Source organism: Solanum lycopersicum, chromosome 10, assembly GCF_036512215.1.
Source record: "Solanum lycopersicum chromosome 10, SLM_r2.1".
Lineage (NCBI taxonomy): Eukaryota > Viridiplantae > Streptophyta > Magnoliopsida > Solanales > Solanaceae > Solanum > Solanum lycopersicum.
Window position 1 is genome coordinate 20,362,748 of NC_090809.1, and position 72,089 is coordinate 20,434,836.

The 72,089-nt window shown below is 36.2% G+C and overlaps 1 protein-coding gene across 3 annotated transcripts; it reads left to right on the top strand.

Annotated features, from left to right (window-relative positions):
• Nucleotides 1-18,235: 18,235 nt before the first annotated feature.
• On the top strand, nucleotides 18,236-59,479 carry LOC101254136 (uncharacterized). 3 transcript variants are annotated; one of them, XM_010328974.4, is made up of 5 exons: nucleotides 18,268-18,516; nucleotides 19,759-19,852; nucleotides 20,564-20,668; nucleotides 43,446-43,505; nucleotides 59,219-59,479. In XM_010328974.4, exons 1-5 carry the CDS (start codon nucleotides 18,362-18,364, stop codon nucleotides 59,249-59,251), a joined length of 447 nt encoding a protein of 148 aa, XP_010327276.1. In that variant the 5' UTR covers nucleotides 18,268-18,361; the 3' UTR covers nucleotides 59,252-59,479. The 3 variants fall into 3 exon arrangements, with proteins under 3 accessions (XP_004248519.1, XP_004248520.1, XP_010327276.1); XM_004248471.5 differs by lacking the exons at nucleotides 43,446-43,505; nucleotides 59,219-59,479 and adding an exon at nucleotides 26,789-27,267 and having other exon boundaries at nucleotides 18,236-18,516; XM_004248472.5 differs by lacking the exons at nucleotides 20,564-20,668; nucleotides 43,446-43,505; nucleotides 59,219-59,479 and adding an exon at nucleotides 26,789-27,267 and having other exon boundaries at nucleotides 18,266-18,516.
• The last annotated feature ends 12,610 nt before the right edge of the window (nucleotides 59,480-72,089 follow it).

Below are 72,089 nucleotides of genomic sequence, written 5' to 3' on the forward strand. Positions count from 1 at the left end.
TCTTAGGTACACACTGAACTGGGCATACCCAACTACTATCGGCGATTGGATAGATTACTCCAGCATCCAATCACTTGATAATTTCCTTCTTCACAACCTCTTGCATAGGAGGATTCAAGCGTCTTTGGTGCTCAATACTCGGCTTATGATCAGGCATGAGTTGGATTTTATGATAACAAATACCAGGAGGGATCCCAATAATGTCCGCAATGGTCCACCCAATAGCTCTTTTGAACCTTTTTAGTACCTTCACCAAACTCTGAACCTGTTGTTCATCCAGGTCTGATGCAATGATTACCGGCAAAGTGTCACCATTTCCTAAGAATTCATACCTAAGATGAGGTGGGAGAGTTTTTAATTCAACTTTTGGAGCTTCCTCTATAGATGGTTTCGCGGGTGAGGACTCGCGATTCTTCATATCAAGCTCAAATTTCTTCGGTTTAAACCGAACATCACCTCGGTCAAGAGCCGCGACTAGTGACTCATACTCTTCAATGCAATCGCTATCAAAGTTCATTATCACTGCCACTAATGCTTTGACACCTAGACGTTCTTCTATTTGTGTCTCAAATGTCTCACCCATGTTGTAGGATATAGCAGATGCCGATTAGAGCTCACCACTCTGCTTCATGGACCTACAAATATTAAAGGTCACTTCCTCACTGTTCAACCAAAATTTCATCTGCCCCTTTTCCATGTCTACTAAGGCTCTTCCCTTAGCTAAGAATGGCCTCCCAAGGATAATAGGCACTTCAAAATAAACCTCACAATCAAGAATAACAAAATCGGCTGGAAAGATGAATGACTCCACTTTACTAGCACATCATGAAGTATCCCTATGGGTCGTTTTACTGTTCGATCAGACATCAGTAGCCGCATCGCAGTGGTCTTTGGGTCACCCAAACCCAACTTCTTGTAAATCGAGAGGGGCATGAGATTTATGCTTGCCTCCAGATCAGATAATGCTTTCACAAAATGTAATAGCCCGATTGTACAAGGAATAGTCAACGCACCCGGATCTTCTTTCTTTTGGACCAGAGATCTTGTAGCAATAGCACTACAATGCTGCATTCTATCATCATCCTCAAAAGTAACCGATCTTTTCTTTGTGACCAAATCTTTCATAAACTTGGCGTAACCGGCATTTGTTCTAAAGCTTCTACCAAAGGGACATTGATAGAAAGTTGCTTCAACATTGTTATAAAACGCCGATATTTGCCATCCTCAGTCTTTTTCACTAATCTTTGAGGAAATGGGGGTGGTGGCCTAGGCATGGGAGTTACCTTTTTAGGCACTTCAGCATCTTCTACATTGTTATCTTCTAAATTAGCATCAATATTTACCACTTTATCAGTGTCTTTTGTCACCTCATTCTCATTAGATGGCATAGGTGGGTCAATGGTTTGCTTGCCACCGCGAGTAGTAATTGTCATACAATGTCCACCATTTTTCGGATTTTGGACAGTGTTGCTAGGAAGAGTGCCCGGTTGCCGTGTGTTCACAGTTGCAGATAATTGGGCCAATTGTAACTCAAGTTGCTTAATCGATATTGCATGTTTATCAACTTTTTGCCCAATACCCGCTAAATCATTTCTCAACTCTTTATTGTGCTCATCACTAGCATCGAACCTCCTCATCATTTTATGCAACATATCCTCAACTCGCGACATACTACCTCCACCATCCCTAAGAGTAACTTCACAATTTTGAGGAGGAACATAGGGTCCATTCCTGTCGTTTCTATTACCATAGTTACCCCTGTTGAAGTTGTTGTCGCGATTGTAGTTTCCATCTCGGACATAATGACCCTCACGATTGTAGTTACCATAGTTCTGACCTTGGTTCCCTTGACCTTGGCGCCAGTTCTCCTAATTAAAGCCTTGGGCACTTGGTCAGAAACCCCCCCAATCTGTTCATTTACTGCATAGGAATCATCCTCATAATAACACTCATCGATTGGAGGTGGTGGTTTAGACAAGTAGTTGACTGCATTAATCTTCTCTGCACCCCCAGTGACATGTTTTAGTACCAACCCAAGCTCAGTTCTCATCTGAGCCATTTCTTCATGAATATCATCTATGGCTGGGTTGTGAGTGGACTGCACTGCGAAAGTGTTTCTCCCAGTATCAGACTTCCTAGTACTCCAAGCTTTGTTGTTACGGGAGATTTTCTCTAAATTTTTAGCGATCTCCGTAAGGGCATTCTCCATAAGATCCACCTGCTATAGTGTCCAACACCGCTTTATTGTTATCATCCTGTCCCCGATAGAAGTATTCCTTCAGTGACTCATCATCAATACGGTGATTTGGAACACTTCTCAAGAATGAGGTGAATCTATCCCAAGAACTACTAACTGACTCTCCTGGTAGTGCCACAAAGTTATTCACTCTGTCTTTGTGGTTTAATTTCTTGGAGACCGGATAGTAGCGTGCTAAGAAGACATCCCGTAGTTGGTTCCAAGTGAAGATGGAGTTGTATAGGAGCTCAGTAAACCACATAGCAGCCTCTCCCGTCAGTGAGAGAGGAAACACTCTGAGACCTATTACATCTAGATCCAAATCAGGCCTCCCCACACAACTTTTACACACTACCCGTACCTTAGCTATATGGGCATGTGGATCCTTATAAGGTAGCCCTGAAAACAAACCTCTGGCATTGAGCATTTGCATCAGACTACTAGTTACCATAAAAGTGTGGCCTGTGGGTAGAGGAGGCAAAACCAGTGGCCCATCCGAATCTGCTATGTTATCATAGCCTCTGTAGTATGCTTGGGGCCGTGGAGCGGGATTCTGTCCCCTCTGTTGATGTTCACCCGGAGCATCGGGTAATATCTGACCATGAACATGAGCCGGAGCTGGGATGTTCTGGTTTGGATCCTCATCATTGATTCCCAAATTACAATTCATGTTTCGCAGTGTACGCTTTAGCTCGTGATCGTAGGGAAACAACGGTTCTCTTCCTCTCCGTGTATTTGGCATACAAGGAGGATAGTTCTAAAAAGAAATCAAAAACAATAAAATAAAGTAAAATCAAGAAAATATCAACTAAACTATAGTAAGAAGTTCAAGTTAATCTAAAAGCTAAATTCCCCGGCAGCGGTGCCAAAATTTGATACGCTCAAACTTACATCTCAAATAAGAAGTAAAGCGTTCGCGTCAAGTAAATAACAAAACTAGTGAGGTTGGGATCGTTCCCACGAGGAAAATAGTCTAGACTTAACTTCAACTTGTTATTACTATTGTTCGGTTGATGACTTCTTTAGAAAGTAAAAGCATAAAAAGGGGGGTTTGTATTTCCTAATAAGTAAAAATAACTAACGAACTTGACAGAGACACTTAACAGCTTTTAATTTTGGGTTTTAAACAATAAATCAAAGTAACTAGGGTTTACGTGTTCCCCACAAGTTCATAACTTGATAATTCTAACTATAACAATTCTTTCCTAGTATCTTGCATGCAAAGTGATAAGTTATGTATTTCTAAATCCTTGGTCCGCATCTAGAAAATCTCACTCCGCACATTGGTCCGGCTATGTGTGTTGCGTTCCTAACCCTTATCCTTACCTCATATTAAGCATCGTATTCGATATTTGACTGTTATTACCTCGTACCAATCAATACTAGCCTATTAGATAGTATACACTAAATCTATGTTAATAATTCTTTTCCTATTATCTACCTCATTGGTCCGGCAAGTAGCATTAAGGCGAGTTCTAACGTTGATCATCCGTTAAAAATACTTCTAAGCGAAAGAATTATTAATACATGCAAGACACTATTCTAGAATTGTTATTTTAGCTAGGGTTTATCTCATTATTTGCCTATGGTTCCCACAACCCTAGTTATGGAGTTTAGTTACTCATAGCCATAAACACAATATTCAAATAGGTTAAACAAGAATTCATGTACTTACTTCAATGAGAAAGAATAAAGTCCGAATAATTGCTCGATTAATCACCAAAAATCACTTGTAAGAATCTCCAAAAAAATCAAACACTAAAACACAAAGTCTAATAATATGATGTTTAATCTCAAAGAGTCTAACCTCAAAAACGAGGTTTTTCGAACTATTTATAAAAAAATAAAAACCTAATTAAACAAGGATTCTAATTACTGGAAATCTGCCAAAACGCGGTTGGGTCGACGGACCATCGTGGTCATGACGGAACGTCGTGGACTCCGTCGTCCCATACTTGGTGCAATTATTCTGCTGCTTTCTTCATTCCCCTTGACGTCAAGTGTGACGGACCGTCATAGGCACAACGGTCCGTCGAGGGTCTCGTTTCAAAATACTTCTACTCTTGGAATTTGGGTACTGGGATCACTTCTCTGATCTTCACGACGAACCTGCAGGACGGACCGTCATAAGCTCCGTAGGGGGTCTCTTCTGCATTTTTCTCTCAAAATCTCCGCATCCAGCTTTGGACAAATTTCCTGCAAAACAAAGAGAAACTTATATCAAAATTAGCACAAAAAGGGCTTTCGGACACACTAAACTTAAGGAAAAAGTATTAATTATACCGTGAAACCACGGTATATCATGTATACTATCTAATAGGCTAGTATTGATTGTACGAGGTAATAACTTAGTCAAATATCGAATATAATACTTAATATGAGGTAAAGGTAAGGATTAGTATAGCAACACACGTAGCCGGACCAAGGTACGGAATGAAATTTTCTAGATGCCAGACCAAGGATTTAGAAATACATAACTTATCACTTTGTATGCAAGATACTAGAAAAGAATTGTTATAGTTAGAATTATCAAGTTAGGAACCTGTGGGGAACACTTAAACCCTAGTTACTTTTATCAATTGATTAAACTTCTAAATTTGATTCTGTTAGTTGGTTACTTTGATTTAGTTAGTCTTTTTCATTAATTTAGAAATAAAAAAACCCCTTTTATTGTCTTTTGTTTTCTAAGGAAATAATTGACTAAATAATAGTAAAAATTGATTGAAGTTAAGTCTGAACTATTTTCCTCATAGGATTGATCCCAAAGTCATTAGTTGGGTTCTTTACTCGATACGACCGCTATACTTCTTATTTGAGAAGTAAGTTTGAGCGTATCAAATTTTGGCGCCGCTGCCAGGGAAAGTAGCTTTTAGATTAACTTAAACTTATTACTAAAGTTTAGTCAATATTTTCTTGATTTTACTTTTCAATTGTTTTTTATTCTTTCAGAACTATCTTACTTATATGCCAAATACACGGAGAGGAAAAGAACCCTTGTTTCCCTACGATCACGAATTAGAGTGTACACTACGCAATATGAATTGAAACTTGGATATTAATGATGATGATCCAAATCAGAACATCCCAGCTCTATTTGATGTTCATGATCAGTTATTACCAGATGAACCGGGTGAAAATCAACAAAGGAGACAAAATCCCGCTCCACGTCCTCAAGAATAGTATAGAGGCTATGATAATATAGCAGAATCAGTTGGTCCACTTGTCTTGCCCTCTCTACCACAAGGCAACACCTTTGTGGTAACTAGTAGTCTGATGCAAATGCTCACTGCCAGAGGTTTGTTTTCAGGGCTACCTTCTGAGGATCCACATGCCCATATAGCTAAGGTAAGGGCAGTGTGTAAAAGTTGTATAGGGAGGCCTGATTTGGATTTGGATGTAATAGGGATAACAGTCTTTCCTCTCTCACTGACCGGAGAAGCTGCTATTTGGTTTACTGAGCTCCATTATAACTCAATTTTCACTTGGAACCAACTAAGGGACGTTTTCTTAGCACGTTACTACCCAGTCTCCAAGAAACTAAACCAAAAAGACAGAGTGAACAACTTTGTGTCACTACTAGGAGATTCAGTTATTAGTTCTTGGGATAGATTCACCTCATTTTTTAGAAACGTCCCCAATCACCACATAGATGATGAGTCACTAAAGGAATACTTCTATCGGGGACAGGATGATAATAATAAAGTTGTATTGGATACTATATCAGGTGGTTCTTATGGGGAGTGTCCTTATGCTGAGATTGCCGAAAAGTTAGAGAAAATATCCCGGAATACTAAAGCTTAGAGTACTAGGAAGTCAGATTCTGGGAGAAAGTACCTTCGCAGTGCAATCCACTCACTACCCAACCACAGATGAGATTCGTGAAGAGATGGATCAGATGAGAACTGAGCTTAGGTTGGTATTAAAACATGTCACTGGGTGTAGAAAAGATAAATGTAGTTAACTACTTGTCTAAACCACCACCACCAAATGATGAATGCTATTATGTGGAGAATTCCTATGCGGTAAATGAGTAGACGGGGGGTTTCTGACCGAGTGCCCAAGTCTCAAATCAAAAGAATTAGCGCCAATGTCGGATCTATGGTAACTATAACGGTGAGGGTCATTATGTCCAAGATGGAAACTACAACCACGACAACAACTTTAACAGGGGTAACTATGGTAACAAAAATGATAGGAATGGGCCCTAGGTCCCTCCTCAAAATCGTGAAGTTACTCCTAGGGATGGTGGAGATAGTATGGCGCGAGTTGAGGATATGTTGCACAAAATGATGAGGAGGTTCGATGCTAGTGATGAGTATATTAAAGAGTTAAGGATTGATTTAGCGGGTATTATGCCAAAAGTCAATACACATGCAATATCGATTAAGCAGCTTGAGTTTGCAAATGACCCAATTATATGCGACTCTGAACACATGGCAACCGGGCACTCTTCCTAGCAACACTGTCCAAAATTCAAAAAATGATGGACACTGTATGACAATCACTACTCGAGGTGGGAAGCAGACCATTGACCCACCTATGTCGTCTAATGAGGAAAAGTTGATAAAAGATAATGATAAAGTGGTAGAGGTTACTGGTGAAGTAGAAGATAACACGGGAAAAGATGTTGAACTGCCTACAGAGGTAACTCCCATGCCTAGACCCCCCCCCCCTTTCCTCAAAGATTAGTGAAAAAGACTGAGGATGGTAAGTATCGGCATTTTATAACAATGTTGAAGAAACTTTCTATCAATGTCCTTTTGGTAGAAGCTCTAGAACATATGCCCGGGTTATGCCAAGTTTATGAAAGATCTAGTTACAAAGAAAAGATCGGTCCCTTTTGAGGATGATGATAGAATGTAGCATTGTAGTGCTATTGCTACAAGATCTCTGGTACAAAATAAAGAAGACTCGGGTGCATTCACTATTCCTTGTATAGTCGAGTCATTACATTTTGCAAAAGCATTATGTGATCTGGGTGTAAGCATAAATCTCAGCCCCTCTCGATTTACAAGAAGTTGGGTTTGGGTAATCCAAAGCCCACTACGATGCGGCTACTGATGGACGATCGAACAGTAAAAAGGCCTATAGGGATACTCCACGATGTGCTAGTAAAAGTGGAGTCTTTCATATTTCTGGCAGATTTTGTTATTCTTGATTGTGAAGTCAACTTTGAAGTGCCTATTATTCTTGGGAGGCAATTCCTTGCTACGGGTAGAGCCTATGTTGATATGGAAAAGGGGCATATGAAATTCCAGTTTAACAATGAAGAAGCGACCTTCAACATTTGTAGGTCCATGAGGCAGAGTGGTGAGCTCTAATTGGTATCTGCTATATCCTACAAAGAAAAGATGAAGAAGCACTATGACCTAAAAATTGAAAAAAGAGAGTTTATGGTTGGGGATTTGATGCTTTTATACAATTATAGGTTGCATTTGTTTCCGGGCAATCTCAAGTCCAAATGGACTAGTCCTAACATGATTACCCAACTATTCCCTCATGGAGCAGTTGTGTGAGAAACCAAGGAGGGTATGCGTTTAATGTAAATGGATGATGCTGAATCAGCAAATGAAGTAATCGAGGCATACCATCTTGATGAAGTTTGAGTAATCAAGTGTCTTCAGTCATGCCGCGACGTTGAATCAGGCGCTTGTTGTGAGGCAAAACCAATACTTATAATTTTCTTTCTAGTAATGGTAGCATTTTCTACTAATGGGTTTTAAATTTGCTGGTACATCACAAGGAAATTCTGTAGAAAATCACTCTGCAACAGTCACTGACGAACACATCGACGGACCGTCACACATGCGACGGACCATCGTATGAATCCCTCGTGTCAGGTACATCTTTCATTTATTTTCAAAACTATGGCACACACTACGAAATCAATGATGGACCATCACATCTGCGATGGACCATCATCAGGGACTCGTTGGTCATTAATGAGCGTACCCGACCCGACCCGGCTGGGGGTATTTTAAAAATTGTTAATATTTAAAAAATCCACCCCTTCTTTTCACCCATTTCCTTCCATCTTTCTCCCATTTCCCTCCCTTTCAAACTTCCAACTTCCTACCTCACTTCTATATCAATTGATCGCTTCCCCAAATTCCCCAATTTCGGATATTTCCTTTCTACTGGTCGGAGTCGGTTGTTGTGGTTCTGTTCTTGATCACCAAGTACCTCCCTTGCTTGATTTTCTTCTCCTCTCAGGTATGTGTCTCTGATCTCTACCCATTTACATTGCATTCTTGTTTTTTTAATTCGTATTAGACTATTTATTTTTGTTGGGTCTTCATTCTTTGATCCAATTTTGTCTAACCTAGGTTGAAAACCTCAAATTGCCTCGTTCAAACTCTAGAAATAGGTGCTTTAACATTGGTAGTTTTCTAGGTATTTGGGTTAGAAACATATAGGTTAACACTAAGTATTCCATGTGAGTCACAGAGGATGAATGTGGAATCCTCAGTTCTGTCACTGAATGACAGAACGAGACCCCGATGACGGACCGTTATACCACGACAGAACGTTATAGGGTCTGCTCCAACACCCTCAATACCCCACTGTCCAATTTTCTCCAAGTGTCCACCAACGGGCACATGCGACGAACCGTCCTTTTCACGACGGTTCGTCCTGCACAACCGTTCTGGTTGTCAGAGACCCTATTCCCAAGGGTCTCCAACTTTTTCTAAGTGTCCTCTGACTGACATCTAAGACGGACCGTCATACCCTCGACGTTCCTTCCTGCACAACCATCATAACGGTTAGAGACCCATCTCCTGAGGGTCTCCATACTTTTTCTAAGTGTCCTATGACCGACATCTACGACGGACCGCCATGCCCACGACAGTTCATCCTACACAACCGTCATGACAGTCAGAGACCCAAATCCTGAGGGTTTCCATACTTTTTCTAAGTGACCTCTAATGGACATCTATGACAGACTCTCGTTTCCACGACGGTCCGTCCTGCACAACCGTCATGGTTGTCAGAGACCCTTGTCCTAAGGGTCTCCCCCTTTTTCTAAGTGTCCTTTAACGGAGATCTATGACGGACCGTCATACCCTTGATGGTCCATCCTGCACAATCATCGTGACGATTAGAGACCCCTCTCCTAAGGGTCTCCATACCTTTTTCTAAGTACCCCACGACAGACATCGACGATGGACCATCATTGTCACGACGGTCCATCCTGCTTAGCCATCATAACTGTTAGAGACTTTTTTTCAGGGGTCTCCACATCAACATAGTTGAAGTAAGACATGACGGACCCCATGATGGTCCGTCGTACTCACGACGAGCCATCAACTGGTCCGTCGTGTTTCACTGTTACTACAGAAAAGTCATTACAGCTTAGCTTTTATATTTTTTTGTAACATTTTTGCTCGTCTTGTTTGCTCCTTCTCGTACTAATATTGATTCTTTACAGGTACTATCTCTAATGGCACCAAAACAAGATCGAGTTTACGCACGTGGGCATTCAAAGTCTAGATCCCCGTCTTCCCGACTGGTTATAGGCTCTGATGATGAGCTTGACCCCGAGTACGTGCCTCCAGGCACCGCCACTCCATCACGAGTTGCATGTGCTACCAGAGCTACGCCCAAAAAGGGGGCATTTGGCGTAGTCACTGCCTCCTAGTCTGACGAGGAGCGCACACTGACCGGCACACCTTCTGGGTTAGCTACACATGAAGAAGTAGTGTCTGGTTCCTTAGGAGTTTCGTGGTCGGAGGAATCCACCGGGTCCGCAGAAGTCCCTGAACCAGCCACAGCTGCACAGTTTGCCTCATCTGATGAGGCTGACAGTCCTAATCCCAATCCAGGCTCACCGACTGGTGCTCTCACCCCGGTTACCAACCAGCCCAACCGGTGGTGTGTCAACGGGCAATATCAAGTGTATCCCGATGCAAATTTTCTAAATGATAAAGGCATCATGACACAAACCCTTACGCTGGAGAGGCGGGTTCTTACAGGAAGTCTCTCCGCCATGCCAGAGATCCATAATCTCTTCACCAGACTCTGACTGGAGTGGACAGCTCATTCTTTAGGCCGTTATAGTGAGGAGTTGGTCCGAGAGTTCAACGCCTCTTACGTGGCTACTCTTAGATCACAGAAGATAGGCGGGCTGCCCTCGCCAAACATGCCCCACTTGAGCATGTCCGAGTACGTGGCATTCAGGTTGACATCTCCCTACTCGCCATCTACCGGTATCCATACGGCGAGGATGTTGATGCCAATAGGATCCCTCTCACCGCCGAGTGTGACTACCGGTGGCAAATTGTAAAAGATGGCCAATTCTTGCATGAGTCATCGCTGAGAGAGACCACCAAGAGGTTGATGGCCCTTCACTTGTCTGTTGATAGAGAGGGTGCCAACTAGGTAACAGAGCCGAAGGGAGCCATTAATAAGGTTAACTTGACTTTCACGGCTAAGTTCTTATGGTTGATTGTCCACCACATTCTTTCCCTCATTGCCACTGATAATATAGTTACATGGGATCGCACAGTTCTGATGGTGGCGATGATAGCCAGGTTTGAGGTGGACTTCTCTTGGCTTCTACAGACAGTCATGCACGAGAGGAATTTCAAGGTCACAACTACTTAACCATTTCCGTGCGTGATATTTTCCTTATGCAGGTCCGCAGGTGTGCCCATCTGGCACATTGATCCGCTAAAGACTCCGGTGGGCACTGGTGAGGCTAATGAGTTGGCTCCACACAGAGGGGCCCATCCAGAGTTGCCTCCACTTAGTGAAACTCTGGCTGATACGGTAGCACATGCTCAGACAGCTACGCAGGCTGCTTCCAAAACTACTGACACAACCCCGGTCGAGTTTATCCCGGGCAGTAGCACTGCCCCTAGCTCCTCTCGCTTAACCCCTTTCCCCGCTCTGTTCCCGCTTGCTAGGGTCCAGAAACTAGAAGCAAAGATGGCTACACTATTTTCATCACATCCAGCCTTGGATGCAGAGGTCTATTGTTTAGGCAGAGGAACGCTTGGAGCGTAAAATGGTTCAGCACACAGAGCGGAAGATCACTGAGGTTCATCAGCGCTTGGACGGTTTTGAGTTGCGGGTGCTATCCCGGCCAGCCCTAAGGTGGACGTGTCGACCCTTCAGGCTATGGTCGAGAGTCTGTGAGCGAACATTGATATGATCCTAAAGGCTAGGGTGCTTGAGTCTGAGGCCCCTTCTGCAGAGCCTGCTGAGGACACAGTGATGGCGACCTTATTCGCCACTTTTGAGATTCCACCACCTCCCCCTTGAGAGTATGCCAAGAGGCGCAAGGGTCGAGAAGAGGATGAGGCTAGAGCACAGAAGAAGGAGCGCCGTGAGATGGAGGCTGCGAAGAGAGACTCCCTTGCTTATGAGGAGGCGCATCAGATCTGGGTTGTAGAGTCAGCTGTTGGGGCATCTAGCTCCAGAGATGTGGCGATAGCGGGAGACACTGCTGATAGTGCTGTTGCTGATGAGGACACTACTGAGGGTGTCTAGACTACAGAGGTAGTGGGTTCCGGGGAACCGGACCCACCAGCTTGCTGATCGTCGGTGCTTTGCGCCCAGGTTTGCTTCACCTACCACTCTTGTATTTCAATTTTTTTATGCATTGGGGAAAATTGCATATCTTTTTGTTGGGGGTGGGGTAAATGGAAAGTGAGTTCTAGGGTGAAGTGTGAGTCGCCAAATTCACTATACTCTTTTGGGGTTTTCTTGCCTGTATTCTTTTTCCCCAAGAGACTGATTATTTTTATTGTTGAATCGACATGTCTATATCTTGTGCACATAGTTTAACTCTGAAGCATGATGGCTAAAATGGTATCCTGATATAATGAAAAGGATGCATGACTAGGCAGAGTAATTGATAAATGTGTGGCTCTAAGCATGCCATAGAGATGCACCACTGCATGACCCTAAGTCTAAAATTTGAACTAGGTGTCTGATAATCTGATAGAGTAATGAGATGTCAAGTGAGTGTGAGGAAGATTTGAATAGTCCACTATTTGTACTGAGCTAGAACTTGCCTGGTTAGTCCTGCTAAAAGTAAGTTATAATAAACAATTAGGAAAGGATCATAGGCCCTTGTTCAATATAGTCAATTTTTAGCCAAAATAAAAAGAACGAATGAAATTAGTACCTCTTTGATCCAAATGATTTGAGCTTAATATAGACCTTTCTTTTTCACCCCAACTGATCTTTTCTGGGAATAATGTGTTGGCCCTGGTCCCTCCTTGGACATGTGCACCTCATCTTATGCCAAAAGCATAAGTTGAGGGTGGCTAATGCAGTAAACAACCTTTTCGTGGCCCTGACCCAACATTGGGTATTGTGTACTTTGACTCATGGCAAACCATGATTTGAGGGTGGCTCTTACGAGGAATGCTCTAGAAAGAGGGGTTGAAAGAACAAAGAAAGAGAAAGAACAAAAGTAAAGTGACTCAATAACCAGTTGAAAGAAAAGTGAAAAAATACAATAAGTAAAATCAAGAAAAGAAGAGATCACTTACACAAATGAAGAAATAAGGAAAATAGCAAGGTGAAAGCATATGAGAAATTGGGCGAAATAAAATGATAAAAAGTGGTATGTTTAGTCTTTATGTTAAGGAGGGCAAAAAGTCACTAAAGTATACCTAAATATATCCTACCTGACCCTGAGTCTATGTTACAAGCTAAGAAAGTCCTATCGTGATCCTAAGAGTTGTATGGCGAACTTAAAGCAGTGAAAATAAGGGCAAGCTTATAGAAATATGTATGAATGAGTTGTGAATTTGTTCTGGGAGTGAGTGTTGAAAAGTAATCCTTATACTCAAACTGAAATCATTGTGTGAAAAATGAGGATGTTGTTTTGAAGTAAGGACACTAGTTGCAATACCGGAAATATTAGCACCTCGGTGAGAAATTGAAGAGGATAGGTGTTAGTGCGTGGTGAGTCTGTGACATGGTCTGATTCCACATAATTCAAGCCTAATAGTGATAACATGCCTAAATATGATGAGACTGATCGGGATTGATATCCAAATGATTGCGAAAGCTAAAATATGGACACTATTGTACAAAGATTTTGTAGTGAGTCATAGTGCGTCGCTTGAGGACAAACAATGAATTTAAGTTGAGGGTGTTGATATACCTTTGTTTCACGGTATTTTTAATGCTTTTTCCTTAAGTTTAGTTTGTGCCCAAAAGCCTTTTTGTAATGATTTTTATCTAAGTTTCTCTTTATTTGCAGGAAATCTGTCCAAAGATGAACGCGAAAGTTTTTGAGCAAGAAATGTAGAAAAGTTACCACCTACGGGGCTTGTGACTGTCCGTAGAGCTTGTGATGGTCCGTAGGTGGCATCGTAGTGAAGCTGCTGAAGGAAGATGGGGAAGTCTTACCTAAGTGTGGGATTACGAAGTTCATGATGGACTGTCATAGACACGACGGTCCGTCCTGCTGGTTCATCGTGATGATCAGAGAGTAGTCTAGTACCGAAATTCCAAGAAGTTTAAGTATTATGGAACAGAGACCCTCGATGGACCATTGTGCTTGGAACGGTCCTTCATACCTGTTTGTCCAGGGTAATGAACAAAGCAGCAAAAAGATTTGTAAAGTATAGGATGACGGAGGCCATGACGGCCCGTCACGAGGTCCGTTGACTCGGACGCGTTTTGATAGATTTTTAGTAATTGGAGTCCTTCTTTTATTAAGTTTTTGTTTTTTATAAATAGTTGGAAAACCCTCATTTTTGGGGTTAGACTTTTTGTTAGTGGACTCTTTGTTATTATACTTTTTGATTGTTAGACTTTTGGAGAATCTTTAGTCCTCGATTAATTTCAGTAATTGAGACACTTTTTCAAGAATTGATTATTGGTGCGATTGTTGATTAATCAAGTGAACTTCTGGTTTTATTCTCTCTCATTGAAGTAAGTGCATGAATTCTTATATTACATATATAGATATTGTGATTATGACTATGGATAACTAAACTCCATAACTAGGGTTGTGGGAACCATGAGTGAATAATGAAGTTAAATTTAACTAAAATAACAATTCTAGAATAGTGTCTTGCATGTATTGATAATTCTTTCATTTAGAAGTCTTTTTAACGGATGACTAACGTTAGAACTCGCCTTAATGCTACTTGCCGGACCAAGGAGGTAGATAATAGGAAAAAAAATTCAACATACATTTAGTGTATACTATCTAATAGGCTAGTATTGATTGGTACGAGGTAATAACTTAGTCAAATAATGAATACAATGCTTAATATGAGGTAAATGTAAGGGTTAGTATAGCAACACACGTAGCCGGACCAAGGTGCGGAGTGAAATTTTCTAGATGCCGGACCAAGGATTTAGAAATACATAACTTAACACTTTGCATTCAAGATACTAGGAAAGAATTGTTATTATTAGAATTATCAAGTTAGGAACCTGTGGGAAACACTTAAACCCTTGTTACTTTTATTAATTGATTAAACTCCAAGATTTAATTCTGTTAGTTGGTTACTTTAATTTAGTTAGTCTTTTTCATTAATTTAGAAATACCCCCCCCTCCTTTTATTGTCTTTTTATTTTCTAAGGAAATAATTGACTAAATAATAGTAATAATAGATTAAAGTTAAGTCTGAACTATTTTCCTCGTGGGAACGATCTCAACCTCATTAGTTAGGTTCTTTACTTGATACAACCGCTTTACTTCTTATTTGAGAAGTAAGTTTGAGCGTATCAGGACCATTTGAGGAAAGAATCTCAAAGGTGAATAGAACCCATACCTTAATGTTTCTCAACAATTTGATGAAGAATCCACTTTTTTTTTTCCAGCCCCCAAACCCTAGTTCTTGTTAGCCTTCAATGGTGAGTTCATGTAGAGAGGGAAATAAGAGAGAAGGAAGAGAGTTTATTTTGAGAGTTGTCTTTAGGTTAATGAGGGTTGAGGGTATGGGACTTAGGGCCCGTTTGGATGGGCTTAATAAAAGCAGCTTTAAAAAAGTACTTTTGAAAGTGCTGAAACTTATTTTTAAAATAAGCAGTTATGCGTTTGGATAAAAGTGCTGAAGTTGTTATGTCAAACGTGAAAAGGGAAAAATAGAAGAAAGAGATGTTAGGGTTATATGGGTAATTTGGAGATTGTATAAAAATATTAAGGGAAAATACATAAAAATGTGGTCAACTTAAAACAGCTTATAAGCTAAAAAAAAAAAGCACCCCTACCCCAGCTTTTAAGTCAGTTTGACTTGCTTTTAAGCTGAGTCAAACATGCTCTTAATTAACTTAACTAGTCTCCCTGTAATCCCTAACTAACCCCTAAACCACTTAATTAATTAAATCAAATCATTTAAAATTTAACAGTGAAACTCGACCCTCAACGACGAGACCCTGACCGATAGTCCGTCGGTGAGTTGACGGACAACCCGCTCTCCGTCCTGCACTCCATCTTCTCGGTCAGGGACTTTGCAGGCGAGGAATTCCCAAATTTTCTAAGTGTGGCACGACGGTGGCATCGAGACCCCGTCGATCCCCACATGGACCATAGCCTGCACCTCTGTTTTACGTCGATGATTCCAGAAACTGTGCAGGTGAAGGGACCTTATCCACCAGCCTAAGTGTGGGATAACCGTGGAATTGATGCCCTGTCGATCCACACACGGGCCGCCGTCAGTCCCGTTGATGCATATTGCGAGGCAGTGCTGCATCAAACTGCAGGGGTTCTCCTCAAGGGCCCTTGGTTGGTCCTTGGGGAGTCGTACCCAAACGTTTCAATCATAAAACAACTCAAACACCCATTAGCTACCTTTCCACCCATTTTCGTACGTTTTCGAACATTTTCTATTCCTAAAAATTAGTCAAAAAGGCTAAGACACACTAACATCCCTTTGAACCAACTTTCCGAACGTTTTTGGACGTTTTGGTTCTTAAACCTCCTAAATGACCTTTATCATTAAAAATGGACTTAGAAACAGTGTTTAGACTTTATGACACCAATGTTAGGCTTTACAATGAATCTTGGATTTTCAAGGTGTTAGAATCTTAGACCTTCAAACCAGATTCCAAACCCACCTACAAACTAGACCCATTGTGTTCGACCAAAACCCCAACCAAATCAGCACAAACACAACTCAGAATTTCAAACTACCCTATCCCCTCATTCCTTCTCGATTTTCACTTATTTTGTAGGATTTCACGTGAACCAGCGAGCTCGAAGATCCGACTCCAGCTCAGGCGTGACTCTATCATCGGCGGAAACGGACAAGACCTGACCAATTAGTAAATATTGTCTTTTGTTCGCTTGCTTTTGTTCAAATTATTCATTTTTAGTATTGTTTGCTAATTAATTTACATCTTTATGGTGATTTGGGCATTTGTTTATCTCTTGTGTGTATAATTTAATGAATGTCGAGTTATCATTTTGAAAAATTGTATTTTGCTTTCATTAATTGAGTATTAATTTCCTATCAGTTTTATTTTAGTTATTGCTTTGTTTAACGTATATTCTTGCTTTTTTTTATTATTATTATTTCCACCCTGGTTGTTCTTTAATGTTTATAGCACTATGTGGTTTTTACTTCAGATTGTTTATTTATATTGTTTCATTTTGTTCATATCATTGTAATTAATTTTTATGCACTTTTGATGAATTTTTTAGTTGGTTATGTTTTCATTTAGATCTTTCTTATTTTTGTTATTGGAGGTTATTTTATTATTATTTAATTCATTGTGGTTAATATTTCATGTCTGGACTTATTTTACTTGCTGCTTTAATTTTTGTTTGAGCATTAAATATTTTGATTGAATTATTTAAATGATTTTTCTTTATTTGTTTATCTATTTTTGTTTCTGTCATGTTTTCTTTAATAATTAGATTAATTACGTTTTCAGTAAGCTTTTCACCGTAATTTGTTATTATAATTTCATTATTTTTGATGCTATTTATGTGTCTTTATTATATTATCAATGTGAAAAGATATAATATTAACTAATGAAAAAATGTCTCCTTCGAATTTCGAGATCTCACAATTTTAATGATTGAAAATTTAGTTGAAGTTTATAATTTTGCATGCTAAAATTGATCGGAAGAAATTATTGTCAATTGTCAAGTCCTTCCATGTTAGTAAGATTAAATTTTGTTTTAAAGTTATTATTTGATTTATTTATTGTTATTCATATTTATTTATGCCTAATATTTTTACTAAGTATCTTTAAATTGTACCTAAAGTTGCTTTCCGAGGAAGCTACTCGAGTGGAGTTCGAAATGATATTTTTTCATTATTATGTATATTATTGATGATAGACAAATCTTAAGTCATTTCTTATATTATTATTTATTTTATTATTTTTATATATCGCGTGTTTGTTATACTTGTATGTTATTTTATCTCATTCTCAATTTGAAAAAATGAATTTAGTCGGGACTCACAATTGTAATATATTGAAGGATGCCGAATACCTTCCTTTCAAAATTACTTGAATCCTTACCTAGAATCTGTTGGTTTCGTAGACATTTTAATTAATTAATTAATTAATTTTCTATTTTTCTAAAATTAGGTGACGACTTCCTTTAAATTATTTTTTTTACCTCTTAAAATTATTTTATTCTTTTAAAATGAATTACTTTTTATAAGTCAGCACAGTGCTGCACCTTTAAATTGTCAACAACCTTTTTGAACAAGGAAGATGCGCACAATCTAGGGGTGTTAAAATTGAGCCTAATTGTATGTAAGTTATCGAATTCGTCGATTATTTTAAGAGTTGAGCTAGATAATTTGTATTGAGTTTAATATTAACACATTCAAGTCCTTATCCATTTTAAGAGAAAATTAAATTGAACCCAACTCAATATCTTATTTCAATCTCTTTTAATACTATTTATATGCGTTGATGTAATATATATTTATATATTACACGTACAAACAACTATTTATTTTATATTTTTTCAAAATTTATCGATCGATTTGTAATTTTTTTTAATGAGATTTTAAATTGTGGTTGTTAAATTTAAATAACATATATTAAAATTATTGAGATCAAAACCCAACCATTTAAATAAAGCCCTTACATAATTGGTATTTGAAATCCATTTCAATATGTGTGTAAACCCATGTTAAATATAAACCTTTGATTTTGTAGGGAATTGGGGGAGAAATAGATTCGATGAGGAAGTGGAGCATGGTTGAAGAATTGGAGAAGGTAGAAATTTCGGAGGAAGGTAATCATGGAGAGAGGGATTCATTGAAAATTGTGGCAGTGCTTCGAAGATTTGTGGGTGTGCAGCAACGCAGAGCCGAAGCTTATGCGAGGCTGAAGCGGTAAGGACATTGATTTTATGGTACCAAATCTCGTCTATTTATTTATTTGGGTTTTTGAAACTGCAAAACCCAATAACAGGTTTTTGAAAGGCAAAACCTAACCTTTAATTGATTGAGCTAATAAATAGGGAAACTGAAATCAAATCTTACACCTTATGATCTTCAAGGTACTACTGTGTGGATTCTTTCTTCATTTAGAAGTAGCACCTACCTATTTATGAGCTTCAACATTTCACCTTTAAGTCATAGCACCACGCTTACATTTCACCCACCTATAATATTCTTCCTTTGTACCATTTACTTTCATCTTAAGTTTCCAAAACATTGCTCTATCTTGGTCCCTCAACCTATGCCCTTAAATCAAATTTGTGGAGTATTAGGACCAACCATGACAACAACATGCATAGATTCTGTGTTCTAAGATACTTTTTTTTGGGTATAATAAACATAGACATGTGAATGTAATAGTTTATTATATGGACTGTTTGATCTCTTTGGAGTTGACATTTTTTTTGTTTACAAATTATGTAGAACCTCCTTGGTTCCTCTATTAAAATGAAAACAAATGTTTGCTGATCAGAAGAAAGAATCATTTGATTTTGCCAAATTCCAATGATGCCTTCGAAACCACAGTATGCTAACCCTGAAAAGACTAAAAAAGAAAAAGTGAAGGAGGTAACAGAACAAGCATGGAAGATGGGTAATTGATATGACATTCAAGCCTTATAGTAGTCATTACTTACTCGCACCCAAGGGTGTGTCCTAGTGGCTAATGAAGTGGTTTAGAACCTTGAGGTGTCAGTTCAAAACTCTATGGAGACAAAAAAACAATAGGTGATTCTTCCATCTGGCATAGCCTTGGTGGACAGAGCTAGCTAGTACGTGTTGCTGGTGGGAGGTGGAAAGTATTCCATGGAATTAGTCGAGGTGTGCGAGAGTTGGCCCAAACAGCAGTCATCAAAAGTAAAAAATAGAAAGAATAAAAATAGCCACTGCTTACTGAAATGATGTTTTAGTTATCAATAAGTAATTCGGTTTCTCATTCCTAATTTGCACCATTTATGGGCAGAAACCAATATGATCTGATTATCTTGACTATTGCTTCTTTTATATCAATTTTGATTGCTATCACCTGCAATTTTTTTATTCTTTTAGAGCATAAAAATGTATAATCTTTCTTTTATCTTTTAGCCTGGATGTGTTGCAGTTCTAAATGGTCTGATCATGCCCTTTGACTTGCAGAGGATTTGAAGATTATATGGCTTCAGGAGTAGAATCAACTTACCAACAGCTATGCAGTGAGATCACTGATGAATTTAATGATTGCTCAAAGCAGGTTAGTATGGTAATGCATCGTGCAGATATTAATCCAGCTTCTAGTTTGTTTTGAAGGAGGGGACAGGATTAGAGATCGGATCTACCTGTGTATTAACACAGTTCACTTATACTGTAATCCGTAATTAATCGGTTAAATCCTGCCTATGAGAAACCCCTCCTTAATTATTAGGTTCTTATCAAAAGAAGAAGACCCTCCATCCAGATAGGGATGAAAAGTTCATCTTTGACCCTTTCCCTCCTGATGACCCACACCAGCTGCCACTCCCAAATAATATTTATTAATTTTCTTACTACATATAGTATAATAGTTGTAAATAGTAGAATCATTTAGAGGTAGTCAACTTAAGCCTATGTTGCTCGGACTCTTTAAAAATACTGATGGATGCGTGTCGGATACTTCAAAATAGTGTATTTTTGGATAATCCAGCAGCATGTGTGAGAACACATTTGGAGGGTTCGAGCAACATAGACCTCTGCTACCATCGTACAGTTAATGCATAAGCAAACATGAGGTACAGTTTATCCATCTTATCCACGAGCTCCTTGATAGTACCATGTCATGATCCCTTCACTTGCATCATTCACTATACCTCAACTCTACCAGTGGTGTTATAATCCTTTTTGTCTGCCGCTCATAACTGTGGTTTGGCTTATAGCTCTGAACAATGGCATCATGTTTGCAATTTCTGAGCAAATTTCATCACTTCAGGTCCTTGAGATGGAGTCTCAGTTTCTAACTGCCCATTGCTTCCGAGAAGATCTGTCTCTACTTTTGAGATCTGTTCAAAATCAAGAAAAGATGAAGCTGCAACTGGTATTTCTGTCATTGAGTTTGCAGTTTAATAGAAATCAGCTGTGAAATAGTATATGTTCTGTTTGACCTTTTGTTTCTGTGCATCAGTAGAACAATGCCCACTGTAATCCCACAAGTGGGGTCTGAGGAGGGTAGTGTGTAGGCATACCTTACCCGAGGTAGAGAGGTTTTCGGGAGACCCTCGGCTCAAGTAACACATATCAAAGCAAGGAAGACATCACTAATAATAGGGGAATCATTCTAAAACATACAAAGAAAAGGAGCAATAAACATAACAAAATGAAATGATAATTGAAGCACAATAAAACATGTAATGGCAAAATTGAGGGACCACAAACTTTGAGAGTTTCTGTGCATTAGTAGGTCTTCTTAATCACTTAATGTTGTAAAAACATTGAGAAAATACAGAAAATGCCCCTCCTAAACTTTTCCTGAAAACTCAGTGAGATAATTCAACTTCACAGGTGATTGATTATTTACCCCCCTATTTTTTCGTCCGAAGTGAATTTAATACCCTTTTGAAAATGGAGATCCAATCTAATGAGGGGCAGTATGTTATACACACAGCCACATCATATGTCACCTCAAACAACATACCCAGTGAAAATCCACTTAATTTTTTTTCACTCTATTTACACTTTTTCCCACTTCCACCATCTCCTTCGAATTTCATATACTTCTGCTATTCCCTCTTCTCCACGGACATTCTACCACTCCACAACTCCCTTTGCTTCAACTGTTACTTGACTACTTTCTCTGAGTCATCTTCTCCTTTTATTTTATTTTTAATTTCCAATCACCGTTATCCGGAGCTGTCAACATCAATATACACCTACAGCCATTGCCAACAACACAACCTACAATTTATTGTCCTAGTCTAATATTGTTTTCAAGACTATCAGAGTATCAGTTATATTTTTAATCACAGAAAACAGGAGAAAAAAGTGAGAAAAATAATCCAGCACACACCTAGATCGTTGAGATAAAGTGAATAAAATGAATCACCATCTTAATTGGAAAAAATGTTGTAGATGAGCACAAATCTTCCCAGGGCCAGTCAATTGAAAAATTTCCCTTGATTTCTAATTTATTTATGCCACTTTTTCCTTCTTCATTTTGTTTAATTAATGGCTTGTTTGGAATGCCATATGGTAATTGGATTTCAGTGCAATTGGGTGTAATGACACAGTTTGACCAATTTGTTTGGGCTTGCAATTACTTGGAAGGGAATTGGGTGTAATAGGGAGAGGATAATTGCACTCTCCAATTTCCAAGGGGGTTGAGAATTGAGTGCAATTGCATCATGTAACAACGAGGTTTCTTTTAAATTTATTTCCCGTGTATTTTTATTTTTATGTCTTTTCTTCATAATTTATTTTTTCTATTAATTTAATTTAATTTTTTGTATTTCTACAATTAAATTTTTTTTGAAGTTACTAAATGTCTTTTTCTTTTATTTTCTTTCTCATTTCCCAATTTTTAATCCTTGCGATTCCACTTTTTTTATTAGTTTTTTTAATTTTTTTTTGTGTAGCTACATTATTGTTCTAGTTTTTGAAATTACATCTATTAGAAAGAATGAGTGATTAACACACTTGATATACAATGAAGTGATGTTATATAAGTAGAATTTTGTTGTGGAATGAGGTTATAGACTCATGCTTTGCCTTTCTTTTGGATTGCATTTACTTAAGTTCATTGAAACTTACTTTGTATTATGTTCAATTAGACATAAGAGTATTCATAATTATGTTAAACTTTCTTTTTTGGATTTTAAATTTAAGTTATGTTTTTGAATTCAATTTATTTATTTTATTATTGATTTGTTATTTCAAAAATGTGGTCTTAGGTTCAAATCTCAGTGGATACAAATAAAACACTAGGTGATTCTTCCCATGCCTTAGCCTTGGTGGAGGTGACAAGTATCTGATGAAATTAGTCGAGCTGTTTGAAATTTGGCCCGGACCACGTCATAATATTTTTTATTTTTTTTTGTTTCAAAAAATAGTGTGATGGTCGAAACACAAGAAACAAACATATGTCCAAAACTACAAGGGTACAACTAGCACTACAACTGACACTAATAATCCTAAACCTCTGCAAGGCAAGACAACAATCTAGCCCTACTAACCTTCTATCCTAATACGCAACCTCCACTTCTTCCTATTTTAAGTCATGTCCTCAACATGATGAAGCTATGCCATATCTTGTCCAATCACCTCTCCCCAATACATTTTTGGCCTACCTCTTCCTCTCCGCATACCCCCAACATCCAACCTCTCGCACCTTCTCACTAGCAGTCTGCGCACCTCTTTTTCACATCCCAAATCATTTGTCTCGCTCATCTTGTCTGCCACATAGGCCACTCTCAGTTTCTCTGGATAACCTCGTTCCTAATCTTGTTGCTCTTAGTATGCCAACACATCCATCTCAACATTCTCATCTCCACAACATGCATCTTCTGAACATGTGACTTCTTGATTGGCCAACACTCCACCCATACTACACAATCGATCTAATCACCACTTTTTGTAACTTACCTTTAAGTTAGGTGGTACCTACTTATCGCACAAAACTTCAGAGGCAGGCCTCCATAGCATCCATGCCTCCCCTATGTGATCTGTGACATCATCGTCGATGTCCCCACTACCCTGGATTACCAACCTAAGATACTATTTTTTTCTCTCTTTGTAATATTTTGTGTTGCTAGCCTCACTTCCACGTTTGCTTTATCCAACGCAACACTGAATTTATTCCAAATATTCCATCTTGGTCCTGCTCAACCTGAAACCTTTGGACTCCAGAGTTGTCTCCAAACCTCCAACCTAGTATTGTCTCTGTCCCGTGTGTCATCAATCAGTGCTATGGCATTGGCAAATAACATACACCATGGAACCTCCTCATGAATAGATCGTGTTAACTCATCCATTACCAAGGCAAAAGAGGAGAGCTAAGAATTGATCCCTGGGGCAGCCCCATCTCAACTGGAAAGTACTTTGAGTTTCCTCACACCATTCTAACTTGAGTCTTAACTTCATTTCAGATGTCCTTTATCGTCCTAATCTAAACCATCAAAACACCTCTACCTCTAGAGGATATCCCTTGAGACCTTATCAGACTTTTCAAGGTAACTGAACACCATATGTAGGTCTCTCTTTCTTTCTCTATGTTTGTCCACTAGTCTCCACACATGAGTGCTTCAGCAGTCGATTGTCTCAGCATGAATCCAAGTTGATTCTTGGAAATGAACACCCCTATCCTCACTGTCTTCTCCACGACTCTCTTCCAAACCTTCATAGTGTGACTTAACAATTTTATACCCTTATAATTGTTACAATTTTGGATATCACTTGTACAATGGAACCATTTTACTGCATCTCTATTCTTCAGGCACTTTTGCCACTTAAAAATTGAATTAAACAACCCAGTTAACCACTTCATACCTGGCTTCTCTATGCACTTCCAAAATTCCACCGAAATCCCATCCGGTCTGGTCGCTCTTCCTCTATTCATCCTACTAATAGCATGTATAACATCCTTAACATTAAAATACCTATATTGCCGGAAATCTTTCAAAGTACGCCAACTCACCCAATGCATGTTTCTGTTCCCTTCTCCTTTCAGGAGCTTGTGGTAGTAAGCTTGCCATCTTTACTAAATGGATGTCTCTTCCACCCACACCTTGCCTTCCCCATCCTTATGCACTTCAGTTGATCGAAGTCGGAACCTTTGTCCCCTAGCTTGACTATGGTGTAATTACTAGGATGTGTAATTACTGCCCTAGTAAATATGCCAATTCTAATTATCTAGTGGCTTTCCAAATAGACCCTAATACTAAATTCACCAACAAATTTCTCTACGTGAACATAGTGTAAGGAGGAGGATAATATATTTTGACCAATAATTTATCACCTATTGTTCCTCAATTTTATGTTCCCAAAAACTACATTAACTATGGCGAAAGAGAATGTAATATATCTTTGAGTCAGTGTTGTGAAAAGCGCGCTTAAAGCGCCTTCAAAGCGAGGCAACCCTTGTGCGCTTTTTTATCTTGAGGTGAGGCGATCTGAAAAAAGCTCTCGCTTCAGATGAAGAAGCGCGAAGCGACCCTAAGGCAAAAGCGCAATAAAGCGCGCTATTTATAAAAAAAGTGACAATTAGGGTTTTTTAAAATAAAATTAGTTTTTTTTAAAAAATAATTTGAAATATCACATTCTCTCTCCTCACGACTCTGCTTTCACGACTCTTTCCCTTCTTTCTCTCCTCGTAGCTCTTCTTTCACAATACTTCTTTCCTTTCTTTCTCTCCTGACGATCTCGACTGAGGCTGCCTCTCTCTTCAACCTCGACTGCAGGTAACTTTTTGTTCATCTCTTTTTTAGCTAATGTTTATTAGTTCATCTCTATGAGTTTCTTATCTCCTGAAATATACAATCTTCGCCTGTGCTTCATCTCTTCATCTCTTTGAGTTTTGACAACTCTAGTTTTTTCTTCTTCTTCTCTTCTTTACTTCATCTCTGCTGCCTGCTCTGTTTCTAATTACTGCCTGCTGCCTGCTCTGTTTCTAATTACTGACTGCTGCCTCCTCTGTTTTTTTTTCAATTCTTTTGCTTATTTTTTTTAAAAATTTTGTGATTAGTCTAGCAGCCTTGTTGAAGAATAGGAGTTTGAATCTTTGTGATTTAATTATGTTTTTGATTTTTTGCTTTATATGTTATGACTTATGAGTATTTTTGCCTATGTAATTTCTTTCAATTTAAGACTATATTACCTCTATTTAGTTATTTAATATTTTTTTTTATTTTTATACTAAATGTCGCTTTTTAAAAAAAAAGCGCGCGCTTCGCTTCACGCTTCTCGCTTCTGTGAAGCAAGCCCTCGTCGCTTTTTTCCGCTTCTCGCTTCTCAAAACACTGCTCTGAGTGAAGGTAGAATTAAAATTAATAGTGGTGTTCAGGGAGTGGAGAAAGAAAGACATGTTTGTCTGTTTAGGGAAGAAAGGTGATTGGGAAGAAGACAAACAAGGAAGAAGAATGAAGAACAAAATCAAAAAATGGAAAAAGAATAAAAAACATAAAATGAAAAAATGTTAAAAAAATAATTAAGTACAGTTACTTTTTTTTTTGAAAAACCAATATGAAGATGACAAGTATATGAGCTAGGCTGCATTTGGTATTTTCTCTTCTCACGTGATTTGAGACAAATGATAGCAGATCTTTTTCCCGAACACCTGTTAGGGGGTATTAAATTCAGTTTGGACAAAAACAGGGGTTCTTAATAATCACCCATTAATAGTTGGATTGTGTAACTAAGTATTCGAAACAACTTTTATTACATGCTTAATGCTCAAAAGGTTTACATGTCCTGATTTTGGATTATTTTGCCATGCATGTCTGCAAGCTTAACCCTCAATTTCTTTTTATGCTCATGTTGGTACATTTGTTTCTTATTTGGTTCGAATAGCTTGTTTAGGTTTAATGACCAGTGATTAATATCCATTTATTTAAAGCATTTGTTTGATATGAAAGACTGGTCCCAACTAATGGTAGCTTCAATTAATAAGCATGATGAGAATGATAATATATTTGTTGTTAAGAACATTATAATGGCGGTAATGCACATGCATTTAGACTTCTAAGAACTACTATGTTTATTTTCTTGGCGGTGTTTGGCTGGACACGACTTTAAGAAAGAAAAACTGACTTTTATAGATTACTTAAATGTATATGACAACAGAAAGTACCCTTAAGGATCTGATGATCTATAACTTCTTGTGTCACACTTCCTTTAGGAGGATCAGTTTAAGGGGAAAATTGAGCTTTAATAGTTTGTGTTTCTAAATGTAGAAATGTGTCGATCTCTTAGCAACATACTAAAAAAGGGAAGAGTTCTATATAAATCTAAACATGGGAACTAGGTGTAATTTTATCTTCTCCAGAATCCACGCCCAAACTATCTTCCCATGAACTTTCCTCTTCTTATGTATCCTAGATTCAAGAATTAGTCCAAATATTTGATGTTCAGAGTGCTAGTTATGTTGTCTATGTATGTGAGAAACATGGCAAGCTGCCATTTCTTTTTTATGACTTTGCTTGATGTTTTGTCGCAATTTGTCCGGCAGACCGCCACAATACAAGTCTTGAAAAGAGCTGGCCGCCCCTCGGAGCGTCCAGTGAGTCATGAAAATTGTAGATTTAGTAAGCCAACTGGACATGAATGCGTGCATATCCAGAAGATAACCGAAGCTTCAGGCACTGAAGAAGCAGAAGCTGATGCTGAATTTGATAATGCTCTCAAGGAGGCTATCAATGGTGTTCAAGATGCAGTGACGGCAATAAATGACCATTTGGAAGAAGTTAGGTATGAGATTGCAGCACTTGAAGACTAAAGGTGTAGTCGGTTGACTTTGCCTTTTAAGTTGTTAAAGGCACAATGCTATGAAAAGTCACCCCGTAAATTCCATGGCAATCAAGATATTGTTCATCATAACGGTTTTATTCGTATAGGCAGCAAACATTTTATTGTTGATGGTGGCACAAGGAGTTGATATATGTGTTGCATTGAGAAGTCTATTTGAGCTATTAAATTAAGCTTTCAAAATTGGTGCTCAATCTTATCATAAAGAACCTGGGCATTGTTAAGCTAATTTGTCTTTAGCTTTTTGGTCACTGTATAGTAAAAGGTAAATATGTCGAGTTCCATGCCATTGATGAAAAAAGAGAAAATGGCGGAAAGCTCACAAACCGACTCCAGATATTTGCACAAGTAGGAAAGGTATTTTATTTTGTTGAATGACAAGTGCTATGTAATCTAACTTCCACCTAACCACATTAGTCAGTAGAGTCTAAAACTAACTCTTAACAGCTTAGCGCTAAACAATAATTAACCAACTAACATGTTTAGGAAGTTAGACTTTATTTATCTCAATCTAGGCACATTGAGAATATTTTTCAGTCCTAGCTTGGACATGAAATGCGTGTGTTGGTGAGTGTCTGCTAGTAGGTAAGTAGAGGACAAATATAATGGAATTAGTAGACTGTTGAGTCTTATCTCGGATAAAATACAATCAATATCTATATGAAGTGGATGATTAGTAGCAATTGCAGTTCTGCATAGCTGTCTTGCTATGACAATTCACAAGGACAAACAAATACTTCTTTGAACTCAACAACTCTAGGTGCTAAGCTCCTATTAAGCTTCTGTTGACTTCTTGATGTATAGTTACCTCCTTATATTTTCGAGAAATCAAAGAATCACCAAGCTTGATCAAATATCCTGTTAGACATCTTTTGGCGTTGGGGAACAAGTTGTTTACAATAAATACCCAATTAATAGATATCTGACAATCCTAATAGAAGCTTCATGTGTGAAGCCTTGGGATGTTCCATCATTTGACAAACACTGAACAACAAAGCTGATATCAGGTCTAATCACTGTTAAGTATAACAATCTCCCTATATGTTTTTAATATTTTCATGACCCAAAGTCCGTCCTAGTCATAATATGACGTATAGGACCTCGAGAGACCCAATACAATCCACTTAGCATGCATATACAAGGTAATAGAATCTTAAAGAGTTCAAAAGACATTTGAAAGTCTAGTATAATTCTCAAAGCCATCTATTGGAAAGTGAGTGAGACGTGACCCATACATCTCACTATGAAATTAAAAGATATGAAAGCAATAAAGAATCTAGGTACTCGAAACATGAGGACTCACCAATCTTCAATGTCTATATGGAATCACTGGCTATGAGTGCTGGGAATGGAACCGTAAGACCCTACATCAGTGAAACAATGCAGGCACAAGTATGCAGTAGTACATGGAATGTACCAAGTATGATAATAATCCATAAGAATTATGAAATCTTGCTAAAAGGGACTTTATATGACATGCAGTGATCAAGCTAAATCATAAAATAATATGTTAGAATACATAAGTTGAAATCATGGTCAATACAAGCTAAACATCTTTAAAATACATTTGAGATGCTTCCAAAAGTAACCTTAGTTCATTCTTGTATGAAGTTATCCATTAACTAACATAGACCATGTGAGATATAAAATGGAATCTTGGGTCTATTTCACATCGAAAAGAGTGTCTATTCCACACCGAATGAGATGTCCTTACTTGCCAAAGTAAGAACCATAAACTTCTAGCTTCGGTGGATCCACTAGCTAATCACTATCTAAGACAATCTATGGTGACACATAGTTATGTGATAGGGAGATTTCTACTAAAAATCCAACCTCAACTATGGGAGATCTTCTATCTTGATATCCCCTCGGTGGTAAGCATAAATCCCACGAAATTGTCATTGATCTGTAATTTATCTTATTATTCATGGAAGGGCACATGAAGTGGCCAATCAAAGCTAGAATTCATTAGAATAGTCAATCCAGGTGTGAAAACCTTTCAACCTTATAAATTATTTATGTGAGAAAATCCTTTCACAATAACTTCATATGTGAGAAATAATTTCACAACAACAATTCATAAAGATGCATGCATATCTTCATAAATTCATCTTTCATATTTCAAAAGTTTCATCATATAATCAAAATCCAGAAAATTATGGATCATGCACGGGTTCAATTGAATTGTACTTTAAAACATGTAGTTATCTTAATTCATGCATAAAATAACATAAAACAATCATTGGATCATAACTGAGAGCAACCCACGAGATTCAATAAAACCTTATTTTCAATTAGAGAACACTAACTTGTAATATTGGAGAATTTAGAAACCGTATGGGGGAAGAAACCCATAGATGAATACTATTATACCTTGATGTCAAAATCCCCCAATAAATGGTGAATTTGGAGTTTTGATCATGAAACCTAGACTTGTTCTTCAATCTTTAGAGAGAAATTGTGTGGGAAAAACTTGGTCAACTTTTGGGATTTTAGGAGATGGAGTTCAATTGGGTAATTTGGGGGTTAAAAATGTTTATATAGGGACTAGGGTAGAAGGTAAAACGACATAGTATTGATTTAAACCCATTATGACATTACCCAAAAGCCCTTCAATTAAAATTGTCGAACCTTCACTGACGGTTCAAACCTACTGTCTGTAGGTCCTTCTACGCATCGTCCTAGTCAACCGTAAGTGGGTTTTAGGGACTTGTTGTTAGACCTTCAAACTAAGAGGCCCATGTACGATTGGTAGGTCTACCTACGGACCGTACATGGCCACTGTAGGTCCTAAAAACTTTCAAAAAATTTACTTCCTTTTTTCTTGTCACCTCCGTATGCCACCTACGTCCCATAAGTGCTTTTACCAATAGTAGGTAGGAGCTGTAGAGGTCACACCTAAAACCTAGAAACTGCATTTTCTATTCTTCTAAAATTCAAGTGTTACAAATATCTCTATGGATCGGGAAACGATCCTATCATAATTATCACCAACATGTTTATCAAATCCAACAATTATGTACTTGAGATTAAGCTCCATGGGAGATCCAATATGTCTAAACCATGCAAATCCCAGTTTAAAGATAAATTCTAGTACATACTGTGATGACCCGTCACATCATCATTCCACAAAGGCACCACGTAGCATAAATGTGTCTATGTGGAAGCTTACATGATAAGAATTTGTGGGAAAATATTCTAGCCATGTAGAGAATTTTAGGAAAGAGCTTATTTGTAAATATGTACTTATGTAATAATTATTATTTGCATATTATCTCCTACTTAGTATTATAAATAGATGGGCATCCATTTGTAATATCATCAAGCCAAAATCAATCGTTCTCTACTCAATTCTTTCTAACAATTCTCTTGTGTTCTTTCTTTCATTTTCTTGGCGATTCCTAGAGTCTTAGGTTTACTTGACGTAGAAAGATCATACGCAATTGGTGGAATACCGCGAACAAGTTATCAAGTACCACATGTGCTTAGTAAAAGACTAAGGATGTGGCAACACAATATCAAAGTGAGGTCGTAACAAAATGAATGGAAACACCCATGCTAACGTCACCCATGATGCCACCGGCAAGAAGGGCTATGACAAAAAGATGAATGCTACCAACAAGAACCATAGGTGCCACTCGAGGTTGAGCCAAATGAAGCCTTACATCCCTAGAACATTCTACTTTAAAGGCGAGAGAGAATGATATGGAGCTTCTGCCCAAGGAGATCTCACTTGGTAGAGAGTGGGTCATGAAGATTAATAAGGGGAAGGACACAATCTAGATATTTTCCCAATGCTTTGGGGAGATAAAACACACTCTAAGCGTTCTCCAGGGGCATACTCTTAAAGATATTACAAGCATCTGGAACAACTTGGATAGGCGTACATGTATTTAGACAGAGACAAGGTATACCATATCTATGTTAGAGTGCAAGCTCATGGGGTCTTGAGCAACATCAACGCGATGAAGGCAAAGATGGAGGCACTCAAAGAGAAGGTCAATTATCGATTGACAAAGACCACCAAATATATTATCATAATTAAGGAGACTAAGATTGAGTCTCCCGAGACCCACTGTTCAAAGGTGTTCCCGATGCTCAAGAAGTAGAGAACTTTATTTTGCCCTTGGTAGATTTTAGAGAATGCCATTCTATGGTTGAAACAAAAATCAGCTGAATTTGACAAAGTTTTTTGTGCACAATTAGTACATGAGATCAAGTTAAGGGAAAATTCAAGCATCATTTCTTCTAAAATAATGTCGTATACAAGGCCAATAGAAAATTTATGGAGTTGAAGAACCCAAGGAACATGCAGGACCACATCAAAGAGTTTCTAACCCCTGCGCTTCAAATTCCAAACCTCACCAATGATGACTTGTTGTTCCAATTTTTAGACGGGTTGCAAAATTGTAATAAGAAGGAATTGCAACGCTGAGAAGTCACTGATGAAGACCAAGACATTGTGGAAGCCGTCTTTTATAAATTTCAGAAATGAAAAGGATAACAAAGAGACAGGCAATAAGTTGGAGAATGACATTGCTAAGAGTGAAGGATATAGTGGTAAAAGTAAGAAAGCACATCAACAACACTAAAAGACTCAATGTCACATTCGGAAAGTACCTCCTAGACGTAACCGGCGTCGTCATCCTCGGAGAGGACTAAGACTAGCCTCTTAGCATTCATCATTATATTTCATCGGTAAAAAGTGTGAAAAATTAAAACTTTTCATCTACATCTACATTAGGAAGTTTACATAGACCTCTCACATACACGTAATATATACATAGGGAGTTTACATAAACTTCTCATATAGGAAGCACTACATAGGCTTCGACTTTTATGTCACATATACAATAACAAGATAAAGTCTAATAGATGTGCCTCATATAAAACCATCTAAGTCAAAATAGAACAATTCGCGCATAGCCTTTACACAAATGCCTAATTTCCACTTAGGGCTTACAACAATGTCTTGAACAATAAGAGTGAAACGAATGTCTTTATACTATAGCAATGTAACATAGGTAGAATGAGAAAAGGCATCATCCTCGGATCTTGAGGACATACCGCACTTTGACAAAATATCCAAGACTTCCTTGCAAATTGGTCACCAACCCTTCAATGATCGAAACCTAAAATGTTTCGAGAAAAGAGAGAAATAGGGGTTAAAACATCACTTGTACTAAATATGAAAACATATGCACACAGAATATAGAAATCATGCTAAAAGGAACATTTGTTCAAAACCATGCCAAGTTACTTTGAAAAGCCTTATGCACAATCAAGAACACATATAGGACAATAACCACATATTCATTAAGGCAATAACATATCCAACACAAGACCAAAATCATCAAGTATAACCAAGGCAACATGTTCAATAGCATATTAGGAAGCTAAAGCAACTTCAACATCATGTTACAACAACAAAGTATGTATAAGAGTTAATCACATAACAACATATACAAGACCCTTACTTCTAACCCACCATCAATTCTACAAGTGCAATGACCAAGTAAAGCTCTATAACCTTATTCAACCAAGTGACCCACAAAGGACCATAAGCAATGCCTAATATCACATAACATAGCATCAAGAGTAGTCATCATCATATTTAGCAATATAGACCAATAACATATTCATAAGTGACACTATAATCATAAACATCAACATGTAAAATCCACATATGCATATCATTCACTTTAGAAGAACATAAGAACATCCTCCTATCATTCCCTCAAGGCCAACTAGTGCAATGTATAGGTAGAGTCCCATACCCCTACCTAGACTAAGTCAAACCTCTTAAGTAATCCTAGTTACACTCAACTTTATTATTTCATTTTACTTTCGTAATACTTGCCTTAATCGACATTGACAACAAGAGCTAAATGTGGAATCTGCTGTCATGAAACCCTACACCGAAAGAAGGTGGACTACTTGCCAAGGTAGTACCAAAGCATGAATATAACATTTTAGGTGGATCCATTAGCTAGTATTACTATGGGGGAAACATAGTTCAAGAACCAGGAGATGTATTTGGGACCCTTTTTATGCCTTTGGCATTATAATCTCCAATCTCATGAGTACAATAGTGAACCTACATTCCCTACTTGGGAAGGGACACTCCTCGATACTAGTTCACTCGGTGCTAAGCTAGAGACCCCTTTGAAATGTCTATTTTTTAACAATCATAACTTAGTTAAGGTCATAGGAGAATAGATCCTTGTATAGTCATAATCATGATCTCAATAGAAATTGCATGAGAACATCTTTCATTACAACCCTCATAGGTGAGATTAGCAAATTAACATCATTATCTTATAGTAAGACACATATATACTTCATAACCAACCTAATATCATTACATCTTAAGAATGATCTCACAATCAAATAATCAAGACATTTCAATTGCATCATCATACCACATCTACTAGGTTAAACATCAAGAAATACTACAATTGAACAATAATATATCATAATATAATCATAATAAACAAAATAAACCATAGAGAATACAACTTAGAAGATCAAATTCGTATTAGGAATAAACCCATATGGAATCATCCTTTTGAAAAACCAATTTTTGGAAGAACCCTTTGGGAAAGGAATCCCAAAGGTGAAGAGTTACCATACCTTGTTAATTGTTGAAGATTGATGGATAAAACCATCCTTATTGCTTCCCTATAATACTTATACTTTGGTCTTATTTGGAGTTTCCTTGGGAGAGAAAGTAGAGAGAAGGAAGAGAAATTTGGGTTTGGAATTTTGGTGTGTTTAGTTGTGTTTATGCTCAGGGTAGGTCATATAGTTAATTGACTAACCTAATTAACCACCAATAATCACTGATTAAACCCAGACTATCTAACTTAACTAAATAATGTCTTAAAAACACAATAGTAAAATTGGAGACTGACCTACGAGACCTTGACCTACGGTCCGTAGGCTAGTCGATGGGGCCTTGGACCAATCGTCCTGCAGGTCCGTAGTTCTTGTCAGAGAGTTTGCATTTTAGACTTTTCGTGAAAATGTTTAAGTGACCATCGATGGAGGCATCAACGCTCCTTCGATCAGTCCACGCCTCGTCACCCGCAACCGTTAATGACTACTGCCTGCACTGCCTTAATTGGCAAGTTTGGGTCAAAATGAAAGGGTCCTTCTCAAGGACCCTTTGTTGTACCTTGATGTTTTTAACCTAAACTTACTCTAACATGTTTTATACTCCTTTCACCATATTTTATCAAATTTTGACTCCTAAAACCCAGTGAAATAAGCTAAGGCACACTAGCACCTTTTTGCACAAGTCTCTGGATGTCATGGATGTTTGTTGATGTTTTGAATCTAATACTTCCTAAATGACTTCCATACATTATCATTGACCTTACAACAATATTTGAAACCTTAGAAACTTATCTAAGGCTCTAGATTAGGTTTTGGATTTTTGGAGTGTTAAACTCAAAGTACCTATAAGTTCGATAACAACAAGTCAATTGGTCACTAGAGCTATACGTAAAAGAAAGCACAGTCTGGGAGGAAGAGATGCAACATATGTAGAGGGACACATAGATATTTGAAGGACTGTCTCAACTTTATAGTCTTAGCACTATGGTGCATCACCATAACAAGAAAAAACAAGAAAATAGTCCAGAATCAACTCAATTACGAGTGATTTTAATATGTGATTCCACCATAAAGTCATCTAGCCAGATTAAAGAGAAAAGAAATTATTATACGGATGTAGCGCCCCAAAAATTCCCACTCAAATTTCAGACCTTGATTTTTTTTAGAATGGTGCTATGGAAAAAATCTGCAGATTGTAGAAGTTTCTATGGACCACAGGTGAGTTCGTAAAATCATGCTTTGAAAAATTGTTCCCAAGTCAAAGTTTCACAGACCAAAGTACGACTCATAGAAACTTCTACAGTTCGTAGAAAGGCTCGTGGAACTGAAGTCCAGAAACAACCCTATTAAGCATCCTACAATTGAGAAGGATGACCTATCGAAGTTCCAGAGAGGATCTGGAGATCCCAACTACAGAGATCTAGAACCCAACATGTTTTCTACGAGATAGTATGGTCTATAAACCTTTGTACAAGCTATACATGGCCTTTTGTAGACAACTTCGGTTAGTATTTAAAGGGTCTATTGTTAGTCTTTTCCACCCTTTATAAACCTATACCTCGATTAATATCATAAGAAAACTCTAGAATAAACTTGAGTCTAAAGCTTCATTACCTATTAAGTTACTAGATAAGAATACTTAGGTCAACTTCAGATAATCATATCCCTTATCATATTATGAATTAGGTGGCACATGACCTATCAAATTAAAGATCTATGAATCCTGTTTCCAATTCCACCTGTTTGCTTAATTTTGAGCTCAAAGTAAAAATTAATATCCATTTTCGTGAAGATTTGTCAGGCTGACGATATTCTACCACTAGACCTACGAACAATGGAAATTTCCACAAATTGTATACCCTTCCATGAAGAATTTCTGCATTTTTTTTGCAACTTTATACATGCATTCTAGGGTTGTTTTGGTCATTTTCTCAAGCTTTTATGTCACATTCGGGGAGTACCCTTTAGACATAATTGGCATCGTCGTCCTCAAATGTCATATCCGGGGAGCACCCCTTAGAAGTAACATGGCGTACTTGATCTCTTGGAGGTCTTATACAAGCCCATAGTTATCATTAATCGCATTGACATAGTAAATTTAGCGAAAAATTTAAAACTTCCTTAGCACATCATATGCTATTAACATCACTTCATATATTTAGGAAATATCATATTACATACTTAGACTCTAAGTCTCTTTGCCATCTTGGATTCAACAACATTAGAGTATATTAGGGACACGACACTTACAACATAATACATAAGTACAATATTTAATACGCTTTACAATAAACCATAAGTAGGAGATCCTTGGAACTTAAGGATTCATTTCATTGATCTTGGAAATCATCTATAAAGCTCTTCACCATTCAAGACATCCTTTAAGCATTCATAACCTACACTTTGTGTCAAAAGTAGAGAAGAATGGAATTAATACAAGAATGCACTAAGTATGACAACCATGCAAAAACATGAATTTAAAAGGGACATTTTCTTGAAATCATACTTCATGCCTTTTTGAGTAGATCTTTAAAAAAACTTTAGACAATTGCATTTATATCATTTCCATACTTCATATAGACATATTCAAAGGCCAAACATCATATAAAATCACATATAGAATTTATGACATTTTCAAATCACATTACAGTGAGTTATTTTCCTTTTTTACACTGAACTATCTTTTCTTTTAGTCATTAATCTCCCAAGTAACCCCCTAGTGATACTTGGTGCAATGCATCACCTTAAGGTCACGAGGAGACATACATATAACCTACATAATCCAACACATCTTATCATATAAGTATAATATATCAAAAACACATTTAAGTCAAGACTCTATTGGCTTTACAATAAGCTACATCAACTTGCACATATATTGACTTCACTTCACATAAATCATTATAAGATCTTGTTTATGACCCCAATCTTAGTCTACTAGTGCAATGTACATGTGACGCCCCATAACCCCACATCAACATATTAAGTGAAGACAACCTCATTCATGTCAACAACCTTCATCATATAGTCATTAAGACTCACATAGTGCATACAAGGATAAGATCACAACATATAGACTCATACCATGAACATTTTCATAACAAGTAGACAAATACTACCATGCCATGCATAAAGACATAATCATAATCATACACATTAGAACGCCTCCCTAAAAGTTCCTAAGGAGCTACTTGTGCAATGTCTAGATAGGTTCATTACTTCCACCTATCCTAAGTAACCTCCCTTAAGTCTTCCTAGTTAGGGTCCTAGTCATTTACTTTCATTGTCTATTTTACTTTAGGGAAACTATGACCTTAACCGACATAGACCATGTGATTCTAAACATGAAATCCGGTGTCATGAAACCACACCAAAAGAAGGTGGTCTACTAGCGAAAGTAGAACTAAACATGACATAGCTTTCTAGGGGATCCACTCGCTAGTATCCTATGGTGGCAACATAGTTATGGGACTTGGAGGCTATCATGGAAATATCTCTTTATGCCTTTGGGCTATGAGGCTTCCCCTTCATGAGATTTATGGTAGACCTACCGTTCAACATTGGAAAGGGACACACATTCATATTCAAGTTCAATCGGTGCTATGCTATGTTCCCTTTATTGAAAGCCTTCATTAACATTACTTATAAAATATAGGCTTAGGAGAATGACTCCCTATATGCTTAGCTCATAGGTCATATATGAGAAGTTCTTTTCATCAACCTATATCATGTCAGAAATCCTTTCACATGGACATGTCATATATCATTAGCACTATCTAGTTTAGAATACACTTGAGCACACCTTTCAAGGCTCCTCTATTGACTAGATCATCATTCATGTGTGTGTGCATACATATATGTGAGAAAACCTTTAAACTAACACATTAAGGTCACATATACTCATACATTCATATTCATGCACATATAAACGAAAACTAGAAACTATCCTATAAAGGCACACCTGTGTAATGCATAAACAAAGTCCCATACGCTTGCCCATACTAGTACATCTTTCAAGTCATCCAAGTTAAGCAAACATATATCATACTTTCATATACATAAGCTTAACATGCATAGTAGTAGACACTAGTGAATATGAGAACAACCTTTCATTTAGACACTATAACCTATACTACTTGTAAGGATGCATAATGTGTGAGTTTGTGTACATTGGTCAACATGATCACATAATGGCTATCCATAACATCTTGAGGCAACTACTCTCTTAAGACCATAGTGCACAACAAGCATAGACCACACAACACCATTTAACATAGGAGGCAAGACAATTTTCACATTACATTCAAGACTCTTAATCCTTAGCTATTCACACATTCACATTGGGGTACATGGGTAGGGCCATCCATCCTTATCAATTCATTAATGGCATCACTTACACATGATCTTAACATAAATATTTACATGCTCATAACAATAGTAATATAACCTAGATTCACAAGTAAAGTAGAAGACCACAAGTTACATATCAGGTGATCATCATAACCACTCATACATATATTCATAAATTTGCCTTCAAGGCCATGTTCAACACATAGATAATGAAAATAAAATAAACACATCCACCATAAGTGGACCATACCACACAATGCCATACAAGACTTCATTAACTACATTAATATTGAAAAGTAGGAAGGAAGAGTAGACCTTACCAATTTGTCAAACCTTTTTGAACAACATTGATCAATACACCCTTTCATCAATAATACATGTATAGGGCAGTAGCTATATGTACTTTACTCATAAACCATGTACAAGTCGCTACAAGATCATACTATAATATAATACAAGGCATCACACGTATACTAGAAGGTAGAGAGTTATGTATTACTTGCTAATATTCTTTACTGTGAATACCATGATTAGCATTCATAATATATAAATAAAACCAACCTAGGGCAGTAGCTAAATTCATATAAATCACGACTACATCATGCTTCATCTACCCTAAATTGAGATCACATTATGTTCATGGCATTATTAATTTATAGAATGTGAAGGAAAGTTAATCTTTTATCAATTCTTTCTCACTTTGATCATACATGATTTATAATTACAATTCAATCATAATATCAACCTAAAACAGTAGCTATAATCATGTTCACCTATTCGAATTCAACATTAAATCATAAAAAGGGCAATGTTACAATGAATCATGGAAATCTATGCTAAGCAAGTTCAAATCTTCTTACATGGATCCACATGGATCCTTCATCTTCAGTTAATAATCAATTCACGTAAATAAGAGAAAGTATAATCAATTCAACGTAAAAGAATCATAACTTAACCATTAACAAGCCATGATCACAAAGCCCATGCAAGGACTAGATCGATTTAGGGAAGGACATGGGTTCATCATGCAATTAGATTAAAATCACGTTAAAACCATTACATTAACATCAATGCATCATCATTTAACCATTAGAAAACATTTTGAGAAGGAACCTATGGCTAGATTGAAAGATTGATCATGAAACTTCTTTGAAAACTTTGAGAAGAACTCTCCAAGTGAAAGGTTACTTAGAGATGAAGGATCACCATACCTTCGTCAAGATTGAAACCTCTAAAAATTGGTGAAGAACCCATGAGAATCCAATCTACAAGCTGTTCTTGAGCTTGAACAACAATGGAGGTTTCTAGAGAGAGTTGGTTTTGGAGGGAAGGTTTAATTTGTGGGCATGGGATTGGGAATGGGTTGGTCACGTTTTAGATCACTGATATAGACCCAAAATGTTTGGGAAGAAGGGAGAAATAGGGGTAAGTACACCACTTATACTATGTACGAGAACATATGCATACACAATAGAGAAATCATGCTAGAAGGGACATTTGTTCAAAACCATGCCAAGTTACTTTGAAAAGCCTTATGCACAATCAAGAACACATATAGGACAATAACCACACATTCATTATGACAATAGTATATTCAACAAGAGACCAACATCATCAATTATAACAAGTAAATATGTTTAACAATGTATTAGAACCATAGCCAACACAACTCCAACATCATGTTATATCAACAAAGCACGTATAAGAGTTTATGTCATAACAACACATATAAGACCCTTACTCATAACCCCCATCAAGTCTACAATTGCAATGACCAAGTAAAGCCCCATAAACTTACTCAACGAAGCAAACAAAATAAAGGATCACAAGCAATGCCTAACATCACATAACATAGAATTAAGAGTAGTCATTATCATAGTTTATCAATAATAGACCAATAGCATGTTCATACATGAAGCCAACATATTATAGTATCATCAACATATAAAGTCAACACATGCATTTCATTCACTTTACATAAGCACCAAAACATAAGAACATCCTCCTAAGACTTCACTCAAGGCTAACTAGTTCAATGTATAGGTAGAATACCATACCCTTACTTAGATTAAGTCAAACCCCTTAAGTCATCCTAGTTAGAGTTCACTTTACTACTTTATTTTAATTTCGGGAACCCTTTCCTTAATAGACATATACCACAAGATCTAAATATATAATTCGGTGTCATGAAACCCTATACCAAAGGAAGGTGGACTACATGCCAAGGTAGTACCAAGAAATGAACATAGCATCTAGGTGGATCCACTAGCTGGTATTTCTATGGGGGCAACATAGTTAATGAACTAGGAGATGTGTTTGGGAACCTATTTATGCTACATGCATTATAGTCTCCAATCTCATGAGTACAACAGTGAACCTATCTTCCCTACTTGGGAAGGGATACTCCTCACTACTAGTCCACTCGGTGCTAAGCTAGAGTCCCTTTTGATATGTCTTTCTTTAACAATCATGACTTAGTTTAGGTCATAGGAGAATAGTTCCTTGCATAGTAATAGTAATTAGCTCAATAGGAATTGCATGAGAACACTTTTCAATACAACCCTCACAGGCGAGATTAGCACATTAACATGATCATATCATAGTAAAGCACATAAATACTTCATAACCATCTTTATATCATTACATCTTAAGCATAATATCACAATTAGATAATCAACACATTTCAATTAAATCATCATATCACACCTACTTAACCCAATAAAAAGACATACTTCAATTGAGCTTCATCACAAAGTACAAGCCATCATAATTGAGGTAAAGGTTTAGGATATCAAGACTTACCCAATCTCCTTCAAAAGCCATCCTCATGGTCTTACCATCAAACAAGTCAATTCAATCCAATAATAGGATTAATAACATCAATCAATAGTAATTAACACAATATATAGGTCAACTACATTAGTACAATTCAATTCTACACTAGTTCACAACCTAGGGTTAGGGAATTGGGGTTAATTCATCACCTCTTTCATAATTCTAGGTTAAGCATCAAGAACTACTATAATTTAACAATAATACATCATAATAACCAAAATAAACCATAAAAAATACTATTCGTAAGGTCAAAATGTATTACAAAGAAACCCATATGAAATAATCTTTTTTGAAAACCAATTTTGGAAGAGCCCTTTGGGGAAAGGAATCCCAAAGGTGAAGAGTTCCCATACCTTGTTATTTATTGAACATTGATTAATAAATGTACCATTATTTATGCCATAATGGCTTTGAAGTAGGTTCTTCTTTGTTAGAGAGAAAGTAGAGAGAAGGAAGAACAATTGTGTTTTGCGAAATTGTGAGAGTTAGGTTAGTTTAATTAGGTTTTGGTCTTTATATAAGTACTTAACTAAATGAATTAGACCTCTCCTAACCTATTATTAATTAACTAACCAAATAATTAATTAAATGAATCAACTTAAAATAACACAGTGAAACTTGCACCTAACCTACGAAACCCCGACCTACGGGTCGTAGGTCAATCGATGGTGCCTTGGACCAACCGTTCTGCACAACCGTCGTTTTGGTTAGAGAGTTGCCAAAATTGCCTTTATGAAAATTTTTTAAGTGACCATCGATGGAGGCAATCTATGCCCCGTCGTTTGGACCACGCCTCGTCGCCTGCAACCGTCGATGGCTACTGTCCTTTGATAATTTTTTAGCCAAAATAGAACGGTCCTCCTCAAGGACCCTTTGGGTGGTCTTTGGGAAGTTGTACCCTGACGTTTTGACCATTAACCAATCCTAATACATGTTAGACACCCTTCCATCAAATTTCATACATTTCTGACTCTTACAACCCCGTTAAATAGGCTAAGTCACACTAGCACCTTTTGCACTAGTCTCTGGACGTCGTGGACATTCCTTGACGTTTTGACTCTAAAACCTCCTAAATGACCTTTATACTATATTGTTGACTTTAAAACAATGTTATAAACCTTAGAAACTCATATGAGGCTCTAGATTAGGTCTTGAATATTCGGAGTGTTACATTTAAAACCCTATTCTATGTGATTTCTGAATGTTTTAATTGAGTATATCATTTAAATAACTAGTTTCCTATAAAATCTTTTATATAAACATTCAAATGTTTAAAAATTTACATAAAACATAGATACAATTTCCCTTCTCTATCAAGAACCCTAAAACTTCAAGTAAAAAAATGAAAGATACAAAGAGAACCTTTCCTTCGAAGGTTTCCCATGTTCTGTCAGTCTAAGAATTTCAGATTTTTCTCTCAAGATTAATCCTAAGATCAATTCCCAAGATTCAATGCTCAAAGTTTTCCTCAGAGAAATCTAATGTTCTTCCTCAAGCTCAAGATAAATGAAGTCTCCACTAAAGTTTTCAATCTAATAGCTTTATAATCAGCTATGTAATGCTATTATAGTGATGGACAGAGTTCGTTCTCACGCCCAACATCTATCTACATTCAGTAAACGAGTAATTTGAGTTTTATCCCCCCCTTTTGGATATTTTTGAGACGAGTTATATTGTTAAGTTATGAGTTCTTAATTCCTGAATTGAGTTATTTTTCATTGTATTGAGATCCTTGATGTGTTATTTGTCATGTTTATATTTAGCATGGACCCTACCGTTGAGTTAGATTTGAGAATCTTTTCAAAACAAATGTTTTGTCTTTAAATTGATTTATGAGTCGAGAAAATGATGAGTTTTGAGAAAAAAATTTCAAATATGAATTGAATAAGAGTATAATGGAACTAAGTATTTTGAAAGGTATCACTTTTTATATTGTGAAAAGAGAAACTTTGATTTCTAAATAAGTTAATGAGTTTAGAGATATTTCTGAGCAGTTACCTTTTTAACAGGATATTTTGAGTCATTACCTCAAATTGAGAAAGAGAATGCTTTACACATTTGAGCATGATTATATATTTATTGAGAGTCATGTTGAGCATTAATATGTGGATGCGTTTTGACAATCACATTCCTCAGAAACCACGTGGCCAACATGGATAAAAGATCTTACTTTTTAGATGACTCCTTATTTTTTTCAAGCAGAGCTTTACTGGATCCACATAGTTGACATGTTCTATATCCTGGAAAGTTATAGGATAATTCAACTTGGGCAAGATGTTTTATCATCACGTTGATCATAGTGATGGTTGACGGTTAGATAGTCTCCCAAATAAAGTTAAAAGTGTATTTTATGATATCACTTTATGTGTAAAATTCAAAGATGAGTACGTATTTGTAAAATCTAATTGATTTCACTTCTTTATTTCTTTGCATTTAGTTTAGTATCTTGCTTAAACTTCTTTAGTTGAGTTTTTTATTCTCCTCGTCTATATTTCGTACTTGCATATTTCAATAGATTGATGTCATTCAACATGCATCTTTTTATGATGCATATATAGGTATTCATGATCATCAACAGGTGCTCCATTGAGATCATTTTGAACTTCTTATTAGCTTTGGTGAGCCTTCCTTGAATTTCAAAGAACTCCACTTTTGTCTTTTAGTTTTTTAGTTTTTAGATGTCGTGGGTCTTGTCCCAATATTTATGTTGAACTATAGAGGCTTCACAGTAGTTAGTGTTGTGTTTCTTTTACTATTTCCTTTGAACTATTTGTTGCAAACTATTGTTTTTAGAGTATTTTCACACAATTTTCTGTATACTATTATGAAATAGTTTGAGAAGTTTTGAGATTTTTTAGAAGAAATGAAGTCCTAATGATCGCCAAGTCCATTTGGTGAATTGCCGAATGGCTACTATCTCTCCTAAAGTTCCAGTGTGCCAAGTCCCGAAGGAGAAAATTAAGTTGATGAGCGAAAGAAGTAGTTGGCATGTCGTAGAGTGGTTCTGCAATGCAATGTTGGATTACCAAAAGTTATAAAAGTTGAGGATGCTGAAGGCCAAAAAAGGTGATGGAATTGACTAAAGGGCGGATCAGCGAGACCGACTTACTGCGTCGGTTGGTCCGTTGTAGAATATTTTTGGTGACTATAAATAATTTTATAAACATTATTTTTAAGGATGAAAATTTTATTTTGAAAACTCTTGAGAGTAATTTTTGAGTTTCAACTCATATTATAGAAACTAAGTTTTCCTTAGATTTGAAGAATTGAAGTTTTCCATTTTTGAGAAATTAGAAGAGGGTGTTTGAAATTCTTCAATTTATACCTTTGTAAAGATGAAATTAATTTTTCCAGTTGATAGAAACTCAATTTGGTAACAATTTTTTTTATCTTTTAATGATCTCTAGCTAAAATCCCAACTCATGTGGCGAGATAATGGGATTATCGGTACATTTAGATTATGGGTATTGCTAATTTTCAATTCAAATGTTGTTTAGAAGTGATGTTAATCACTAATTGAGGTTTAATTAAAAGAGTTGTAGTTGCAAATGCAGTTCTACCTTCGTGTTTTAGGCTTGCACGAGAGAAAGGTTGTAAAATCAAGATTATTGATCGATTATCTATTGGTATTGGGTTATCATGGGTTCAGCTCAGGAGAGAGTGAATCCTAAACCCATTCCCACATATTCATCTCAATATAGTGAATGGACTAAGACGTAGGTTGTCCTTATTTTTATGTATCACATCCGGGGAGCACCCCTTGACATAACCGGCGTCGTTGTCCTCTTTGAGGACTAAGACTAGTCTTTTAGCTTACATCATTACATTAATAATTTAAAAGTACGGAACATTTTTAAACTTTTTCATTACTTCTACATGGAGGTTTACATAGACCTCTACATACACATAATATTTATATCGAGTATACATAGACCCTTCGTATAGTAAGATTACTTAGTCTTCTACTTTTATTGCACAGAGATATATAGAATATAACATAGTCTCAAATGGACGTCTCATCTCATAACCATCTAACAAGAGTATAATAACTTGGGCCTAGACCATACATCAATATAACAAGACCACATATAGGCCATACAATGTTTAGTATTCAAAGAAAAGGAAAGAACAGAAGAGTCTTAAAACTAGAATAACTTAATAAGATTGATATTGACATTGCCCTTAGAGAGTGAGGACCTACCCAACTTGTATGATTGAGAATTCCAAGCCTTCTTAAAAGTCGTCCCAAAGCCCTTCAACGACCGGAACATAAAATGTTGGGGAAAAGGGAGAAAATAGGGTTAGTACACCACTTGTACCAAGTAGGAGACCATATGCACACATATCATGAAATCATGCTAAGAAAAGGGACAATTCATAAAGGTACGCAATTTACTTTGAAAAGCTTTATGCATATTCAATAAGACCACACCAATCAATAATACATATTCGGACAATTCATAAAGGTATGCAATTTACTTTGAAAAGCTTTGTGCACATTCAATAAGACCATACCAATCAATAATACATATTCATTGAATACAAAGCATGTACATCACAAGACCAACAATACTAAGTCTAGTGTAGTCAACATGCATATCACATAATTGGACACGTGATCAAGGCAACTCTACCATCAAGTTATAATAGCAACAAACATGGATAAGAGTACATTTAAATCATAACCAAAGTAAGACCATTATTTATGACCCTTTTTAAGTCCACTTGTGCAATGACTAAGCAAAGCCCGATAACAATACTTAATCACGTAAACCTATCAAGAACCATAACCAATGCCCAACTTCACATAACATAACATTAAGAGCACATAATATCATACTTTAGCAATAGAGACCAAGTATATGATCATAAGAGTAATCAACATCAATAGTCATTAACATGTAAGATCATCATATACATATCATTTATATTTGTAAGCATATGCATACATAAGAACATCCTCCTAAGACTTCCCTTAAGGCTAACCAGTGCAATGTATAGGAAGAGCCCTATATCCCTACCTAGACTAACCTAAACCCTTTAGGTCATCTCAGTTAGAGTTCAATCCTTTAGTTCACTTTATCTTTTGATAACATCTTGCGTTAAACGTCATCGACAACATGAGCTAATGTGGAATCCGGTGTCATGAAACCCTACACTGAAAGAAGGCGGACTACTTGCCAACGTAGTACCAAAACATGAACATAATAACTACGTGGATCCACCAGCTAGTATTCCTATGGGGGCAACATAGTTCAAGTACTAGGAGATACAGTTAAGACCCTTTTTGTGCTACATGCATTATGGTCTCCAATCTCAAGAGTACATTAGTGATCCTACCTTCCCTATGTGGGAAGGGACACTCCTCACTCTAGTTCACTCAGTGCTAAGCTAAAGTCCCTTTTGAAATGTCTTTAATACCTTTATTAATACTCATAGCTTAATGTAGGTTATAGGGTCTATCCCTTGTATAAACATCATCATCATAGCTCAATAAGAATTTCATGAGTATAGTCCTTTCATTACAATCCATATAAGTGAGGTTAACACATTCACATGTCACCTCATAATAAGGCACATTATTAAATCATCACCATCCTTATAAAATTTACATCTTAGGAAACACCTCACAATTTATAGTCATGACATTTCAATTCAACATCATACCAACCCTATCAATCATAATACAAGACATACTTCAATACAACATCATCACTTAACCACAACTAACCATAATTGAAGTAAAGAATAGGGATCACGAGTCTTACCAAGTCTCCTTCATAATATATTATCAAGGTCTTAACATTAACCCTTAATTAACCCCAATAATGGTGTAATATCATCACACACAATAACCAACATGATAACAAGGCTAATTTAATCACTACATCACAATCCATCACTAGTTCATAGCTTTAGATAACAGATATAGGTCAAAGTCACAATATATATCAATTAATCAAGAACTAGCATGATAGGACTATAATTCATCCTATTCATAACTGATACAATATTATTATCTAGTATAAATTCAATCAATAACCAATTCAATTGAACCAACATCACACAATACATATCAAAATCATAACCTAGGGTTAGAGGGAATACGTTATGTTCTACAAACTAGGATAATCCACCAACAAAATAACATAATTGAGTTAAAATTCATGTTAATTTATACATCATATCAAAAATAAATCATAAACAAATCAATTTACAAGATCAATTTCGAGATTCGAAAAGACCCTCATGAAAATTCAACTTTTAAAATCAATTTGATGGAACCCTTTGAGGAAAGAGGTCTCAAAGGTGAAAGGAATTCCATACCTTAATGTTTGATGAATATTGATTAGGAAACTTGACCATTTTCAGACCTTTAACCCACCTCTATCTTGACTTCTATGGAGTTCTTCAACTAGAGAGAGAAAGAAGAGAGAAAGAAGAGAGAAGGAAGAGAGTTTTGGGTTTCGGTATTATGAGAGCTTAGGTTAGTCTAATTAGCTTAGGGTCTTTATATAGGTCATTAACCAAATTAATTAGCCCTCCCATAAACCCTAAATAGCCTCCTAAATAATCCAACTAATTAACTGAGTTAAGTCAAATTGTGCAGCAAAATATAGACCTCAAAGTCGAGACCACGATCTACGGATTCTGTGTCCATCGACGGGCATTGTTCCCTCCTTGCTGCACACTCATAGATGAGTTCAAAGACTTGTCAAAACATGACCTTGGCCAAAATTTCTAAGTGTTCATCGATGGAGGCAATCGAGTTCCCGTCGATTGGACCACGAGTCGTTTGTAGCATTCGTTGGTGACACTGTGTATCGACAACTTTTAGTTACTTTTGCAAGGGTCTTCCTCAAGGGACCTTGGTTGGAACTTGGAGATTCGTGTCTGAAATTTTTGACTATGAACTAATTCTAATACGTGTTAGACATCCTTACACCATTTTTCGTCATTTTCCGACTCCTAAAAGTTAGTCAAATAGGCTAAGGCATACTAGCACCTCATTGAACTAGTTTCCGGACGCCATGGACGTTCTTGGATGTTTTGATTTCTTGACTATCTAAATGACTTATATTCATTATAATTGACCCTATAACAGTGTCTATACCGTTTAACACTTATGTTAGGCTCTAGAACACGTCTTAGATTTTTGAAGTGTCGATGTCCGAAAGAAATCGACTTGATCCGGGATAAATTATTCAAGAGAAAGTTTATCCCCAATAAAGTGTATCTTATTCATTGATTTAAATTGATTTCTAACAGTTTCAATAACTCATTTGCCTATGTAATCCTATAATCAAATCACTTCCCAATAACCCGTCCTATTATTGTTATTTTCGTGTTATTTGTTGTTGTTGTAGCTGATAGCTGAAACCAAAACCACTTTTAGTTTTTGAAAATCGTGTCAAACCTTGATTTATATTATGTTGTATTTGTAAATATCTATTTCTATGGCTGATTTGAACATATTCATATTTTCTTACTGAATCTTAAACACTTACCACTCCCTGTAGGATTCGACCCCAAATCATTTGGTTCCATTATATACTGACTAATAATCGTTGGCTCTTAGAACTGGATGAAGTGTCATTGATAGAGTTATCGATCAACATGATCCTCCCACGAGCCCCTAGACGGCTCGAGAGAAGCCATACTGGCCATAGAAGTGGTCTTGAAGGAAGTTAAGTAGGGGCCCCTACCCACTAGTTAAGCACCACGGGCATCAAAATGGTTTGTGAAGCTTCACACGGACCATGAAGTCGTATTGGAAGGGTCTTCCTTAGACTCAGAGTTTAGGGTCAACTTCAAAAGATAATATATTTAAGCTCAAAATGAATTTGGTGGACCATGACCCATCAAACAAAAGATCTTTGAGTCCTATTTCCAAAACCACCAAGTTTCCCGAATTCTATCTCAAAGTAAAAAGTTATGCACGAAATAGTGTAGCACTGTCACGCTGAATTTCTTCAATACCCATTTGACAGGCCTTAGTGGTCATGACGACCCATGATTAGCTTCCTGTTAACCAATTTAGCTGTTTTAAGTTAGCGGTTATTGTGTCTTTTTCCTATTATTTTAAGTTAATACTAAGTCGTCTTTTCTTTTTTCCAAAACCCTTTATAATGATTCTAAACCAACAAATCACCCAAACTCTATTGATTATCTTAAATTTCCAAAAGTTGATCAAGATCTTCCTTTCAAAATATTTATCTCTCTAGAAATTGAAGAAGAAAGCTAGCGTTTCAATATCAAACCTCCAAATCCTCAATTACTTTCAAGATTTTGGCATCAGGGTATGATAATTTTCATTAATGGATTCCTTCTATCCATGGAATTCCTAAATTCTCCTATTTTTGAAGTCAGAAATCCCCAATTAAGGTAGTTTTTTTTAAATTGCCATGAGTTTTCTTCAATGTTCATTTAAAGGATTGAATTATGATCTCTTATTCAATTGATGAAATACTATGATTTTAATGATGATTCCTATCAACCCATGTAAATCCCATTTTTTCCAATTATGATGATATAATGTGGGTTTAGATTATGAAAGAAGGTTTGTATGTAATCAAGCATGAATCGATAGAAGTTATGATATGATGATGAATTTTTATGAACATATATCTAACCCATGATTTCTAGATGTTGATGATTGAAAGTGGGTTTAGAAATTCGAAAGGTTAATTATTAAATTATGTATGTTGTATGAAGTTTGTGGAAATGTTTTAAGGGTGCCATGAGAGTGAAGTATCAATGTTGTTGTTATGTTGTAGAAAGGGAGTTTCTCATATGTGCACCTATGCATGATTGTGAAAGACATTCTTAGATAATAAGGGTTTTTAGGGTTAGAAGTCTTTCTCACCTAAGATGAACCAATGGTAATAATAATCTAATGAAGAGGCAAGAGGTAATTACCCATATACATGTTCCTTTATGAGCTAGTATGAAAAGATCATGGACGGTGAAAGGTTTTATCATGCATGATTTAAGGAGTTATCCTATTATAAATCAAGCGAATACTACCTATGTATTTTAAAGATAAGATAAGTCAATGCTTAATAACTACCATATGGGAATTTAGGCTTAGCACCGAGAGGATTTTGAGATAGAAGCTCTCTCGAGTTGAGGTCGGGTTTCTAGAAGCAATATCTTTATCCATAATCTATGTGCCCACGTAGGATGATTGTCTAGATAGATATTAGCTAGTGTATCCACCTAAGCTAGAAGTTTATTGTTCTACCTTGGAAAGTAGAATGACCCTTTTCGGCGTGGGAGACTCTAGGGGATCATGTTATAGCTTACATGGTCTTTATCAGATCCGTGAGCACCCCCTAGAAGTAACCGGTGTTGTAGTCCTCAAAGACGACTAAGACCAACCTCTTAGCATTCGTCATTACATTTCATAGGTTAAATTGCAAAAAATTTAAAACTTTTAAAATTACATCTACATTTAGGTTTACATAGACCTATCGCATAGAAAGCACTACATAGGCTTCTATTTTAGTTCACATACATAATATAACAATACAGATTCATAAGAAGTCTAGGATAGGTCTCATATTAAACTATCTAAAACGACTACAACATTGGACATAGTTCATAGTTCGTACAATCATATCGGCATATGCAACATTAGTCAACAAATGAAAAGGAATATACAAAGGTGTCTTTAAGAATAAATAATATCCCATAGCTAGGTAGTGGCATCATCCTCGGAAAGTGAGGACCTACCATACTTGGAGAATAAGAATCCAAGTCTTCTTCAATGGCCTTCTAGAAACTCAACGATCGGAACCTACGTTTTTGTAGTAAACATAGAAACATGGGTTAGTATATCACTTGTACTAAGTAAATACATATGCACATAAGAAATTTGAAATAATGCTAAAGGGAACATTTGTTCAAAAGCATGCTAAGTTACTTTGAAAAGCCTTTATGCACAACCAAGAACCCATATAAGCCAATAATTACATATTCCTTAACACAACGCCATATACAACACAAGACCAACATTATCAAGTATAACAAAGTCAACATGTTTAATAGCATCTTTGAGGATATTATCAATAAAACTCCAACATCATATTATAACAACAAGGCATATATAAGAGTTCATAACATTATAACATATACAAGACCCCTACTCATAACCCACCATTAAGTCAACAAAAGCAATGAACAAGTAAAGCGCCATAACCTTACTCAACCAAGTAAGCCTAACAAAGAATCACAAGCAATAGAGATCTTCACATAATATAGCACCAAGAGTAGTCATCATCACATTTAGCAATATAGAACAATAGCATGTTCATAAATGAAACTAACAACATATAGAATCATCAACATGTAAAGTCATTATATGCATAATTATTTAATTTATATAACATAAGAACAACGTTCTAAGACTTCTCTCAAGGCCACCTAGTGCAATGTATAGGTAGATATCCATACCCCTACCTAGACAAAGTCAAACCCCTTAGGTCACCTTAGTTAGCGTTCACTTTATTACTTCATTTCACTTTTGGGGACAATTGCCTTAACCGACATAGACCATGTGATCTATACATGGAATTCAGTGTCGTGAAACCCTACACCGAAAGAAGGTGGACTACTTGTCAATGTAGTACCAAAGCACAAAAATATTCTAGGTGAATCCATTAGCTTGTATTCCTATGGGGGTAAAATAGTTCAATAGCTAAGAGATATACTTGGGACCCTCTTGATGCATAGTCGCATTATTATCACCAACTCATGAGAACCATTGTTAACCTACCTTCCTACATTGGGAAAGGACACCTCTCATATCTAATTCACTCGATGTTAAGCTAATGTCCCTTTTTGAAATTCTTTAAGCTTTTATTAATCATCATATCTTAGTATAGTCCATAGGAGACTAACCCCTTGTATATTCATAATCATTAGATCATTAGGAATTTCATGAGAATATCCTTTCAATGAAACCCTCATATGTTAGATTAACACATTATCATCATCATGTCATAATAAGGCACATAGGCAATTGATAACCAACCTTATATCATTTCTTCTTAAACATAATCTCACATCTTCACATAATCAAGACATTTCAATTGCGTCATCATACCAACACCTACTCAATATAATCATAAGGAATGCTTCAATTGAAGTTCATCACCAAGTACAAGCCATCACAATTGAAGTAAAATTTTAACATCACAAAGTCTTACCAATTTCTCCTTCAAAAAGCCATTATCATTGGTATTACCTCAACCAATCGAAATTCATCCATAAATAGGTGTAACAACATCATACAATAGTAATTTACACAAGCACTAAGTCAATTGTATCATCACTATCCCAATTAACCTCAATTCATATCCCAGGGTTAGGGGGAATAGAGTTCATCATGAATTCATCAAGATTTAGATCCAATTCCTTCAATACATTATCCTATTCTATCCATAAATGAAATATAATAGATAGAACAAGTCTAACAATCAATACATTCTTCAATTTCATCAATTCATAAGCAAGATCCAATATTTGGGGAAATTGGGGAAAGGGACATGATCCACACAAAAATCCCCTAATTAACATCAATAACTCAATAATTTATACTTAATTAGCCATGGGTAATAACAATTAGACATAATCAATCATAAATTTTAATTTTAGTAGAAAACACATATAAAGGATAAAACCCTTGGAATTGGGTGATTTAAAAATGAACTTTCAAATGACCTTTTGGGGAAATAAATCCCAAGAGTGAGGAACCCATACCTTAATGAAGCTTAATTCACAAAATTCAAGTGAAATCCTAGAGACATTAGCCTTCTTCTTCAAGCTTACTTCTTCCTTCAATGGAGGTTGAATAGAGAGATAAATTAGAGAGAGGTGAGAGCTTTTGGGTCTTGATTTGGGGATTTGATTTGAGTGATTGAATGTGAGGAAAAATGATTTTAAATAAATATATAGACCTCCCACAAAATATCCAAAATACCCCTCACTTATGTTGATCCTTTAATAAAGTCAAACTTAAATTCCAAATTTCAGATTTTTGTCGGGGAACAAGTACGCGACGCAGAGCTTCTCCCGCAAGATTTTATAATTTTTTTAAGACAGTAGAGTTCGCGACCTGACCGCGATGCAGACTTGATTTTTGACCAAAGGCCCACCATGTACGCTATGCAGACACATTTCTTCCTTGTGTATTTGATGCTGCGTCTTCGGCAACTTGTCAAGTCAAGTTTGGGGTCTTTTCGTGGACCCCTAGGGAGACCCTGGGGGAGTCGGATTTGCATTTTTTAACTCTATATACACAATTTTACCTATTTAAAATTATTCTACCAGTTTTATACCTCATACAACACCTCCAGACCTTCCTCAAATATAGTTCAATTAGCCTAGTTTCCGGAGGTCTTGGATGTTTCTTAATGTCTTGACTTTAAAACCTCCTAAATGACTTATAAACATTAATTTAGTCTTAGAAACAGTGTTACAACCGTATTTCAACATGTGAGGCTCTATATTAGGTCTTGGACTTTCGGAGTGTTATAGTCTTGATGTCAATTAAGGCTAATTACCAAAATAATAATGATCTAAGGTTACTTGACGAAGTGTATCACATAAGTTCAAAGATGATGTTTACTTGCAGATCATGTTTTTATGACTTAAGGTTTCTATTTCTCAAAAATACAAGTTTGTGCTTGATCATTACATACTTATGAAAACGTCCCTTCTTAACATGTTTGAATGTTTTAAGCATAACTTTCATACTTGGTACATATTAGTACTAACTCATAGTTTTTCCTACATTTACCCAAATGTAGGGTACGACTGTCAGGGTCATCAGTTTTGTGGCTAGTGGTTGAGTTTCAGATTTCCAAACTTTGGTGAATTCTAATGATTCGAGAATGAACTTTCATTTTTAAGTTCCTTTTCTTGCATTTCACTTTGGGACATGATGTATAGGATATTCCAATTTTCATTCTATTGTATTAGACAACTATGATCAGATAATTGTTTTAGACTTCCACTTATGTTTTATAAAATCTATTTGACTTGGACTATTGATTTACTCATATTGTTCTATTTCTTATGTTATGAGAGATAAGTGGCTTGTATGGGGTCCATCAATGTTCTAATATGATGATTCCTAGATTTGGATTCATTTAAGGATTTGTATTGATAGTTTTACTCTCCTCAAATTCCTAATTGATCATAAATATTGATGTTGAACCCTTGATTTCAGATATATCGATTAAGGAACAAATAAAGGACACTAACATGCAAAAAGAAACAAAATAGCCTGATGAAATGATAAACGACAAGCTTAGTGATCACTAAGACCACTCGATGACTCGTCGAGTGGCTCTTGAGTCTGGCTAGAGTTCCAATGTGCTAACTTGTGGGAAGAAACCAAATAAGTGATAGGAAAGGGGAAATCGACAAATCTCTGACCACCGCGATGACAATAATGATTACCTAAAGTTACATGAATTGAGGATTCTGAGAGCCAATGCATAAAGGTGATAGAAGAGAGCAATGGGCAATTCGCCGAACCACTCGGTGAATCTGCCATGCCTCGCCTAATGGCTATTTATGGCTAATTTATAGCGATTGTAAATAGGATTATAACTATAAATTGTATCTTGCTACCATTTAGAATAGTTGTGATTCGAAGTTTGAGAATTTCTTATTAGACTTGAAGGCTTTTTGAGAATCAATTTGGAGATTTTGCAAGTGGGTTACACATTTTCTTCAAATTTAAACATTGTAAAGGCTTGATTCTCTTAACCAGTTGATGATTAATTGATTTGGTAACTATTTTTTACCTTTTTATGATACCTTGGCTAAAACCACAATTTTTGTGTGTCCTCATGTCACTATTGGTTGAATTAGCATATAAATATTGTAAATTACTAGTTTAAATGCTATAATGAAATGGGTATAATCACTAGGTGAGGTTAAATTTATGAATTGTTGTTGCAAATGAAGTTCTTATTTTGTGTTCTTAGCTTGCTCAAGAGAGAAGTTGTCTAATGGGTTTTAGGTATTGGATTGATAGGGGTTCAACTTGAGAGAGGGAATCCTAAACGCAATCCTACCCATTTAGATTGAGAGAGTCGATAAATTAAGGTGTGGTTTGTTCTTAATTATGCTTGTTGGTGTTCGAAAGAAATCACTTGAAGCGGGATAGTAGTTCGAGGAAAAGATATTTCACTCATAGTCTAGCCTTGGCACTAATATTTAGATATTCATTAGTAGTTTCAATTACCCATATAGAAAAATTAGCCTATAATCCATCACATCCCGAGAATTTCTCTCCATATTGTCATTTTATAATTGTTTGCCTGCGTTATAGTTTATAATTGCAAACCAAAATTCTCCATCTCACATTCATGTCAATTATTTTAATTTATTTCATGTATTTCTCGATAATATCTATTCCTATAGCTAGTTAGATCAAATTTCTACTTAATAAATGAACTTTGAGCATGTGCCTCTCCCTAAGGGTTCAACCCCAACTCAATTGTTGGGATTTATAATGCTTAACAATCATTTTACCCCTATAATTGGATAATTTGTTCCTAAAATGTTAAAACATATACGCCATTTTACATCTAGGGGGTACCTCTTGGTTTTTACAACCATCAAGTCCAAAATTTGAGAAATAAAGAGGTTTCTTTTGTGAAAATACTTTGGAGGGATCATTCAGCTAAGGTTGCTTAGGAGGCTGAAGCAGATTGTTACACCTCAATAGTTCAATGGCCTAGTCAAGAGTCTGACTTGATGAACTATGCCTCAAAATAGTGTTTCTAAGCTTAAACAAAGGTAATGAACTTAATTAGGAAGTGTTAAAATCAAAACGTTAAGAAGCGAACACGACGTCAGGAAACTAGTGAGAGTGAACTAGTTTGCCTTGATGTTTTCAAGGGGTTTAAAGAGTCGTACAAAAGTCAAATTTGGTGAAAAGGTTTAGAATACACCTAAGAGTGTGTTTAGGATCGAAACATCTGATTACGAATCCCCAAGAATAACCCGAAGATTCCTTAAGGAGGACCCAACATTTGACCCTAAAAAGTTTTCAAAAATATTTGAATGGACGAAAGTGAACGATGAGGAGTCGATGGGAGTATGCCCCGTAAATGGTGCTCGTTGGTTGAAACTTAACCATCTCACCAAAAGCTCCAAAAATCCAGCCTTTGTCCTGAACTATGGATGACAAGGACAATCCGTGGTTGGGATAACGACCTATCAACGGGGAGCCGTCGTTTGACTCCTGTCTTCACTGTCCAAAAATGATTCAATTAAGACTGGTTATATAATTGGTTAATTAATTAATTAATGGTTAGGGAAAATTTTAATTAGTTCATTTAGGACTGTATAAGAACCCTAAGTCATTAAACTATCCTAACACCACATAAATCTCTAAACCCAATTAGCTCTCACATTTCTCTAGTTTCACTCACTACTCTAAGAGACTATTGAAGAAGAAGAACAAGTTCATCCTAGGGCATCAAGATTCAATTTTTCCTTCATCACTATTCAAAAACTCTCAAGGTATGAAGGCATTTTACTCTTGGGACTCTTTTGCCCAAGAGACCCTTCAAAGTTGGTTTTCAAAGATCTTCAATTGTCATGTTTTCATCCGATTTCGTGGGTTTACTCTCAATGTTGAATTCTATAGTACAAATTAAATTATCGTTGATTATTTGCATGTGTTTATGTGTGGATTGAAGTATTCCTTAAAGCTTTACCCTATATCTTTATAAAGACTAATGAACACCTATTTTCCCCTAACCCTAGTTCATGAATTAGGTTGATTATGATTTGGGGGGGGGGGGAGGGGTTGTAATGAATGTGTTATTGTGATTTACCAATCTGTAGTGATAATGTTTGAGTTAAGGGATGAATATGATTGAATTGGGGGTGATATCCTTGATGATATTCTTGGAAGCCATAGGTAAGACTTCTAAGATCATGGATATTCAATTATCTTGATGTTGGCCTATACTTGACGCTGTTATTTAATTAAAGTGTAAATGATGAAGTTGTGCATGTATTAGGGTTTAGGGTTTAGGGTTTAGGGTTTAGGGTGATTAGGATATGACTACGATGAATGTAACATTATGATAAGGTAAGTTTGTGGAGGATTGAAAGTGTCACGACCCGCAAGTACCCCCTAGAAGATGGGGTAATCCTTAGGTCGGACAATAGTGTACTTGACCCTTTGGTGGTCTTGTAGTTGCCTACTAGCTATCATTCTTGGATAAGACATGAAAAGTCGTGCGGATTAAAACTTTTCACGGCACTTATAATAAAAATAAAATATCTTTTGTAAACACTAAAGAGTGGTCTCGTCTTCACAAGCAAACTTAAAGACACGACATAAATATCTTAGGGACACAACCCTTTACATCAAATGAAAATGCTGAATAAGTCTTAATGATAAGAACTAAGAAATAGTACTATTCCCTCGAATATATGATCACATACTTGGTCTTGTGAGATTCGATTCCCTAGCTTTGCCTTCTAGACTTCTTCTTGTCTCTAACCTATACTTATAGAATAAAGAAAAGTATGGGGTTAGTACAAAACAATTGTAACACTCCGAAAAGTAAAGACCTAATCTAGAGCGTCACAAGTTTATTTAATGTTGGTTATACTTTTTTAAGACCTAAAATAATATTTCCAAGTCATCCGAAATGTTTTAGAGCCAAGAGGTCAAGGAACGTCCATAACGTTTGGAAACTAGCTAAATTGAACTATTTGACGTTGCTATGTTTAGTGAAGAATTTGGACGGTCAAATGAAGTCTAGAACTTGTTAAAAGACTTTGGTTTGGTAGTGTGTGGTATATAGGGTCTAAACGTCAAATAACGATGCCCCAAGGACCACACGAAGGGTCCTTGAGGAAGACCCCAACATGGGTTGGCATGCTTCCAAAAGCCAGCGTGAGTCAAGATTCAAGGGGCTGCTGAGAGACACGCAGAAGACATGAACCCTACTGCCTCAGATAAATTTTTCAAAAATAAAAATGAGAATTAGCCTCGTGACGCAGAGCCACTTCTCATATTTGGTAAAGTTGTATTTTTGGCATTTTGACTTCACAAAAAGAACAAATTTAAGTAAGGGGTGTTTTAGGTAATCTACGGGGTGATTGTATATAACCTAAGGTTAGTTTTAAGTCATTTTCACTCACCTTAACCTAATTCCCAGAACAAACTCTAAATCTCTCACCTCTCTTACTTTCTCTCTCCCAAATTCCTCCATTGAAGAAGGACTAAAGCTTCAAGAAGGTCAATTTCTCTAGGATTTCACTTCAATTTCATGTATTAATATTCATTAAGGTAAATTTGTTCACTCTTGGGAATCTTTTCCCCAAGAAGTCCTTTCAAAGTTGATTTTAAAAATACCCAATTCCATGGGGTTTTCCTATTCTAATGGGTTTTCTTCTTAACTTCAAATTGATGATAAATTGTGATTGCCTATGCCTAATTGATTGTAGATTGTTGTTTAATTGATGTTAATTGATGAAATCCATGTATATTATGTCCATTTCCCCAATTTCCCCAAATCATGGATCTTGGTTATGATTTGGCAAGTAGTCCGCCTTCTTTCGATGTAGGGTTTCATGATACTGGATTCCACATTATCTCATATTGTCTATTTCAGTTAAGGCAAGATGTTCCCAAAATTATAATGAAGTAACGATATGAAACTAACTAGGACGACTTAAATGGTTGACATGGTCTAGGTAGGGGTGTGGGACTCTACCTAGGCATTTGCATTAGTTGACTTTGAGGGTAGTCCTAGAAGGTTGTTCTGATGTTCTTATGATCTTATAAAGTGTATGTTATTTATATGTTGACTCTACATGTTGATGATCCTATATGATGTTAGTTTCATTTACGAACATGCTATTGGTCTATATTGCTAAATATAATGATGACTACTATTGATGTTATGTTATGTGATGTTAAGCATTGCCTATGATCCCTTGTTTGGTTTACTTGGTTGAGACTTCACTTGATCATTGCACTTGTAGAATTGATGATGGGTTATGGTTAAAGGTCTTGATTATATTATGATGTTATGAACTTTTATATATGTTGACTTGACTATTACTTGATGATGTTGGTCTTGCGTTGTACATGGGTTTGAATTATGGATTATTTCATTGATTGTCTATATGTGTTTGTGATTGTGCATAAGTCTTTTCAAAGTGAATTAGCATGTTTTAAACAAATATTCTCTTTAGCATGACTTCAAATGTTTTATTTGCATATGCTCATACTTAATACAAGTGTGTACTAACCCATCTTTTATGTTTACTACAAATGTAGAATCCGGCCGTTGAGCTTATAGAAGGCTTTTGAAGACTACTTGGATATTTCCCAAGTGTTCGGTAGGTCCTCACTTTCCGAGGACGATGCCACTATCTTGATATTGAATATTGTTTAGTCTTAAAGACAATTTAATTCATTCTCTTTCTTTGCTGACTTTATATATGCCTATATGAGGCCTTTGTTGTAATGAAGTATGGGTTGAACCCAAGATGTTGTATTCGACTTAGATGGTTTAATATGAGACATATTCTAGACTTATTATGAATCTATATTATTATATTATGTATGTGAAATAAAAGTAGAAGTCTATGTATTGCTTTCTTTGCGAGAAGTCTATGTACACTCACTAAATATATATTATTTGTAAGCGAGAGGTCTAAGTAAACCTCAATTTAGAAGTAGTTAAATTTTTTTAAATTTTTCGCTAATTTAACCTATGAAATGTAGTGAGGAATGCTAAGACGTTATCTTAGTTCTCTTCTAGGAAGACGACGCCAGTTACGTCTAGGGGTGCTCCCCGAATGTAACAACAATGTACTAAGTATGGAATATGCAAAAACATGCAAAAACATGCAAAATGGGACGTTTTAGTAGAAATAAGCTTCCATGCTAATTAAGTAAAACCTCCATGAATATAGAATTGAAATAACATTTAGATCATCATTTAGAACATAAAAAAGGACTTCCATAATTTTAGCATGAAAGACCATTTTACAGTAAGTTCCAAAACGTTACAGTGAACCCAACTCTTACAGTGAACTTATTCAAACCACGACACACTGAACTCATTTCCTTTGAGATTATCCTAAGACTCACTAAGGTAATACATGAACGAACCTCCCATATACCCCCTTGAATACAAACCTAAGTGATCCTTAAGACTGCCAACCATACGCTTGCCTTGCACGGGAAACAAGTCCACACTTTAAACTAGACATTAGAAGAAATTTCATACATAAAGGACTTCACATAAGTTCCCTTCCTCGAGTGAACTTACAAATTACACAAAGTGTATTGTGAGAGTAGCATCCCATACTACTACTCCCACTTTATGCTCCTTGAGGATTCCATGAGGTTAGGAATACTACATTCATCATTCATAACTTAATTGTATAAAACATAGCTTTAACTTGCTTCCTTAACATTAGAACTTAAGTCATCTAACTTCATTTCATTACGTAATGACGCATTCTTATACTCCATACAAAACACACCAAGCCTCCCCTTTCGGAATGCCTAATTAGTACAATGGATAAATAGCGTCCCATAACACCACCTACCCTATTACACTCTTTTAGGAGACTTAGTTCATACATCCCTTTGAACTCATTCATACAATTCATATAAAGTACACCAAGACTCCACTTTCAGAATGCCTACTTGGTGCAATGGATAGATAGTGTCCCATATCACCACACCTACACTAAGTAGTACACTCTTTATGCGACTTAGTTCATTCAGTCTTTTGTGAGGGATAGCTTTAATCGACATATACCATGAGAGCTAGACATGGAATCCCGATACATTCCCTATTGGATGAGGGATCCCTACTTGCCTAAGATAGGGTCATTCTCTTTAGCTTTTACATGGCTTATCCAATAGCTACACCTACGCGGGCAAAAAGTTAAGGGATAAGGAGATTTCTTTTAAGTAACTCATTCTCCAATAACAAGGAGTACTCATCTCAAGAGGTACATTGGTTTACAACATCTTAACTCACGAAGTATAACAACCCCTTCTTCATATCCTGTCGGTGCTAAGACTAACTCCCCCATGGAGTCTTAAGAATTCATTACTTTAGGTCAAGGGATAGCTAATGAGTACAACTTCTCAACTCACGAATGATACTTATCCATAGAGGTCGTATTGGAAAACCACATTTCAACTAACAATGGGTATGCGACCTCCAATGTATCTTAGAAAGATCTTGGGAATAGTGAGATTTCTACTAAACACTTCATCTCAACTCACGAAGAGTGTTCACCCCAAAACTCCCCTTTTCATTCACATTCTTTAGCTTCATTAATTCATTCATACAAAGTGTGAGTGTGTGTGCTTGTGAGAACACCTTTCACATAATCACCATTTTCATAACATTGACTTCTAAACATGCTAACATCTTCATTCATCATATTACATCTTTAGCATGCTTAACATAAACATATAGTTCTTTTAGACATTACCTCTAGCATACTTACATAACAAGCTTCATAAAGCTCATCAACAAGAACATCATTATCATCATACTTCACATAATATGCCTTCATGTCCTTATTCACAATACACAAGTAGATTCGTATTCATATATTTCATGTAAACACCCCCACAAAAGGTGGAACATACCACTCAAGAGAATTATACCATAAGAGTTAAACAACGTAAAGAACTTACCACTCATTCAAGATTTCACCACCTATTCATAATTTATCCAACAATTCATCATAAACTATCCTTTAGGGAAGTATAAAAACCACATTATAACCATCAATAAACCATGACCCTAACACTTCCTAATCATGCTCATTAAACCTATTTCATAAGTTAAAAGTTGACAAAAAGAATAAACATGGTTTTCTTAAAATTTTAGCATTAAAATCAACAACTAAAATTATAATTAGCATATTTGAATCCTTTAAAACATTTTCAAACAAGACCCATACTGTAATGTCAAAGATAGAAGAAGTTAGGGCTTGAAAACCTTTTTTGATATTCCTTAGAAATGGCTCCTTGAATGGAAGAGGGTTAAAGGATGACTCCCTTAAATCAGGGATAATAAACCCATGTATTTTATGATGAACACGACCGTAACCACCCCTCCAAGACCTTCCTTGAGTTCTAGCTTCCATTGAGTTTGAAAGAGTCTAACATGAGGGAGTGATTTGGGTTATTGAAAAGTGAAGTCTAACCTAGGTGTAGGTGTATAAACTAACTTAAAATACCCCTAAGACCCTAACACAAAAGTTCTTGGTTCATAAAATACATAGGGTGAATTTACTAAAATAGCCCAAGCCAAGCCACATCATAGCAGCTTTTGCAGGCATCATCTACGACCCACAAACAAGGAACTATCGTCCAATCGACACCCCTTACATGGGGCCCGTCATTCATATATGAATCTACACCTTTTTCTGGACTTGAAGACCTTGCATGGCCAATCTACGCCCACGGTCAACGGTCCCCTTGTGCCCGTCGTTGGTCACTTCTTTGCAGCATTCTGCAAAAAGATGCGGGTCCTCTTCTAGGGCCCCTCGTGGGTCCTAGGTGGAGTCTTAACCAAACGTTAAACAACTATACATAGTAATATATGTGTTAGTAACATCCCACAACAATTTCAATTAAAACGAACACATAAAACTCGCTGAAACACATAAGGACATACAAGCACGTTTTAAGGCATACCTTCCGAACGTCATGGACGTTCTTGGACGTTTGACCTCCAAACGTAACCAAACTTCATAAAGTGCCTTAAAACATCATTATTAATCATTTTGACACAAAATTAACTCATGAAACATTTATTAAGCTTTAGTTCACCTTAGTTCGTTTTAGGGTATTACATTCTTCCCCACTTGGATCAACATTCATCCTCGAATGACACTTGTAAATTTTAAGAACATCAAGGACTTACTAGAATAGTCTCACACATATCATCAAGTTTGTACCATTCATAGACAATGCACCAAACTTACAAGGAACACCAACTACAATATCTTTAGACACTTAGGCAACACAGACAAATTTTAGAAATAATTTCCACACTTCAAAGCACATTCTCATTCTTCATTATGGAGGAACTACTTTATACAACATTAAACATGCTCACACAAATAATTTTTGAGAACATTGAAACCGTTGTTCATGAAAAATGCAATTTCTCAAATTTCAAACTTTTTTATAGCGAATACAAACACCTTAACAGTGAAAGATGTTAAAAATTTATTAATTCTTGTTACAAGCAATTTTAACATGAAGTAAATAAAAAATGAGAGACAAAATAATACTAACTCAGATTATAACATTATCAAGCAATTAAGAAATGCCATTAGCTACACTTAACAAGAGAAATATAGGTAATTACAAATTTGTAATACTTTGAAAATCTAAGACGCGTTCTACAGGATAACACAAGTGTCAAGAGGTTTAGACATTGTTTGAAGGTTAATTTTAATGAATATAAGTCATTTAGATAGTTTAGAAGTCAAAACATCAAAGGATGAAAAAGATGTTCAGAAACTAGTTCAATGAGGGACTAGTGTGCCTTAGCCTATTTTACTAGCTTTTAGGAGTCGGAAAATGATGAAATTGGTGGAAGGGTATCTAACACATATTATGGTTAGTTCATAACCAAAATGTCCGGGCACGACTCCCAAGGACAAACAAAGGGCTTTTGAGGAGGACCCTTGCAAAAGTGACTAAAAGTTGTCAATATATAGTGTCACCAATGAATGCCACAGATGGCTCGTGGTCCAATGGATGGTGCATCGATTACTTCCATCGATGGACACTTTGAACTTTTTCCCAAGGGACTATTTTGACAAGTCTATGAACTCATCGACGAGTACGAAGCACGGAAGGAACAGAGCTCGTCGATGGACACACGATCGGTCGATCGTTGTCTCATTTATGATGGGTCTGTTTTGCCACACATTTCTATTTAGATCATTTAATTAGTTGGATTAGTTAGAAGGTTCATTAGGGGTTAGGTGAGGTCTAACTTATTATTCCCAAATCTAAAACACTCTTCCTTCTATTTATCTTTATCTCTTAGTTGAAAAACTCCATCAATATTCATCAAACAATAAGGTATGGGATATATTTAACCTTTGATACTTCTTTCCTCAAAGGTTTCCATAAAATTGATTTCAAAAGTTGAGTTTTCATGTGGGTCTTTTGAAATCATAAAATTGATCTTGTGAATTGATTTGATTATGATTTCTTTTGGATATTATGAACATAAAATCATGTTTTTTTAACTCATTTATGTTATTTCTTGTTGAATTGTTGTAGTTTATAGAATGTAACCTATTTCCCTTAACCCTAGGTTATGATCTTTACATGAATTGTGTAATGTTAGTTCAATTTAATTGGTTATTGTTTGAATTAATAGTAGATGATGATATTGTATCAATTATGAATATATTAGGGTTAATTCTAGTCCTATCATTCTAGTTCTTGAGTAATTGATATAGATTATCACTTTGACCTATGTCTCTTATCTTATGGTATGAACTAGTGATGGATTGTGATGTAGTGATTCAATTAGACTTGTTATCATGTTGGTTATTGTTGTGTGATTTTATTAAACTCTTATTAGGTTTATTGAGGGTTGATGGTAAGAACTTGATGATGGATTATAAAGGAGACCTGGTAAGTCTTGTGATCCCTACTATTTACTTCAATTATGGTTACTTATGGTTAAGTAATTATGTTGTGTTGAAGTATGCCTTATATTAAGATTGATAGGTTTGGCATGGTGTTGAATTGAAAGGTCTTGACTATGTATTGTGAGGTGTTGGCTAAGATGTATATTTTATAAGGATGGTGATGTTTTACCAATGTGCCTTATTATGACGTGATATGTAAATGTGGTAACCTCACTTATATAGATTGTAATGAAACGACAATACTCATGCAATTCTTATTGAGATATGATGAGAATCTTTAGACAAGGGATAGACCCTATGACCTACATCAAGCTATGATGATTAATAAAGGTATTAAAGATATTTCAAAAAAGTGACTCAAGTTTAGCACCGAATGAACTAGAGTGAGGAGCATCCCATCATACATAGGGAAGGTAGGATCACTAAAGTACTCATGAGATTGGAGAATCCAATGAATGTAGCATAAGGAGGGTCCCAACTATATATCCTAGTTTTTAAACTATGTTGCCCCCATAAGAAAGTAGCTAGTGGATCCACATAGTTGCTATGTGTATATTTTGATACTACCTTGGCAAGTAATCCACATTCTTTCGGTGTAGCGTTTCATGAAACCGTATTCCACATTAGATCATGTGATCTATGTGTGTTAAGGCAAGATGTTCCCAAAAGGTAAAATGAACTAAAGGATTGAACTCTAACTAACATGATCTAAGGGGTTTAGCTTAGTCTAGATAGGGGTATGAGACTCTACCTAACATTGCACTAGTTAGCCTTAAGGGATGTCTTAGGAGGATGTTCTTATGTATGTATATGCTCATAAATGTAAATGATATGTATATGATGATCTTACATGTTAATGACACTATGTGATGTTGATTACTCTTATGAACATGTACTTGGTCTCTATTGCTAAAGTATGATAATATGTACTCTTAGTGTTATGTTAGGTGAAGTTGGACATTGGTTATAGTTCTTGCTAGGCTTACTTGATTAAGTTTGTTATGGGGCTTTACTTAGTCATTGCACAAGTGGACTTAAAGAGGGTCATGAGTAATCTTCTTGCTTTTGTTATGTTGAAATGTACTCTTATTCGTGTTGTTGCTACTATAACTTGATGATGTAGTTAGTTTGACTGTGTTCAATCATATGATATGCATGTTGACTTGACTAGACTTAGTGTTGCCAGTTTTGTGATGTATATGCCTATGACTTAATGGATATGTCTTATTGATTGGTATGATTTTCTTGAATGTGTATAAGGCTTTCTAAATGTAAAATAACATGTTTTAACGAAATATCCCTTTTTAGCATGATTTCATGATATGTGTGCATATAGTCTCATACTTAGTACAAGTGGGGTACTAACCCCATTTCTTCCATTTCCCTAACAATTTAGGTTCCTGTCGTTGAAGGGCTTTTGAGACAACTTTTAAAAAGACTTGGAATTCCCAACCATCCAAGTTTGGTAGGTACTCAATTTCCAAGGGCAATGCCACTATTAAGCTTATGAAGTTGTTTTAGCATTAGGACTTTTATGTTCATTCCTTTTCAATTGAGTACTAAACATCGTATGGCCTATATGTGGTATTATTATATTGATGTATGGGCTAGGTTCAAATTGTTATACTTTTTCTAGATGGTTATGATATTAAACATGCTTTTGAGACTATGTTATATTTTATATATATATCTATGTACAATAAAAGTAGAAGATTAAGTAATCTTCCTATACGAAGGGTCTATGTATACTCGATATAAATATTATGTGTATGTAGAGGTCTATGTAAACCTCAATGTAGAAGTAATAAAAAAGTTTTAAAAATTTCCGTATTTAACCTATGAATGTAATGATGTAATATAAGAAACTAGTTTTAGTCCTCAAAGAGGACAACGACGCCGGTTACGCCTAGGAAATAGTTCCGATTGTAAAAAACTTGGTATCAGAGCATGAGGTTGAATATATTTTAGTCGATGTCTCTCTTAACCACGTCTATGTAGGTTTGTATTCATAATTGTGAAGCGCACCACACTTATGAATTTGAATATATGTGATGCTTATGAAACTCTCACTTTCTTAAAACTAAATCTATGTGCTTTTATCCTCTAATACTATAATTGTGATTATAGGCAGTGAATACTCGAAGGAACGCGACATGAATAATTGAAGAAGAGATTGCCAATGCGGGAGTTACTCCCCGTGGTGACAAAGTCCCTCCTCTTAAAAGAGATGATAATGATGACAAAGATCCGGTCAACCCTCCTCCTTTGACGGATGGTGACATAAGGGCTTCTCTTTTCCAAATGTACCAAGACATTATTACCCAAGAACAAGCCTTCACTACCCAAGGTCAAGCCATGACGGACCATGCTAATCGGGAGATTATACCCTGAGCAAACCAACAAGTTGCTACCATGGCCTCCCGTTTGAGGGATTTTACTAGAATGAATCCCCCTACTTTATTTGGGTCCAAGGTTGAGGAAGACCACCAAGAGTTCATTGATAAAATCTACAAGATCCTCTATGCTATGGGGTTGACTACTAGTGAGAAGGCCGAGTTAGCCACTTACCAACAAAAAGATGTGGCCCAAACTTGGTACGTCCAATGGAAGGACAATAGGTCTTGAAGGGGTGTACCGGTGATGTGAGAAATTTTCAAGCGGGATTTTATTGATAAGATATTTCTTAGGGATAAGAGAGAATACAAGGTGGTGGAGATCATCAACCATCGTCAACGAGCTATGAGTGTACTTGAATACTCCTTGAAATTCATTATTGTCAACATATGCTCCTTCGTTTGTTTCCGGTTCTAGGGATGAAATGAACCACTTTCAGATGGGAGTGTCAGATAACTTGCAGATGAATGTCATTCGTCTATGCTACATGACAATATGAATGTTTCTTGTCTCATAGTTCATTCTCAATAAGTAGAAGAGGCAAGGGATAAGAGAAAGACTAGAGATGTCAAGAGGGTAAGTTCTTCTGATTGTGGTTATTTAAAGAGTAGGCTTGAAATTCAAGACAAGCCTAGGTTCAAGAAAAGGGTTTATAACCAAGTTAATTCCAAGTTCTCTATGGCTTGTGATGATAGGGTGTCAAAACATAAGTCTCAAAAGAGAAGGGGCACTAGGTCACCAAGTAAAAATCCAATATGTGAAAAGTATAGCAAGAGACATTTTAGTAATTCCTTAAGGGAACGGATAATTGTTTTTGTTGTGGAAAGAGTGGTAACAAGGTTAGGGATTTTGCTAATGTGAAGGGGAAAGACAAGGTTAGTGTTCAAGTTTAAGCAAGTGGTTCTAATGATGCTCCAAAGAAGAATCACTTTAATGCACTTCGCTCAAGGGGTGAGTAAGAGGCATCTCTTGACGTGGTAACTAGTATGTTGAAACTCAACGTTCATCGAAGGGACAGAAGACGTCCCATCTGTGGATCAACGGGGCGTCGATTCCACAACTGTTCCACACTTCGGCTGGTGGAGAAGGCCCCTTCACCCGCACAACCTCTGAACTCATCGACGGAATGCAAAGATATAGGTTATGGTCCGTCTGTGGATCGACGGGGCTTCGATGACACCGTCATCCAACACTTAGATAATTTAGAGGTATCCCTCGCCTAAATAGTCTCTGACCAAGACAACGGAGTGTAGCACGGAGGTGGAGATGTCCGTCGACTCACAGACGACCCGTAAGCGGGGTCTTGTCTGTAAGGGTCCTAAGTTGCTGCACGTTTTTAATTTAGTTTATTTAATTAATTAAGTGGTTTAGGGGATAGTTGGGGATTAAAGGGAGACTAATTAAGTTCATTAAGTCCCAATATAACTACTGCCAACCCTAATTAATCTAAACACAACTCTCAAATAAACTCTCTTTCTACTCTCTTATTTCTCTCTCTACATGAACTCACCATTGAGGACTAGCAAGGACTAGGGTTTAAGGGTTGCAAAAGGGATGAATTCACCGTCAAATTGTTGACAAATTTTAGGGTATGAGTTCTATTTACCTTTGAGACTCTTTCCTCAAAAGGTTCTTTCAAAATAAATTTCAAAAATTTGAGTTTTCGTATGGGTTTTTCATTCAATTATGAAATTGAAGTTTGAATTGATTTGTTGATGATTTCTTTAGGTTATGTTGAGTATATTGACATGTAATTCAACTTGTTTATGGTAATTGTTGATGATTTGGTCTAAATTGAAGAATATTATCCTCCATCCCTAACCCTAGCTAATAATCTTGACCTATATTATATTGTGATCATTCAATTGAGTTAGTTGTTGATTTGATTACTATCTTATGGTGTTATTATGATTAAATTACGATGAACTATAGGCCTATCATTCTAGTTATTGAGATGTGATATCGGTTATGAATTATAATCTCAAATTAGTCTATGTATCTTGTCTCAAGTTGTGATCTAAAGTTGTATTAGAGACATGCAATTGGCCTTGTTATCTTATTTGTTATCATTGTGTGATGATGTTACTCCCCAAGTTGGGTAGATTTATCAGTTGGTGGTAAGACCTTGATGATAGACTATAAGGAAGACTTTTTAAGTCTTAGAATCTCTATCTTTACTTCCAAATTGTGATTTATTATTGTTAAGTCATGACTAAACTAGATAGAGGAGTGTCTCCTCCCACATAGAAAAGGCAGGAACACTACATTAGTCTTGATAATGGAGACTATAATTCATGGCGCATAAAGAGGGTACCAACTAAATATCCTTGTTCTTGAACTATCTTTCCCCCATAGGAATACTAGCTAGTGATCCACGTAGTTTCTATATTTCATGTTTTAGTACTAAATTGGCAAGTAGAAAACCTTCATGCGGTGTAGGGTTTTATGAAACCGGATTCCACTGTAGATCATGTGGTTTATGTCGGTTAGGGCAAGATATTTTCAAAAGGTAAAACGAATTAAAGAACTTGAACTTTAACTTGGATAACATAAGGGGTCTAGCTTAGTCTAGGTAGGGATATGTGACACTACCTAAACATTGCAGTACTTAGCCTTTAGGGGAGTCTTAGGAGGCAGTTCTTATATGTGTTTATGTTATGATAATAAATGATGTATTTATGATGACCATGGCACATTGTTGATACTATATGTTGATTAGTTTATTTATGATTATGTCTTGGGTCATAATGTTAATATATGATGAAATGTAAACCTAAATGGCATGATATGTAAAGTTGGACATTGGTCATGTTTTCTTGTTGAGGATACTTGATTGAGTAAGATTATGTGGATTTGCTTGGTCATTGCACATGTTGACTTAATAAGGATTTGTGAGTATTTGTCTTGATTATTATGATATGTTTGACTCTTATTCATTCTTGTGATATTATTCCTTGATGTTCGGGTTGTAGTAAATCATGGTTTCAAGTATGTTGGGATAAGTATTGCTTGTTGAGATAGTAAGCATGTTTGGTTGATTTATATGACTTATTTGACTTTTCTTTAGGTCCCTAAAGGTGTAAAACGGCATGTTTGACAAAAATGTCCCTTTTAGCATGTTTTGTTTGTGTATGTGCATAAGATCCCATACTTAGCAGATATGGAGTAATAACGCCATTTTCTTCCCTTTTCCCAAACATTTTAGGTTCCAATCGTTAAAGAGTTTGGAAGGCGACATTGTTGAAGGCTTGGATTGTTCCTTTCATCCAATTGGGGTCGGTCCTCAACTTTCGAGGGCAATGCCATCCTCTAGCTTACGAATTTTGTTATGAGCTTATTGACTCTTTCATTTCTTTTCTTTAAATGGAGTATTGCACTTTCGTATGACCTATATATGTTCTTGTTTAATTGATGTAAGGGATATGCCTATATTGTGATATTTGTTTAGATGATATGAGATGAGACAATCGTTGAAACTAAATATATATTTTTCTCTATATGTATGTGAAATAAAAGTACAAGGCTATGTAACCTTCATATACGAAGGGCCTATCTATACTCGATATGAATATATATTATGTGTATGTAGAGGTCTATGTAAATCTTCAACTAGTGATAATGAAAGTTTTAAATTTTTCCGCATTTTTCAACTTATGAATGTAATGATATTAGAGTAAGAGGCTAGTCTTAGTCCTTCAAAAGGACGACGCCGCCAGTTACTTCTAGGGGGTACACCCAGATGTGACACTTCTTGTCCCAAGGATCCTCACTATGTCCTTGGGCACTGCTTAATCTACATGATCATTTTAAATGATCATGTGCTATAATACCTAGGCTTGACACTTGGATGTCTTGTACCCAATCTGTGTAAGATATGAAATCAAAATTTTTAGCTTAGGGTCTTCATTGCAGGTACAATTACCAAATAAGCTTAGATTGTAGTATTTGAACATCAAAGTGTATTTTAAGTTACTTGTTAATACATTGAAATTGGCTAACACCCTTAAGCCAATATTCTCTAACATGCCCAATATTACTGAATATTGGGCATTGGGAAGCCTATGTACCCCAATACAAATTCTTAAAATCTAACATGTGAGCACATTAAAGAGAAGGACATTCCTCTCTGAACATAACTAAACATGGTAATGTTAAGTATGGCCTTAATGTTATTATGTATAAAGATAAGGATCTTTGTTGATCTACATTCCTTATGATATATGTGCATTTAGTATAAGTTGCTTATTTGCCTTTAGAATTATGATGTTGAATCTGCCTATGTGTGATTTAAAGGTTTTCACATGTTGAGAATTTAATGAAATAAAATGTAAAGACCATGTCCTTATTAGTAGAAAGATATCCCTTTTATGAACATGAGAAATTCCTATGGGTTTGATGCATTAAGGAGCGAGTGAATGAAGGGTTTACTTGCTTGTATTGCATTGAGTTCAAAATGGCAGGAAGTTAGTGTTCTTCATAATTTTGGTAAATTGACTACTATTTGATGATATGTAGAATGTTTTGGGATTCTCAACAGGTCATTGAGTCCTTAAAAGTGGTTAAAGTGTTCCAAGTGTTGTTCAAGGATGAATTTTCCAAGCAGGGGATATTGTAAAGACCCTTAAAATGAACTAAGGTTTCTAGATCCTCACATGTTCCTTAAAAGTTTAATATGTTAATAAATTATTTTAAAGCTTTTATGATTTGAAGCAGTTTGGAGGTCAAACGTCCAACAACGACCAAGACGTTCGAAAGCAAGTCTTCAGACATGCTAGTGTGTTCTATTGTGCCTTTGTATGTTTTATGCTTTGTTTGGTGCCTAAAATGATAGGATATGTAGCTACCATTTCCTAGAAACACTACGACTTGACAAGAAACCTAATTTAATACCTGCAACATTTAAAAGAGATTAATGAAGGATTGGGTTCATAACGAATAATTTAGTTAAGTATGTGCATTCTTCCCATTTTAACATTTATTTGAAGTCAAAAATTGATATTGCACAAAACTTTAACTTATGACGAAAATGCCTTCCAAAATCTTTTAAGCAAATAACCGACAAGGTTTTCAAGCATATATTATCCTCACAC

Excerpts from the sequence above, each read along its gene's own strand:
- LOC101254136 (XM_004248471.5), top strand. The coding sequence starts at position 18,362 with ATGAGGAAGTGGAGCATGGTTGAAGAATTGGAGAAGGTAGAAATTTCG. Across the intron at positions 18,517-19,758 it reads GCTTATGCGAGGCTGAAGCG|AGGATTTGAAGATTATATGG; the intron begins GTAAGGACATTG and ends TTTGACTTGCAG. Across the intron at positions 19,853-20,563 it reads TTAATGATTGCTCAAAGCAG|GTCCTTGAGATGGAGTCTCA; the intron begins GTTAGTATGGTA and ends TCATCACTTCAG.